This window comes from Salmo trutta, unplaced genomic scaffold, assembly GCF_901001165.1.
Source record: "Salmo trutta unplaced genomic scaffold, fSalTru1.1, whole genome shotgun sequence".
NCBI lineage: Eukaryota > Metazoa > Chordata > Actinopteri > Salmoniformes > Salmonidae > Salmo > Salmo trutta.
In genome coordinates, this window is record NW_021822480.1 from 331,750 (window position 1) to 403,838 (window position 72,089).

The window sequence follows — 72,089 nt, forward strand, 5'->3', positions numbered from 1 at the left end:
ACACAGTAGATCATCACTATGATGGTAACTAACCTATACACAGTAGATCATCACTATGATGGTAACTAACCTATATACAGTAGATCATCACTACAATGGTAACTAACCTATATAGATCACCAATACGATGGTAACTAACCTATATAGATCACCACTATGATGGTAACTAACCTATATACAGTAGATCATCACTATGATGGTAACTAACCTATATAGATCACCACTATGATGGTAACTAACCTATATACAGTAGATCATCACTATGATGGTAACTAACCTATACACAGTAGATCACCACTATGATGGTAACTAACCTATATACAGTAGATCAGCACTATGATTTTAACTAACCTATATCGATCACCACTATGATGGTAACTAACCTATATAGATCACTACTATTATGGTAACTAACCTATATAGATCACCACTATGATGGTAACTAACCTATATAGAGTAGATCATCACTATGATGGTAACTAACCTATAATGATCACCACTATGATGGTAACTAACCTATATAGATCACCACTATGATGGTAACTAACCTATATAGATCACCACTATGATGGTAACTAACCTATATAGATCACCACTATGATGGTAACTAACCTAAATAGATCACCACTACAATGGTAACTAACCTATATAGATCACCACTATGATGGTAACTAACCTATATAGATCACCACTATGATGGTAACTAACCTATATAGATCACCACCACAATGGTAACTAACTTATATAGATCACCACTATGATGGTAACTAACCTATATAGATCACCACTACAATGGTAACTAACCTATATAGATCACCACTACAAGGGTAACTAACCTATATAGATCACCACTATGATGGTAACTAACCTATATAGATCACCACTATGATGGTAACTAACCTATATAGATCACCACTACAATGGTAACTAACCTATATAGATCACCACTATGATGGTAACTAACCTATATAGATCACCACTACAATGGTAACTAACCTATATAGATCACCACTACGATGGTAACTAACCTATATAGATCACCACTACAATGGTAACTAACCTATATATATCACCACTATGATGGTAACTAACCTATATACAGTAGATCACCACTATGATGGTAACTAACCTATATAGATCACCACTTTGATAGTAACTAACCTATATAGATCACCACTATGATGGTAACTAACCTATATAGATCACCACCACAATGGTAACTAACTTATATAGATCACCACTATGATGGTAACTAACCTATATAGATCACCACTACAATGGTAACTAACCTATATAGATCACCACTACAAGGGTAACTAACCTATATAGATCACCACTATGATGGTAACTAACCTATATAGATCACCACTATGATGGTAACTAACCTATATAGATCACCACTACAATGGTAACTAACCTATATAGATCACCACTATGATGGTAACTAACCTATATAGATCACCACTACAATGGTAACTAACCTATATATATCACCACTATGATGGTAAATAACCTATATAGATCACCACTATGATTGTAACTAACCTATGTAGATCCCCACTATGATGGTAACTAACCTATATAGATCACCACTACAATGGTAACTAACCTATATAGATCACCACTATGATGGTAACTAACCTATATAGATCACCACTATGATGGTAACTAACCTATATAGATCACCACTACAATGGTAACTAACCTATATAGATCACCAATACGATGGTAACTAACCTATATACAGTAGATCACCACTATGATGGTAACTAACCTATATAGATCACCACTTTGATGGTAACTAACCTATATAGATCACCACTATGATGGTAACTAACATATATACAGTAGATCAACACTATGATGGTAACTAACCTATATAGACCACCTATATGATGGTAACTAACCTATGTAGATCACCACTATGATGGAAACTAACCTATATAGATCACCACTATGATGGTAACTAACCTATATAGATCACCACTATGATGGTAACTAACCTATATAGATCACCACTATGATGGTAACTAACCTATATAGATCACCACTACCATGGTAACTAACCTATATAGATCACCACTATCATGGTAACTAACCTATATAGATCACCACTATCATGGTAACTAACCTATATAGATCACCACTACCATGGTAACTAACCTATATAGATCACCACTACCATGGTAACTAACCTATATAGATCACCACTATGATGGTAACTAACCTATATAGATCATGACTATGATGGTAACTAACCTATATAGACCACCTATATGATGGTAACTAACCTATATAGATCACCACTATGATGGTAACTAACCTATATAGATCACCACTACCATGGTAACTAACCTATATAGATCACCACTATGATGGTAACTGACCTATATAGATCACCACTATGATGGTAACTAACCTATATAGATCACCACTATGATGGTAACTAACCTATATAGATCACCACTACCATGGTAACTAACCTATATAGATCACCACTATGATGGTAACTAACCTATATAGATCACCACTACCATGGTAACTAACCTATATAGATCACCACTACCATGGTAACTAACCTATATAGATCACCACTATGATGGTAACTAACCTATATAGATCACCACTATGATGGTAACTAACCTATATAGATCACCACTACCATGGTAACTAACCTATATAGATCACCACTATGATGGTAACTAACCTATATAGATCACCACTACCATGGTAACTAACCTATATAGATCACCACTATGATGGTAACTAACCTATATAGATCACCACTATGATGGTAACTAACCTATATAGATCACCACTACCATGGTAACTAACCTATATAGATCACCACTATGATGGTAACTAACCTATATAGATCACCACTATGATGGTAACTAACCTATATAGATCACCACTATGATGGTAACTAACCTATATAGATCATCACTATGATGGTAACTAACCTATATAGATCACCACTATGATGGTAACTAACCTATATAGATCACCACTACCATGGTAACTAACCTATATAGATCACCACTATGATGGTAACTAACCTATGTAGATCACCACTATGATGGTAACTAACCTATATAGATCACCACAATCATGGTAACTAACCTATATAGATCACCACTATGATGGTAACTAACCTATATAGATCACCACTATGATGGTAACTAACCTATATAGATCACCACTATGATGGTAACTAACCTATATAGATCACCACTACCATGGTAACTAACCTATATAGATCACCACTATGATGGTAACTAACCTATGTAGATCACCACTATGATGGTAACTAACCTATATAGATCACCACAATCATGGTAACTAACCTATATAGATCACCACTATGATGGTAACTAACCTATATAGATCACCACAATCATGGTAACTAACCTATATAGATCACCACTACCGCGCTCCTCACGGAATGTTTATAACTTGGCTCCTGGAATCTCTTGATGAGACTTAACATAAGTCAACCAGCGATGTCCCAGTTCTGAGGGTGTTTTTACACTAACACCATATGTGAAGTAGGTAGGCAGAAAGGATAGCCGTTCCAGAAGTTTCTATCGACTGGTAGTAACAAGCTGTTAACCCCATTGGTTATGTGTTATGTCATGTTGAAACACACATGAGGCTTGTTGTCTATGGGACATTTTATTTGCGGCTAAACTGACATGTCTAATTCGGTTGATTGTTGAGGAATGTGAATGGTCTAGTTTGGTGGCATTCTGTTCTCACAGCTTTTTCTGTGAAAATCTGTACATACAGAAAAGTATTTGTTTTTGTAGACAATAAACATTATTGTATATATTTTATTTTAGAGTTGCTGAGTGTATTTTCCTCATTTTAGACAGATATAATAGGTCTTAGTATTGTCTTGTAATTTCTTGGGCTGATCTCTCTGAAATGTGGTATAACACTGCCCCCTGCTGTCTACTCTCCCTAAAACCACTACAGCACCAGAGCCATGAGAGAATGTGTAATATGTAGGTCTAAATTACACAACAGGTTGACAGAGTGAGGCATCTCTTTCCAGACAGGAGAACAACTGCAGATTTCTTTCCCCCCAAAAAATTAGAATATGCCAAGCTATCAATGACAGGGATTTTGGCCATGCTAGGAATGTGACATGACCATTGGAACCATTGGAGTCAGGATGGATTTGGTTTGTGGGAACTGGTCTATTGTGCTCCACACACTGCCAGTCTTGTGTCCAAACATCTGGTGCTGTGCCACGCTGGTGCCCCGCTAGTCCTGTCTGGCTCTAAGCCACACTGGCATTCCGTTCTTTGCCAGTTCTGTCTGGCTCTAAGCCACGCTGGCATTCCATTCCCCGCCATTCCTGTCGGAGGTATTTCCACTGTCCATCCAGAGGAGATTATTGTCCTGCATCGTCAGCTGCTGTGGGTAACATTCCATGTTAGGAGACTTTCACACTCCTCTGTGCTCATGATGATATGTTAACTTAAATATGACCTTTTCACTCTTTCAAGAGTGCTTATGAATCCTTGACGGAAAAATTCTTGATACAAAAATGTCCCATATTCCTTAACATTGAAAAGCAATATTAGAATAGTTGAAGTAACTCATGATAGCGTGAATGGTATTATAATTAAGTTACCACACTCAACTTTAACTCACAAAGTATCAATCAGCCATTACAAAAAAAGTGGTATTGGAGGGCCATTTTCCTCTGGTCTAAAAAAATATCCCAATTTCCCAGGGCAGTGATTGGGGACATTGCCCTGTGTAGGGTGCCGTCTTTTGGATGGGACGTTAAACGGGTGTCTTGACTCTCTGTGGTCACTAAAGATCCCATGGCACTTATTGTTAGAGTAGGGGTGTTAACCCTGGTGTCCTGGCTAAATTCCCAATCTGGCCCTCATACCATCACGGTCACCTAATCATCCCAAGCTTACTATTGGCTCATTCATCCCCCTTACCTCTCCCCTGTAACTATTCCCCAGGTCGTTGCTGTCAGTGAGAATGTGTTTTCAGTCAACTGACCTGGTAAAATAAGGGTTAAATAACCACACAGCAAATACAGACATATTGTGAACCAAACAGCCAATCTGTTGATGAGACTTTTTAATTTATTTAACCTTTACGACCCTGGGCCAATTGTTTAACCTTTACCACCCTGGGCCAATTGTGCGCCGCCCTATGGGACTCCCAATCACGGCCGATTGTGATACAGCCTGTATAGTTGTCCCATTGGGTGTCCATTACATTACAGATCAAGTCTAGCCTCTTCCTTCCACAGTTGAGCCATGAGCAGCCAGGTCAGGATGCAGTGTCAACTCTCATCTGCCTGGGGAGACTGAAGACTGAACACACTCATTATCACTCTCTGGTGAATGTACTTCTGTTCAAGTAGTAGCCAGAGAGAGAGAGAGAGAATGAGAGAGAGAGAGAGAATTTTTTTTTTTAGAGAGAGCTCCTTGTGGGTTATGCTCACCAGCTTTGCCTGGCGGTCTCACATTTCAAGGAAACGAGAGAAAGAGAGGGGAGAGAGGAAAGGTGGTGGGTATGGCAGCCATGGTGTGCAGTTCGACCACTGTATTGATGGTTTTGGGTGGGTTGGTCCCTTTTAGCCAGAGGTAATCCTCCAGGATCTGTCCCTAAGCTCCCCTAAGGCCCTGGTAACCCCAGCTGGAATGCACTCTCACAGGGGACAGCTGGATGGGAGGGAGGGGAGAGCAGAGGGATGGGGGTTCCCACAAATTGAATTAAGAGAGGAGCAGAAAGGAGGGTGAGAGGGAGAAGGGGAGTCAACACAGGGAGATGGAGAAAACAGATGCCCTTCGCTCTCACATGCCTCACCCTGATCTTAACTCCCCCCCACCCCCTTTCTCCTGAACAGCAGCCTAACCCCCTCCACCCTCCCCCTTCCACCCCATCCCTGGACTCTGTAATGTGTGTACACTGACCTGTAGCACCTGTGCTCTACCCTCTCTCCCCTGACTACTGAGGAAGCCCAGGCCAGCTTGTTTATTCTGCTAATGCAGGGATCTACGGCACTAGGATCTGATGGTTGGTCTACTCAGTCCAGGTGTGGTTGTATCCTGTTTTGCAGTGGGCCACAGTGGCGTGCGTGTGTGTGTTAGTGATGCGCGGGTTGACTAATAACCTGCAATTATATCCGCGCGGTGGGCGGGTTTCGGGTGATCATGAAATATTGTGTGGATGAAAAGCAGTTTGGTGGCGGGCGAATTGAATAAAGAGAAAACAATACCTTAAAAAATGCATGTATAATTTTAGTGAAATGTGTATCTCTAGGCTACATTGAGGTTTTTCTGTAATTCTTTTATCAGTGGCATTAGTGCATACACCTAATCTTTATGGCCCTTTTTGGGAAAGGGGTTGATACATAGAAGGAAAAAGGACAATGTCAGAGTTTAATTCAATAAGAGAAATGCTGTAAAATGGAGAGTTGAAAGTGAAGACAATGAAGGGCCAGAACAGTAATGTTTAGGAAAGATTTGGTGAAGTGGTAAAAGAGGATGATAGTAGTGCCGAATGTGTTATGTGTGATGATTGTGAGGTGCTATAAATTCAACAGTCACAAGACAGTGACTTAAATAGGCCTAGGGCACGTCAAGGGAACTGTATCCTACTGTTCAGATGGGTTAAATAGATACTGAAATCTGGACACTGACTGTCGGTCTATAACCTCTCACATAGCCTTAATATTAACTCCTGCAGAATCAAGCATTTCTTACAGTTTAATGACAGGCCTACACCAATTATAGGCTACATTTTTACTCAGGAACAGGAGTGGAGAAATGTTGATCTTGAGCCAATGTGAATGTGCAGATATCGCCTCTACAGACAGTATCCATCTTTATCAGTGTCATAAAAGCCGATAGTATTTCAACCATATAAAATGTACATCCAAGCCGAACTGAAATCTTATCAGAAATATGTTGGGTCGTTTTCCCAGCTTTATATTTCCTTACAACCGGTCAAACGTTTCCCTTTTTTTTTGGTATTGGATTTTCTCCCCGGTCCCTAAACGTCTTTTCTCCATGAAAGAAGCAGAGATCACAGAGAAAACTTAACCAATGTCAACTAGATTGAATCATTCATTCTATCAATGCATGACATTGTTCTGGTGAGCAAGGTTAGTCTTCTAGGGCAACATATAATGACAGAAGAGAAGCTGCATGTATTTAATTACAGACAAGTTGACTAACAAAAAGTCTACCAAAATGTTGAAAATTCTAAGCAGAAACATATCTAAATCAAGCAAAAAAAATCCTGCAAAAATCGTTCCGCCGTCTCTGACTACAGCGCATTTTCTTTATTAGCGGTTTAGGTCTGGTGCTGGCCTCAGATTTCCACTTCATCACATTATAGTCGGGCGGTTGCTAATAGTTATTAGCAACTGCAGATGGTTGCAGGTGAAAAAACTGCTGACCCGCGCAGTGCTAGTGTGTGTGTGAGTGTGAGAGATTCTGCATGGAAGCATTGGTCCTCTGTCTCAGGCTGTCAGAATGAGGAACAGCAAACAGCTGGCCAGTGGAGAGAGGAGAACCTCAGATGAAAGAGTTGTCACCCACCAGGTCACTCAACTGTTACTGCTGCTGCTGCATGGTGAGGAGGAGGAGGAGGAGGAGGGGAGCAGGAGGAGGTGGAGGGGAGCAGGAACAGGAGGAAGAGGGGAAGAAAAAGAAGAAGAACAGGAACTGCATCAGCTCACCAGTCATTTCCCATCGCTGCAGGGGTGTAATGGTTATGGGCCACAAGACCTTTCTGATAATGTCTTGCCATGGCTGCTACTGGTGCTTCAGGTGGTCACTGGAGACATGCCAGTGTGGTCTTGGAACGTCTTACATTCTCCTCTTTAGTTTTGGGTCACCAGCAGTCACTCAGAAGAGGGAATTTAATGGACAGCTCTGTAGTGACCATTCACCCTGGACATCCAAATCATTGGACCCTACAGAACACTACTTTTATGTCACAAAAACATTGTTTCAATATGCATTGTTGAAAAACAACTTTCACACTGACTGACTGAAAATGCATTTGTCCACCGGCAGTCCATGCCCAAAACAATGAACCAAAGAGAGACAGTGAAGAATGCCTTTGAAGTGACAAATAAAAATGTGAGGCCCTGGACAGCTGTGGATTTATGACGATGACAAATCTGCATATAATCTGCCCTAATCGTGCATGCCTTTGCTCCTGGTTAAGATAAAAGCATCTCTCTTCTCCCTACATTCCCAGCAATGACCGGTGATGTCACCAGAGGAGTGGGAAAGTGTCAGGTCTGAGGGCCCACAGCTTCTGGTTCCCTGACTGGCTTTGAAGTGAGCAACCGGCTGCTGTGACACACCGTGACACACCATGACATACCCCACCCCAACCCACCCTACCCCATACTTCGATGGGGAACAAGAGAAGACCCTGGTTGTGTACCAAATGGGCCCCTATTCCCTATATAGGGCACTACTTTTGACCAGGGCCCATATACACTAATTTCACCCCTCAGGGCTCTGGTCAAAAGTAGTTGACTACATAGGGAATAGGGTGCAATTTTGGACGCAGGCCCTCACCATTGATACCTGGCCCTAAACACATTAGGGAAGGGCAAACACATCCACATATGCTATTGCATGACTTCATGATGTTTACTGGACAATATAAATGTACGATCTGTGATTCACACCATACACCTACCACTTCAGTTATATGTGTAGTACATCACTCATAAATATGTAGGGGCATCCCTAGTGCAGAATGGGCTACAGCAGAGAATCATAAATATGTAGGGGTATCTCTAGTGCAGAATGAGCTACAGCAGAGAATCATAAATATGTAGGGGTATCTCTAGTGCAGAATGGGCTACAGCAGAGAATCATAAATATGTAGGGTTATCTCTAGTGGAGCATAGGCTTAGCTGGTGGTGATAGATTATTGGTTGGTAGATAGCCACAACTGTTGGAAGTGGTAGACGTGTTGTAAGACAGTTGTTGGAACTCCATGCAACTTCAGACGTAGGCAGCAGGGGAAGCTGTTTCCTAGAAGGTGAAGAGTGAACACCAGTGTTTTATCTGTTCCTTCCTGCTGCACCCTGCTGCAGCTAGACAGACAGCAACACTGTTTATTTGTTCAAGTGCTTCTCTGTATAACCCTTCCTTCCTCACATAACTCTGAGTGATTGTTTTATAGGATAAATGATATAGGTTGCATATTTTTGTGGTCAAAATTAGGCAAAAAGTATTACTTAAATCTTCAGGTACACTTTTGACATTACACTCCCATGACGATTCTGACAAATACCTCAACAAATCGGTTGTGTACCAAATGACACCCCTATTCCATACATAGTGCACTGCTTTTGACCAGAGCTCTATGGGGAAAAGGGTGCCATTTAGGAGACAGGCAGTATTACTGAAATCCTCAAGTAAGTTTTTGTCATGACACTCCCACGACAATTGATTCTGACAAATACCTCACATACTTTACACTACAGCCATAAATCATATAAATCCTCAGTAAATCAGAGTTCATCCCTCATCGTGGCTCCCCTCCTCTAACAAGGGGAACACAGCAGTAGAGCCTCCACAAGCAACCTGGTCTCAGAGTACTTCGTATTAATCTGTATGTAAATCCGAAACACTTCATTTAGTATGCTATACTTTGTTTGGTATGGTTACGTAAGACAGAAAAAACTAAAGGATGGTGGTTGGATGGGCTTTTAACGCGAATGTCTAGCAACCGAAAGGTTGCGAGTTCAAATCTCATCACAGACAACTTTAGCATTTTACCTAAGTAGCAACTTTTCAACTACTTCCTACTTTTTAGCTACATTGCAACTACTTATAGACGTTCATGTTAAATGCCCACCCAACCACCCTCCTTCCGTTTTTTTGTCTTAAGTAACCATCTGTCTTATGTAACCATACTAAACATATCATACTAAATGGAGTGTTTATTTTTTTATTTCACCTTTATTTAACCAGGTAGGCTAGTTGAGAACAAGTTCTCATTTACAACTGCGATCTGGCCAAGATAAAGCAAGGCAGTGCGACACAAACAACAACACAGAGTTACACATGGAATAAACAAGCGTACAGTCAATAACACAATAGAAAAAAAGAAAGTCTATATACAGTGTGTGCAAATGGCGTGAAGAGGTAAGGCAATAAATAGGCCATAGAGCAGCAAAGTAATTACAATTTAGCAAATTAACACTGGAGTGATAGATGTGCAGAAGATGATGTGCAAGTAGAAATACTGGTGTGCAAAAGAGCAGAAAATTAAATAAAAACAATATGGGGATGAGGAAGGTAGATTGGGTGGGCTATTTACAGATGGGCTAAGTACAGCAGCAGTGATCGGTTAGCTGCTCAGATAGCTGATGTTTAAAGTTAGTAAGGGAAATATAAGTCTCCAACTTCAACGATTTTTGCAATTCGTTCCAGTCATTGGCAGCGGCCAATGGGGGTGTTGGCTTTGGGGATGACCAGTGAGATATACCTGCTGGAGCACGTGCTACGGGTGGGTGTTGTTATTGTGACGAGTGAGCTGAGATAAGGTGGAGCTTTACCTAGCAAAGACTTATAGATGACCTAGAGCCAGTCTGGCGACGAATATATAGCGAGGGCCAGTCGACGAGAGCATACAGGTTGCAGTGGTGGGTGGCTTTGGTGACAAAACGGATGGCACTGTGATAGATGGCATCCAGTTTGCTGAGTAGAGTGTTGGGGGCTATTTTGTAAATGACATCGCCGAAGTCAAGGATCGGTAGGATAGTCAGTTTTACGAGGGTATGTTTGGAGGCATGAGTGAAGGAGGCTTTGTTGCGAATTAGGAGGCCGATTCTAGATTTAATTTTGGATTGGAGATGTTTAATATGAGTCTGGAAGGAGAGTTTACAGTCTAGCCAGATACCTAAGTATTTGTGGTTGTCCACATATTCTAAGTCAGAACCGTCCAGAGTAGTGATGCTAGTCGAGCGAACGGGTGCGGGCAGCGAACGGTTGAAAAGCATGCATTTAGTTTTACTAGCATTTAAGAGCAGTTGGAGGCCACGAAAGGAGTGTTGTATGGCATTAAAGCTTGTTTGGAGGTTTGTTAACACAGTGTCCAAAGACGGGCCAGATGAATAGAGAATGGTATCGTCTGCGTAGAGGTACATCAGGGAATCACCCGCAGCAAGAGCGACATCGTTGATATATACAGAAAAAAGAGTCGGCTCGAGAATTGAACCCTGTGGCACCCCCATAGAGACTGCCAGAGGTCCGGACTACAGGCCCTTAGATTTGACACACTGAACTCTATCTGAGAAGTAGTTGGTGAACCAGGCGAGGCAGTCATTTGAGAAACCAAGGCTGTTGAGTCTGCCGATAAGAATACGGTGATTGACAGAGTCAAAAGCCTTGGCCAGGTCGATGAAGACGACTGCACAGTACTGTTTCTTATCGTTGGCGGTTATGATATCGTTTAGTACCTTGAGCGTGGCTGAGGTGCACCCGTGACTAGTTCAGAAACCGGATTGAACAGCGGAGAAGGTACGGTGGGATTCGAAATGGTCAGTGATCTGTTTGTTAACTTGGCTTTCGAAGACTAGAGAGGCAGGGCGGGATGGATATAGGTCTATAACAATTTGGATCTAGAGTGTCATCCCCTTTGAAGAGGGGGATGACCGCGGCAGCTTTCCAATCTTTAGGGATCTCGGACGATACGAAAGAGAGGTTGAACAGACTGGTAATAGGGGTTTCAACAATGGCGGTGGATAATTTTAGAAAGAGAGGGTCCAGATTGTCTAGCCCAGCTGATTTGTTCGGGTCCAGGTTTTGCAGCTCTTTCAGAACATCTGCTATCTGGATTTGGGTGAAGGAGAATCTCGGGAGGCTTGGGCAAGTAGCTGCGGGGGGTGTGGAGCTGTTGGCCGAGGTAGGGTTAGCCTGGAGGAAAGCATGGCCAGCCGTAGAAAAATGCTTATTGAAATTCTCGATTATCGTGGATTTATCGGTGGTGACATTGTTACCTAGCCTCAGTGCAGTGGGCAGCTGGGAGGAGGTGCTCTTATTCTCCATGGACTTTACAGTGTCCCAAAACCTTTTGGCGTTAGAGCCACAGGATGCAAACTTATGTTTGAAAAATGCTAGCCTCGGATTTACATAAAGAATAATACGAAGCGCGTTAGCTAACCCTTCCCCTAACACTTACCTTAAACCTTTTAGCTAACCTTTCCCCTAACCATAACATTAACCCTTTAACCTTTAACTCCTAAACTTAACCCTAACCCTAATACCAACCGCTAGCCTAGCTAATGTACGTGAGCTAGGTAACATTAGCCACCTAACTAGAATTCGTAACATATTATACATTTGCAAATCTATAACACATTGTACATTTTGCAAATTCGTAACATATAATACTAATTGTAATTGGTACCATATCATACGAAATGAGTGATGGACAGCCACAAATTAATACATACCATACGAAACGTAACATATCATCCTACAGAATAATACGATATGCTCTGAGACCAGGTTGCCACAAGACACCTAGGGGAGAAAGTTCTCTTCAGTGGCCCTGAGGGCAACCACCCCCGCCACCCACACACATACACACATACAGACCACAGCTTCCCGCCCACCACAGTGGACCTCAGACAGCCCAAACCAACAGAACATAAGCAGCCTGCTCACCTGCAGCTAACTCACTGCACTTTCTCACAAAGACAAACTTCAATATAAACCCTATCACTCATTAATAACATTCCTCTGTGACATGCAATCTATTGTAATTGCGGTACAAAGTAAAAACACAATCACAAGGTAGTCTAGTATTATTTACATGTAGGGTAATCTGTTATCAAGATATTCACTGGCACCTGTAACAAGGCATGATTTTTAAGACTCGTTCTTCTTTATCCAGTGCAATCGTGTAGAGGTTGAAATATAACATCACCTTATATCCACACGTATTTATAAACACCGTTGCTATGTCTACCATCCCTCAATACCGCATAGGCTACAATTTTGATTGTACCGCTCCTGCTCTCTCCTCGTAGTTATTTTTAGCCCATTCGTCATACCGCTTTTAGACACTGAGCATTTCTTATCGCTTCGATTTTAAAACACAGCGCTTGCCTGACCCGAAGCCCTCTATCTGCCTTCGAGCAGGGTACTAAATTCACTTTACCGTTTCCAAATTGATCCAACCGAGTTTCTTCTCAACTCAACGTGGTTTTGTTGTACAGAAGGTAAGATAGCTAGTGTCAAATCTTTGCAATGAGAAACAATAGTGCATCAGGTTGGTACAGTAGCAAACATGATCATGTTTTTAGTAGAGAATTTACTAATTTGAATCGGAATGTATTACTGTTATTTAGCCTATTAATGTCAACTCTAGCTTGGTCTGAACTTAATTATATTTATCACAGTTCAAAAGTGACTTCCATGTTTTCATTCATAGCCCACCTGTATCTTGCCACTTGCTTTTTTATGTAAGAGGCTGTTTATTACATGATACAAAATGTTTTACTTAATAATAACCTAACTGTATTCATATTGCACATACTTCACATTCATCTGCATGACCATAAACTACCCGATATTGTCCCCCTTATTGTTTTACGCTGGTAGACAGATAAAATGCCATGCGCATTGATTCTGTCTCCAAGCAGTACCACAGCCATACTATAAATAGACCAATGCCCACATGTATGATCTCACCACCAGACGTGACTGAAGTAACAATGAGTTAGCTGCCTGCTACAGTACCATCTCTGCTATTATCTCCACAGATAGATAGATATGGTGTTAAGCAGCTGACTTAAAAAGTGGTTGTTTAAATGCATTTTCATAAGGTTTATATGGCTATGTATGTCAGTGGAGGCTGCTGAGGGGAGGAATGGCATTAAATACCTGGAAACTATGTGTTTGATGTATTTTATACCATTCCACTAATTCTGCCCCAGTCATTACCACAAGCCTTTCCTCCCCAAACCCAATTAAGGTGGTGAGTGTGTGTGTGTGTGTGTATGTGTGTATGTGTTTGTGTGTGTGTGTGTGTGTGTGTGTGTGTCTATGTGGCTTTACAATACACGCTATCAGTATATCTGTATTATCCCTTATCTAGATTGTTCACCTGTTGGTTACAGGGATGGTCCATTCTCATCAGTATCATAATATCTGTGGATCTCTTGTTCTACAGTCAGCTTCTCTAGTCAAATAGCCAAAGAGCAAAGACAGGACAACAGCACAGAAGAAAAAAACAGCACAGTTATAAACCCTCCACGGTCATCCTGGCTGATCGTCTACGAGCGTTACGTCTCATAGACAACCATACGACCAACAGATCCAGCTAGTGGTAAGTGATCCCCCCCATTCCCCCCACACAATAAAAAGTATCTTAAGATACAAAAACAGGTTGTCAACATTGATTCCTTGCCATTCCTTGCGATTCCTTGCCACTCTAAATCCAAGAGTGGACAGCTCAATGAAATATCAATCAGCATTGACTGTTGGGATGTTGTGATGTTGCTGAAAGGACATATTTGACTGTCTTGTTGACCCCAGTGTTTGCGTTGCTTTGTTTCCTATGGTAACCTATTGCAGACATGCTGCTTGATGGCTTTGATTGGATGTTTGAGTAAATTTCAGGTTTTATGAAGCTTTTGTCTCTGCCAATGTTCTGTCTCGGGGTGTCAGATGTTGACTAAATCCAACTCTTATTTCGGCGTGGTAATGAGAAAACACAGGGGGCTTGCCAGTATACACTTGACATTTTCAACTGTGACAAGAAAAAAATGCTCATGTGTTTTGATATGAAAGCCCTTCTCAGACCACGTGCAAACGACCCTTCAGTCTTTTCCCCACCTCAGAGTATTGCTGATATTTTTACATCAGACTTGTTCTTGGCAGTGCGAGGGCTCACAGATGTCCACTCTGTGCTGTTCAGATGGCTTGAGGGGGCAGGTACCATCTGAGCTGTGTCATGGATGGACCGAGTCATTTTAACAGCTCCATGTACTTACAGTAGGTTTGACACAGTGCATCCTGATTGGCACCCTTTTCCATATATAGTGCACTGCATTTGACAGAGCTGGTCATTATATAAGGAATAGGTTGCCATTTGGGATGCAGCCTCAGTTTCATGGTACCAAAATGTTGCTTAGATTAAAAACAATCATTTGATTAAATACAGAGGGAAGAAACACGCATTGTTAGTCACTTCTAGATTCTGATAATGTACGTCCATAGAGGTGTGACCATATTACTGAGCATATTGGCAAGTCAGATCCAATGAGGCACAGCACAGTACGCACTGCTAGTCAACACACACTAACAAGACATTCATGTCTAGTTGCATATTTTACTTGTCCAATTCTGCCATAACACCATGAATGTAATGTAATGTGTTTACTGAGTTTGATGATAATTGTTTATTGTTTTGACACATTGTACACAGGAAAGAATAATGCCTTTGAATGTGTTCATTCAACCAGTTAGAACAGCACTTGTTGAACATGGGCCCTGGTCAAAAGTAGTGCACTGTCGAGTGAATAGAGTGCCATTTAGGACGTAGATATTGTTTCAAATGGGACTTGTTACAGTAAAGAGAAGTGTGCATTGCCTTGTAGTTTAGACGGAATTGAAACTAAAGGCCTGTTGTTGAATGACTTGGTCATCATAGTTTCTGTTCCACAAACACTCCTTTGATATAGTAGATGTCTCCATAGCAGAATTGATTTGATGCCTTGTTATACAGTGTGTCTGGCTGTGTTTTTCCTCACATGTTACTGAAACCTGACCTGTAATGTAGAGAGGGACATGTAAGGGAACTGAAAGAAGAACTGCTGAACATTTTGTTAATTTTATTATTCTCCTATTGATGTGAAATGGCCTTTGGGAGCCCCCTTGTTTGCCTTTTCACCAGACTAATGACAGTTAAAGTGATGTGAGAGTGTAGGGTTTGGGAGTGCTGAGGTTCACACCAGTGATGCGTCCCAAATGGCACCCTATTCCCCAAAGGGCTCTTGTCAAAAGTAGTTGCACTATATAGGGAATAGGGTGCCATTTTGGATGGAGGAAGAGGAAGTAGGTATGATGACACTGGTCAGAGGAATGATATACAGCACAGTAGTCAACAGTCATGTGCTTTATAACATGACTGTGTAAAAAATAACATTACTAATCCAAACATTTGAAAATTGGGAGCAAAGAAAACACATCATAATTTGCTATGTAATTATTGCCCATATGAGAACCGAAATGAGAAGCTCTGACGTTAGTCATATTTCACACGTTGAAAATGTGTGCCGTCAATTTAACCAGCATTTTCGCCAGCAGTAATCAGTTTTCACTTGATTAATTTGAATGCATTTTAGAACCAGTTGCAACAACATATAGCAGTTAACCTTATTACTGTTACTATATATCAGACAGTTACTATACATCATACAGTTACTATACATCATACAGTTACTATATATCATACAGTTACTATATATCATACAGTTACTATACATCATACAGTTACTATACATCATACAGTTACTATACATCATACAGTTACTATACATCATACAGTTACTATACATCATACAGTTACAATACATCAGACAGTTACTAAACATCATACAGTTACTATACATCATACAGTTACTATACATCATACAGTTACTATATATCATACAGTTACTATATATCAGACAGTTACTACACATCATACAGTTACTATACATCATACAGTTACTATACATCATACAGTTACTATACATCATAGAGTTACTATACATCAGACAGTTACTATATATCATACAGTTACTATATATCAGACAGTTACTATATATCATACAGTTACTATATATCATGCAGTTACTATACATCAGACAGTTACTATATATCATACAGTTACTATATATCAGACAGTTACTATATATCATACAGTTACTATACATCATACAGTTACTATACATCATACAGTTACTATATATCATACAGTTACTATATATCATACAGTTACTATACATCATACAGTTACTATACATCATACAGTTACTATACATCATACAGTTACTATACATCATACAGTTACAATACATCAGACAGTTACTAAACATCATACAGTTACTATACATCATACAGTTACTATACATCATACAGTTACTATATATCATACAGTTACTATATATCAGACAGTTACTACACATCATACAGTTACTATACATCATACAGTTACTATACATCATACAGTTACTATACATCATAGAGTTACTATACATCAGACAGTTACTATATATCATACAGTTACTATATATCAGACAGTTACTATATATCATACAGTTACTATATATCATGCAGTTACTATATATCAGACAGTTACTACACATCATACAGTTACTACATATCAGACAGTTACTATACATCATACAGTTACTATATATCATACAGTTACTATATATCATACAGTTACTATATATCATACAGTTACTATACATCAGACAGTTACTATATATCATACAGTTACTATATATCATACAATTACTATATATCATACATTTACTATACATCATACAGTTACTATATATCATACAGTTACTATATATCATACAGTTACTATATATCATACAGTTACTATACATCATACAGTTACTATATATCATACAGTTACTATACATCAGACAGTTACTATACATCAGACAGTTACTACACATCATACAGTTACTATATATCAGACAGTTACTATATATCAGACAGTTACTATACATCAGACAGTTACTATACATCATACAGTTACTATACATCATACAGTTACTATACATCATACAGTTACTATATATCAGACAGTTACTATATATCAGACAGTTACTATACATCATACAGTTACTATACATCAGACAGTTACTATACATCATACAGTTACTATACATCATACAGTTACTATATATCAGACAGTTACTATATATCATACAGTTACTATATATCAAACAGTTACTATATATCATACAGTTACTATACATCATACAGTTACTATATATCAGACAGTTACTATACATCATACAGTTACTATATATCATACAGTTACTATATATCAGACAGTTACTATACATCATATAGTTACTATATATCATACAGTTACAGTTACTATATATCAGACAGTTACTATACATCATACACTTACTATATATCAGACAGTTACTATACATCATACAGTTACTATATATCAGACAGTTACTATATATCAGACAGTTACTATACATCAGACAGTTACTATACATCATACAGTTACTATACATCAGACAGTTACTATATATCAGACAGTTACTATACATCAGACAGTTACTATACATCATACAGTTACTATACATCATACAGTTACTATACATCATACAGTTACTATATATCAGACAGTTACTATACATCATACAGGTGCTATATATCAGACGTTTACTATATATCATACAGTTACTATATATCAGACAGTTACTATATATCAGACAGTTACTATACATCATACAGTTACTATACATCATACAGTTACTATACATCATACAGTTACTATATATCAGACAGTTACTATACATCATACAGGTGCTATATATCAGACGTTTACTATATATCATACAGTTACTATACATCAGACAGTTACTATATATCAGACAGTTACTATACATCAGACAGTTACTATACATCATACAGTTCATATATATCATACAGTTACTATACATCAGACAGTTACTATACATCAGACAGTTACTATACATCATAGAGTTACTATACATCATACAGTTACTATATATCATACAGTTACTATACATCATACAGTTACTATACATCATAGAGTTACTATACATCATACCGTTACTATACATCATACAGTTACTATATATCATACAGTTACTATACATCAGACAGTTACTATATATCATACAGTTACTATACATCAGACAGTTACTATACATCAGACAGTTACTATATATCAGACAGTTACTATATATCATACAGTTACTATATATCATACAGTTACTATATATCATACAGTTACTATATATCATACAGTTACTATACATCAGACAGTTACTATATATCATACAGTTACTATATATCATACAGTTACTATACATCATACAGTTACTATATATCATACAGTTACTATACATCAGACAGTTACTATATATCATACAGTTACTATATATCAGACAGTTACTATATATCATACAGTTACTATATATCAGACAGTTACTATACATCATACAGTTACTATACATCATACAGTTACTATATATCATAGAGTTACTATACATCATACAGTTACTATATATCATACAGTTACTATATATCATACAGTTACTATACATCATACAGTTACTATACATCATACAGTTACTATATATCATACAGTTACTATACATCATACAGTTACTATATATCATACAGTTACTATATATCAGACAGTTACTATACATCATACAGTTACTATACATCATACAGTTACTATATATCATAGAGTTACTATATATCATACAGTTACTATGTATCATACAGTTACTATATATCATACAGTTACTATATATCATACAGTTACTATATATCATACAGTTACTATACATTATACAGTTACTATACATCATACAGTTACTATATATCAGACAGTTACATACATCATACAGGTACTATACATCAGACAGTACAGTTACTATATATCATACAGTTACTATACATCATACAGTTACTATACATCATACAGTTACTATACATCATATAGTTACTATATATCATACAGTTACTATACATCATACAGTTACTATATATCAGACAGTTACATACATCATACAGGTACTATACATCAGACAGTACAGTTACTATATATCATACAGTTACTATATATCAGACAGTTACATACATCATACAGTTACTATACATCAGACAGTAGGGAGGCTATATATGTGTACGTTATGCTGTATATTGTAGTCCATTGTTGTCATTTGGGAATAGATCATTCAACAGGGGGCAATTGAAAGGCTTGTAGGCTGTGATAGTTGTTCTGTTTAATACCAAGATGAATCCTCAGCATGCCATTAGGTTACCACGCAACAGTGCTCTTCTGTCAAATGCTTCTTGTATTTATTTATTTACCTACTTTGCATTTAGTTATGAGGGCGGGAAGTAAATGGTTTCATGCCTGTCTGGCAATAAACAAGAATATTAGCTATACGCCAACAAATCACTTGATAAACTGTGTCATGCTCTTATGATCAAATGTAATGTAGTTTTCCATTCACGCTAGGTACTTTTCACAGTATCTCCTCAGAAATGATTGAAGCTGAAAACATCTCTCCATAACTTTCCATACATGCATGTTTTATACAGCACATTTCACATTTCACCTACTTTGCAGTACAATTTCATACAGGATACAGGACGCGTACTCAGAGCATGCGCTGACCAGCGGGCAAGTGTCTTTTTCAACCTCTCCCTGTCCCAGTCTGTAATACCTACATGTTTCAAGGAGACCACCATAGTCCCTGTACCCAAGAACGCCAAGGTAACCTGTCTAAAGGACTATCGCCCCGTAGAAATCACATCTATAGCCATGAAATGCTTTGAAAGGCTGGTCATGGCTCAGATCAACACCCATCCCAGACACCCTGGACCCACTCCAATTCGCATACTGCCCCAACAGATTCATAGATGACGCAACCCCCCCCCCCCCACCCCACACACACACGGACACCGGACACTTTTTCCTACCTAAATGTACGTATTACAGATGTAGGATCTTCATTTATTTAATCACCTACTTTACCTGCAAAACAATGTAATACATGATAGTAATAGCTTTCCTATATTGAGTAAGTTATGTATACATTATGGTATATATGGTGTTTAGAGGGATTTGGGACTGTTGATATGTCGTGATTGGCAGGCCCAGATTGGGACTGTTGATATGTAGTGCTTGGCAGGGCCAGATTGGGACTGTTGATATGTAGTGATTGGCAGGGCCAGATTGGGACTGTTGATATGTAGTGATTGGCAGGCCCAGATTGGGACAGTTGTTATGTAGTGCTTGGCAGGGCCAGATTGGGACTGTTGATATGTAGTGATTGGCAGGCCCAGATTGGGACTGTTGATATGTAGTGATTGGCAGGCCCAGATTGGGACTGTTGATATGTAGTGCTTGGCAGGGCCAGATTGGGACTGTTGATATGTAGTGCTTGGCAGGGACAGATTGGGACAGTTAATATGTACTGTATTGCCAGATTGGGAAGAAGTGGAGACAGACAGAGGCTCAGAGAAAGGAGGGAGGCTGAGAGGTGAGAGACAGGTTTATAGTGCATGGCCTCAGAGCTTTGGGGCTGCATCTCAAACTGCACCCTGTTCCCTATTTAGTGCATTACTTTTGACCATGGCCGAAATCAGTTCTGGTCAAAAGTAGTGCACTATATCAGGAATAGGGTGCCATTTGGGACGTGTCCTCCTGGGGCTGTCTATATTTGGCTTTTATGCTCTGATGTGTTCTGATTACATTTTGTCTGTCTGAGGGATGTCAGCATCCCTCCTATCTTGCTACAGTATAATGTTAGCAGGGGATAACAGAGGAATGAACGGCTGTTTTCAGAGCATGAAAAATGCAGCTGGGTCAAGGGGACGAAGGGTCCTGTGTATATACATCTACTGTATGTGTGTGTGTGCGTGAGTGTGTGTGTTTGTGTATGCATTATGTGTGTGTGTGAAGTTAAACAGAGGCATGTGGGGTGGAGCGCTGGAGTCTATCTCAGTGTGTTGTCATGATAGGAACACCAGAGACGTGGCGTGGAGCGCTGGAGTCTATCTCAGTGTGTTGTCATGATAGGAACACCAGAGACGTGGCGTGGAGCGCTGGAGTCTATCTCAGTGTGTTGTCATGATAGGAACACCAGAGACGTGGCGTGGAGCGCTGGAGTCTATCTCAGTGTGTTGTCATGATAGGAACACCAGAGACGTGGCGTGGAGCGCTGGAGTCTATCTCAGTGTGTTGTCATGATAGGAACACCAGAGACGTGGCGTGGAGCGCTGGAGTCTATCTCAGTGTGTTGTCATGATAGGAACACCAGAGACGTGGCGTGGAGCGCTGGAGTCTATCTCAGTGTGTTGTCATGATAGGAACACCAGAGACGTGGCGTGGAGCGCTGGAGTCTATCTCAGTGTGTTGTCATGATAGGAACACCAGAGACGTGGCGTGGAGCACTGGAGTCTATCTCAGTGTGTTGTCATGATAGGAACACCAGAGACGTGGCGTGGAGCGCTGGAGTCTATCTCAGTGTGTTGTCATGATAGGAACACCAGAGACGTGGCGTGGAGCGCTGGAGTCTATCTCAGTGTGTTGTCATAATAGGAACACCAGAGACGTGGCGTGGAGCGCTGGTCAGGTGATCTAGAGGTTACACTGCTGCTACCTACAGCACATCTACAGTACTGTGTTAGAGTGGATTTGAATCCGGCCTTCTAACATAATGTCTCTCTTAACTTCCTGTCCTTTTGTCACTGTCTCTAGACAATAATTCTTATTCTTATTATATATATATATTTTATAAATACATTAGTTATATGCCATACATACAGTACGTTATTTACGTATATCCCAAATGGCACCCTATTCCCTATATAGCGCACTACTGATGTGGGATGCAACCTTAGAAAACACCTATTTCTGACACTGTGGTTTTGTTAGTGGAGAACATTCTACACAGTACTGTATGAAGGGTAACTCATCCCTCAGGTTTGTTAGTAGAGAACATTCTACACAGTACTGTATGAAGGGTAACTCATCCCTCAGGTTTGTTAGTAGAGAACATTCTACACAGTACTGTATGAAGGGTAACTCATCCCTCAGGTTTGTTAGTAGAGAACATTCTACACAGTACTGTATGAAGGGTAACTCATCCCTCAGGTTTGTTAGTAGAGAACATTCTACACAGTACTGTATGTAGGGTAACTCATCCCTCAGGTTTGTTAGTAGAGAACATTCTACACAGTACTGTATGAAGGGTAACTCATCCCTCAGGTTTGTTAGTAGAGAACATTCTACACAGTACTGTATGTAGGGTAACTCATCCCTCAGGTTTGTTAGTAGAGAACATTCTACACAGTACTGTATGAAGGGTAACTCATCCCTCAGGTTTGTTAGTAGAGAACATTCTAAACAGTACTGTATGAAGGGTAACTCATCCCTCAGGTTTGTTAGTAGAGAACATTCTACACAGTACTGTATGAAGGGTAACTCATCCCTCAGGTTTGTTAGTAGAGAACATTCTACACAGTACTGTATGTAGGGTAACTCATCCCTCAGGTTTGTTAGTGGAGAACATTCTACACAGTACTGTATGTAGGGTAACTCATCCCTCAGGTTTGTTAGTGGAGAACATGCTACACAGTACTGTATGAAGGGTAACTCATCCCTCAGGTTTGTTAGTAGAGAACATTCTACACAGTACTGTATGTAGGGTAACTCATCCCTCAGGTTTGTTAGTAGAGAACATTCTACACAGTACTGTATGTAGGGTAACTCATCCCTCAGGTTTGTTAGTAGAGAACATTCTACACAGTACTGTATGAAGGGTAACTCATCCCTCAGGTTTGTTAGTAGAGAACATTCTACACAGTACTGTATGTAGGGTAACTCATCCCTCAGGTTTGTTAGTGGAGAACATTCTACACAGTACTGTATGTAGGGTAACTCATCCCTCAGGATTGTTAGTGGAGAACATTCTACACAGTACTGTATGAAGGGTAACTCATCCCTCAGGTTTGTTAGTAGAGAACATTCTACACAGTACTGTATGTAGGGTAACTCATCCCTCAGGTTTGTTAGTGGAGAACATTCTACACAGTACTGTATGTAGGGTAACTCATCCCTCAGGTTTGTTAGCGGAGAACATTCTACACAGTACTGTATGTAGGGTAACTCATCCCTCAGGTTTGTTAGTAGAGAACATTCTACACAGTACTGTATGAAGGGTTACTCATCCCTCAGGTTTGTTAGTGGAGAACATTCTACACAGTACTGTATGTAGGGTAACTCATCCCTCAGGTTTGTTAGTGGAGAACATTCTACACAGTACTGTATGTACGGTAACTCATCCCTCAGGTTTGTTAGTAGAGAACATTCTACACAGTACTGTATGTAGGGTAACTCATCCCTCAGGTTTGTTAGTAGAGAACATTCTACACAGTACTGTATGTAGGGTAACTCATCCCTCAGGTTTGTTAGTGGAGAACATTCTACACAGTACTGTATGTAGGGTAACTCATCCCTCAGGTTTGTTAGTAGAGAACATTCTACACAGTACTGTATGTAGGGTAACTCATCCCTCAGGTTTGTTAGTAGAGAACATTCTACACAGTACTGTATGAAGGGTAACTCATCCCTCAGGTTTGTTAGTGGAGAACATTCTACACAGTACTGTATGTAGGGTAACTCATCCCTCAGGTTTGTTAGTAGAGAACATTCTACACAGTGCTGTATGTAGGGTAACTCATCCCTCAGGTTTGTTAGTAGAGAACATTCTACACAGTACTGTATGTAGGGTAACTCATCCCTCAGGTTTGTTAGTAGAGAACATTCTACACAGTACTGTATGAAGGGTAACTCATCCCTCAGGTTTGTTAGTAGAGAACATTCTTCACAGTACTGTATGAAGGGTAACTCATCCCTCAGGTTTGTTAGTGGAGAACATTCTACACAGTACTGTATGTAGGGTAACTCATCCCTCAGGTTTGTTAGTGGAGAACATTCTACACAGTACTGTATGTAGGGTAACTCATCCCTCAGGTTTGTTAGTAGAGAACATTCTTCACAGTACTGTATGAAGGGTAACTCATCCCTCAGGTTTGTGAGTAGAGAACATTCTACACAGTACTGTAAGAAGGGTTACTCATCCCTCAGGTTTGTTAGTGGAGAACATTCTACACAGTACTGTATGTAGGGTAACTCATCCCTCAGGTTTGTTAGTGGAGAACATTCTACACAGTACTGTATGTACGGTAACTCATCCCTCAGGTTTGTTAGTAGAGAACATTCTACACAGTACTCTATGTAGGGTAACTCATCCCTCAGGTTTGTTAGTAGAGAACATTCTACACAGTACTGTATGAAGGGTAACTCATCCCTCAGGTTTGTTAGTAGAGAACATTCTTCACAGTACTGTATGAAGGGTAACTCATCCCTCAGGTTTGTTAGTGGAGAACATTCTACACAGTACTGTATGTAGGGTAACTCATCCCTCAGGTTTGTTAGTAGAGAACATTCTACACAGTACTGTATGTAGGGTAACTCATCCCTCAGGTTTGTTAGTAGAGAACATTCTACACAGTACTCTATGTAGGGTAACTCATCCCTCGGGTTTGTTAGTAGAGAACATTCTACACAGTACTGTATGTAGGGTAACTCATCCCTCGGGTTTGTTAGTAGAGAACATTCTACACAGTACTGTATGTAGGGTAACTCATCCCTCAGGTTTGTTAGTGGAGAACATTCTTCACAGTACTGTATGTAGGGTAACTCATCCCTCGGGTTTGTTAGTAGAGAACATTCTACACAGTACTGTATGTAGGGTAACTCATCCCTCAGGTTTGTTAGTAGAGAACATTCTACACAGTACTGTATGAAGGGTAACTCATCCCTCAGGTTTGTTAGAAGAGAACATTCTACACAGTACTGTATGTAGGGTAACTCATCCCTCAGGTTTGTTAGTGGAGAACATTCTACACAGTACTGTATGTAGGGTAACTCATCCCTCAGGTTTGTTAGTGGAGAACATTCTACACAGTACTGTATGAAGGGTAACTCATCCCTCAGGTTTGTTAGTAGAGAACATTCTTCACAGTACTGTATGAAGGGTAACTCATCCCTCAGGTTTGTTAGTGGAGAACATTCTACACAGTACTGTATGTAGGGTAACTCATCCCTCAGGTTTGTTAGTAGAGAACATTCTACACAGTACTGTATGTAGGGTAACTCATCCCTCAGGTTTGTTAGTAGAGAACATTCTACACAGTACTCTGTGTAGGGTAACTCATCCCTCAGGTTTGTTAGTAGAGAACATTCTACACAGTACTGTATGTAGGGTAACTCATCCCTCGGGTTTGTTAGTAGAGAACATTCTACACAGTACTGTATGTAGGGTAACTCATCCCTCGGGTTTGTTAGTGGAGAACATTCTACACAGTACTGTATGTAGGGTAACTCATCCCTCGGGTTTGTTAGTAGAGAACATTCTACACAGTACTGTATGTAGGGTAACTCATCCCTCAGGTTTGTTAGTAGAGAACATTCTACACAGTACTGTATGAAGGGTAACTCATCCCTCAGGTTTGTTAGTAGAGAACATTCTACACAGTACTGTATGAAGGGTAACTCATCCCTCAGGTTTGTTAGTAGAGAACATTCTACACAGTACTGTATGAAGGGTAACTCATCCCTCAGGTTTGTTAGTAGAGAACATTCTACACAGTACTGTATGTAGGGTAACTCATTCCTCAGGTTTGTTAGTGGAGAACATTCTACACAGTACTGTATGAAGGGTAACTCATCCCTCAGGTTTGTTAGTAGAGAACATTCTACACAGTACTGTATGTAGGGTAACTCATCCCTCAGGTTTGTTAGTAGAGAACATTCTACACAGTACTGTATGTAGGGTAACTCATCCCTCAGGTTTGTTAGTGGAGAACATTCTACACAGTACTGTATGAAGGGTAACTCATCCCTCAGGTTTGTTAGTGGAGAACATTCTACACAGTACTGTATGTAGGGTAACTCATCCCTCAGGTTTGTTAGTGGAGAACATTCTACACAGTACTGTATGAAGGGTAACTCATCCCTCAGGTTTGTTAGTAGAGAACATTCTACACAGTACTGTATGTAGGGTAACTCATCCCTCAGGTTTGTTAGTGGAGAACATTCTACACAGTACTGTATGTAGGGTAACTCATCCCTCGGGTTTGTTAGTAGAGAACATTCTACACAGTACTGTATGTAGGGTAACTCATCCCTCAGGTTTGTTAGTAGAGAACATTCTACACAGTACTGTATGAAGGGTAACTCATCCCTCAGGTTTGTTAGTAGAGAACATTCTACACAGTACTGTATGAAGGGTAACTCATCCCTCATGTTTGTTAGTAGAGAACATTCTACACAGTACTGTATGTAGGGTAACTCATTCCTCAGGTTTGTTAGTGGAGAACATTCTACACAGTACTGTATGAAGGGTAACTCATCCCTCAGGTTTGTTAGTAGAGAACATTCTACACAGTACTGTATGTAGGGTAACTCATCCCTCAGGTTTGTTAGTAGAGAACATTCTACACAGTACTGTATGTAGGGTAACTCATCCCTCAGGTTTGTTAGTGGAGAACATTCTACACAGTACTGTATGAAGGGTAACTCATCCCTCAGGTTTGTTAGTAGAGAACATTCTACACAGTACTGTATGTAGGGTAACTCATCCCTCAGGTTTGTTAGTGGAGAACATTCTTCACAGTACTGTATTTAGGGTAACTCATCCCTCAGGTTTGTTAGTAGAGAACATTCTACACAGTACTGTATGTAGGGTAACTCATCCCTCAGGTTTGTTAGTAGAGAACATTCTACACAGTACTGTATGTAGGGTAACTCATCCCTCAGGTTTGTTAGTAGAGAACATTCTACACAGTACTGTATGTAGGGTAACTCATCCCTCGGGTTTGTTAGTAGAGAACATTCTACACAGTACTGTATGTAGGGTAACTCATCCCTCAGGTTTGTTAGTAGAGAACATTCTACACAGTACTGTATGTAGGGTAACTCATCCCTCAGGTTTGTTAGTAGAGAACATTCTACACAGTACTGTATGTAGGGTAACTCATCCCTCAGGTTTGTTAGTGGAGAACATTCTACACAGTACTGTATGTAGGGTAACTCATCCCTCAGGTTTGTTAGTAGAGAACATTCTACACAGTACTGTATGTAGGGTAACTCATCCCTCAGGTTTGTTAGTAGAGAACATTCTACACAGTACTGTATGAAGGGTAACTCATCCCTCAGGTTTGTTAGTGGAGAACATTCTACACAGTACTGTATGTAGGGTAACTCATCCCTCAGGTTTGTTAGTAGAGAACATTCTACACAGTGCTGTATGTAGGGTAACTCATCCCTCAGGTTTGTTAGTAGAGAACATTCTACAAAGTAAAATATGTAGGGTAACTCATCCCTCAGGTTTGTTAGTAGAGAACATTCTACACAGTACTGTATGAAGGGTAACTCATCCCTCAGGTTTGTTAGTAGAGAACATTCTTCACAGTACTGTATGAAGGGTAACTCATCCCTCAGGTTTGTTAGTGGAGAACATTCTACACAGTACTGTATGTAGGGTAACTCATCCCTCAGGTTTGTTAATAGAGAACATTCTACACAGTACTGTATGTAGGGTAACTCATCCCTCAGGTTTGTTAGTAGAGAACATTCTACACAGTACTCTATGTAGGGTAACTCATCCCTCAGGTTTGTTAGTAGAGAACATTCTACACAGTACTGTATGTAGGGTAACTCATCCCTCGGGTTTGTTAGTGGAGAACATTCTACACAGTAATGTATGTAGGGTAACTCATCCCTCAGGTTTGTTAGTGGAGAACATTCTTCACAGTACTGTATGTAGGGTAACTCATCCCTCGGGTTTGTTAGTAGAGAACATTCTACACAGTACTGTATGTAGGGTAACTCATCGCTCAGGTTTGTTAGTAGAGAACATTCTACACAGTACTGTATGAAGGGTAACTCATCCCTCAGGTTTGTTAGTAGAGAACATTCTACACAGTACTCTATGTAGGGTAACTCATCCCTCAGGTTTGTTAGTGGAGAACATTCTACACAGTACTGTATGTAGGGTAACTCATCCCTCAGGTTTGTTAGTGGAGAACATTCTACACAGTACTGTATGAAGGGTAACTCATCCCTCAGGTTTGTTAGTAGAGAACATTCTTCACAGTACTGTATGAAGGGTAACTCATCCCTCAGGTTTGTTAGTAGAGAACATTCTACACAGTACTGTAAGAAGGGTTACTCATCCCTCAGGTTTGTTAGTGGAGAACATTCTACACAGTACTGTATGTAGGGTAACTCATCCCTCAGGTTTGTTAGTGGAGAACATTCTACACAGTACTGTATGTACGGTAACTCATCCCTCAGGTTTGTTAGTAGAGAACATTCTACACAGTACTGTATGTAGGGTAACTCATCCCTCAGGTTTGTTAGTAGAGAACATTCTACACAGTACTGTATGAAGGGTAACTCATCCCTCAGGTTTGTTAGTAGAGAACATTCTTCACAGTACTGTATGAAGGGTAACTCATCCCTCAGGTTTGTTAGTGGAGAACATTCTACACAGTACTGTATGTAGGGTAACTCATCCCTCAGGTTTGTTAGTAGAGAACATTCTACACAGTACTGTATGTAGGGTAACTCATCCCTCAGGTTTGTTAGTAGAGAACATTCTACACAGTACTCTATGTAGGGTAACTCATCCCTCAGGTTTGTTAGTAGAGAACATTCTACACAGTACTGTATGTAGGGTAACTCATCCCTCGGGTTTGTTAGTAGAGAACATTCTACACAGTACTGTATGTAGGGTAACTCATCCCTCAGGTTTGTTAGTGGAGAACATTCTTCACAGTACTGTATGTAGGGTAACTCATCCCTCGGGTTTGTTAGTAGAGAACATTCTACACAGTACTGTATGTAGGGTAACTCATCCCTCAGGTTTGTTAGTAGAGAACATTCTACACAGTACTGTATGAAGGGTAACTCATCCCTCAGGTTTGTTAGAAGAGAACATTCTACACAGTACTGTATGTAGGGTAACTCATCCCTCGGGTTTGTTAGTGGAGAACATTCTACACAGTACTGTATGTAGGGTAACTCATCCCTCAGGTTTGTTAGTGGAGAACATTCTACACAGTACTGTATGAAGGGTAACTCATCCCTCAGGTTTGTTAGTAGAGAACATTCTACACAGTACTGTATGAAGGGTAACTCATCCCTCAGGTTTGTTAGTAGAGAACATTCTACACAGTACTGTATGAAGGGTAACTCATCCCTCAGGTTTGTTAGTAGAGAACATTCTACACAGTACTGTATGTAGGGTAACTCATTCCTCAGGTTTGTTAGTGGAGAACATTCTACACAGTACTGTATGAAGGGTAACTCATCCCTCAGGTTTGTTAGTAGAGAACATTCTACACAGTACTGTATGTAGGGTAACTCATCCCTCAGGTTTGTTAGTAGAGAACATTCTACACAGTACTGTATGTAGGGTAACTCATCCCTCAGGTTTGTTAGTGGAGAACATTCTACACAGTACTGTATGAAGGGTAACTCATCCCTCAGGTTTGTTAGTAGAGAACATTCTACACAGTACTGTATGTAGGGTAACTCATCCCTCAGGTTTGTTAGTGGAGAACATTCTACACAGTACTGTATGAAGGGTAACTCATCCCTCAGGTTTGTTAGTAGAGAACATTCTACACAGTACTGTATGTAGGGTAACTCATCCCTCAGGTTTGTTAGTGGAGAACATTCTACACAGTACTGTATGTTGGGTAACTCATCCCTCGGGTTTGTTAGTAGAGAACATTCTACACAGTACTGTATGTAGGGTAACTCATCCCTCAGGTTTGTTAGTAGAGAACATTCTACACAGTACTGTATGAAGGGTAACTCATCCCTCAGGTTTGTTAGTAGAGAACATTCTACACAGTACTGTATGAAGGGTAACTCATCCCTCAGGTTTGTTAGTAGAGAACATTCTACACAGTACTGTATGTAGGGTAACTCATTCCTCAGGTTTGTTAGTGGAGAACATTCTACACAGTACTGTATGAAGGGTAACTCATCCCTCAGGTTTGTTAGTAGAGAACATTCTACACAGTACTGTATGTAGGGTAACTCATCCCTCAGGTTTGTTAGTAGAGAACATTCTACACAGTACTGTATGTAGGGTAACTCATCCCTCAGGTTTGTTAGTGGAGAACATTCTACACAGTACTGTATGAAGGGTAACTCATCCCTCAGGTTTGTTAGTAGAGAACATTCTACACAGTACTGTATGTAGGGTAACTCATCCCTCAGGTTTGTTAGTGGAGAACATTCTTCACAGTACTGTATTTAGGGTAACTCATCCCTCAGGTTTGTTAGTAGAGAACATTCTACACAGTACTGTATGTAGGGTAACTCATCCCTCAGGTTTGTTAGTAGAGAACATTCTACACAGTACTGTATGTAGGGTAACTCATCCCTCAGGTTTGTTAGTAGAGAACATTCTACACAGTACTGTATGTAGGGTAACTCATCCCTCGGGTTTGTTAGTAGAGAACATTCTACACAGTACTGTATGTAGGGTAACTCATCCCTCAGGTTTGTTAGTGGAGAACATTCTACACAGTACTGTATGTAGGGTAACTCATCCCTCGGGTTTGTTAGTAGAGAACATTCTACACATTACTGTATGTAGGGTAACTCATCCCTCAGGTTTGTTAGTAGAGAACATTCTACACAGTACTGTATGAAGGGTAACTCATCCCTCAGGTTTGTTAGTAGAGAACATTCTACACAGTACTGTATGTAGGGTAACTCATTCCTCAGGTTTGTTAGTGGAGAACATTCTACACAGTACTGTATGTAGGGTAACTCATCCCTCAGGTTTGTTAGTGGAGAACATTCTACACAGTACTGTATGAAGGGTAACTCATCCCTCAGGTTTGTTAGTAGAGAACATTCTACACAGTACTGTATGTAGGGTAACTCATCCCTCAGGTTTGTTAGTGGAGAACATTCTTCACAGTACTGTATGTAGTGTAACTCATCCCTCAGGTTTGTTAGTAGAGAACATTCTACACAGTACTGTATGTAGGGTAACTCATCCCTCAGGTTTGTTAGTAGAGAACATTCTACACAGTAATGTATGTAGGGTAACTCATCCCTCAGGTTTGTTAGTAGAGAACATTCTACACAGTACTGTATGTAGGGTAACTCATCCCTCAGGTTTGTTAGTGGAGAACATTCTACACAGTACTCTATGTAGGGTAACTCATCCCTCGGGTTTGTTAGTAGAGAACATTCTACACATTACTGTATGTAGGGTAACTCATCCCTCAGGTTTGTTAGTAGAGAACATTCTACACAGTACTGTATGAAGGGTAACTCATCCCTCAGGTTTGTTAGTAGAGAACATTCTACACAGTACTGTATGAAGGGTAACTCATCCCTCAGGTTTGTTAGTAGAGAACATTCTACACAGTACTGTATGTAGGGTAACTCATTCCTCAGGTTTGTTAGTGGAGAACATTCTACACAGTACTGTATGAAGGGTAACTCATCCCTCAGGTTTGTTAGTAGAGAACATTCTACACAGTACTGTATGTAGGGTAACTCATCCCTCAGGTTTGTTAGTAGAGAACATTCTACACAGTACTGTATGTAGGGTAACTCATCCCTCAGGTTTGTTAGTGGAGAACATTCTACACAGTACTGTATGAAGGGTAACTCATCCCTCAGGTTTGTTAGTAGAGAACATTCTACACAGTACTGTATGTAGGGTAACTCATCCCTCAGGTTTGTTAGTGGAGAACATTCTTCACAGTACTGTATGTAGGGTAACTCATCCCTCAGGTTTGTTAGTAGAGAACATTCTACACAGTACTGTATGTAGGGTAACTCGTCCCTCAGGTTTGTTAGTAGAGAACATTCTACACAGTACTGTATGTAGGGTAACTCATCCCTCAGGTTTGTTAGTAGAGAACATTCTACACAGTACTGTATGTAGGGTAACTCATCCCTCGGGTTTGTTAGTAGAGAACATTCTACACAGTACTGTATGTAGGGTAACTCATCCCTCAGGTTTGTTAGTGGAGAACATTCTACACAGTACTGTATGTAGGGTAACTCATCCCTCGGGTTTGTTAGTAGAGAACATTCTACACATTACTGTATGTAGGGTAACTCATCCCTCAGGTTTGTTAGTAGAGAACATTCTACACAGTACTGTATGAAGGGTAACTCATCCCTCAGGTTTGTTAGTAGAGAACATTCTACACAGTACTGTATGAAGGGTAACTCATCCCTCAGGTTTGTTAGTAGAGAACATTCTACACAGTACTGTATGTAGGGTAACTCATCCCTCAGGTTTGTTAGTAGAGAACATTCTACACAGTACTGTATGTAGGGTAACTCATCCCTCAGGTTTGTTAGTGGAGAACATTCTACACAGTACTGTATGAAGGGTAACTCATCCCTCAGGTTTGTTAGTAGAGAACATTCTACACAGTACTGTATGTAGGGTAACTCATCCCTCAGGTTTGTTAGTGGAGAACATTCTTCACAGTACTGTATGTAGGGTAACTCATCCCTCAGGTTTGTTAGTAGAGAACATTCTACACAGTACTGTATGTAGGGTAACTCATCCCTCAGGTTTGTTAGTAGAGAACATTCTACACAGTACTGTATGTAGGGTAACTCATCCCTCAGGTTTGTTAGTAGAGAACATTCTACACAGTACTGTATGTAGGGTAACTCATCCCTCGGGTTTGTTAGTAGAGAACATTCTACACAGTACTGTATGTAGGGTAGCTCATCCCTCAGGTTTGTTAGTGGAGAACATTCTACACAGTACTGTATGTAGGGTAACTCATCCCTCGGGTTTGTTAGTAGAGAACATTCTACACATTACTGTATGTAGGGTAACTCATCCCTCAGGTTTGTTAGTAGAGAACATTCTACACAGTACTGTATGAAGGGTAACTCATCCCTCAGGTTTGTTAGTAGAGAACATTCTACACAGTACTGTATGAAGGGTAACTCATCCCTCAGGTTTGTTAGTAGAGAACATTCTACACAGTACTGTATGTAGGGTAACTCATTCCTCAGGTTTGTTAGTGGAGAACATTCTACACAGTACTGTATGAAGGGTAACTCATCCCTCAGGTTTGTTAGTGGAGAACATTCTACACAGTACTGTATGTAGGGTAACTCATCCCTCAGGTTTGTTAGTGGAGAACATTCTACACAGTACTGTATGTAGGGTAACTCATCCCTCGGGTTTGTTAGTAGAGAACATTCTACACATTACTGTATGTAGGGTAACTCATCCCTCAGGTTTGTTAGTAAAGAACATTCTACACAGTACTGTATGAAGGGTAACTCATCCCTCAGGTTTGTTAGTAGAGAACATTCTACACAGTACTGTATGTAGGGTAACTCATCCCTCAGGTTTGTTAGTGGAGAACATTCTTCACAGTACTGTATGTAGGGTAACTCATCCCTCAGGTTTGTTAGTAGAGAACATTCTACACAGTGCTGTATGTAGGGTAACTCATCCCTCAGGTTTGTTAGTAGAGAACATTCTACACAGTACTGTATGTAGGGTAACTCATCCCTCAGGTTTGTTAGTAGAGAACATTCTACACAGTACTGTATGTAGGGTAACTCATCCCTCGGGTTTGTTAGTAGAGAACATTCTACACAGTACTGTATGTAGGGTAACTCATCCCTCAGGTTTGTTAGTGGAGAACATTCTACACAGTACTGTATGTAGGGTAACTCATCCCTCAGGTTTGTTAGTAGAGAACATTCTACACATTACTGTATGTAGGGTAACTCATCCCTCAGGTTTGTTAGTAGAGAACATTCTACACAGTACTGTATGAAGGGTAACTCATCCCTCAGGTTTGTTAGTAGAGAACATTCTACACAGTACTGTATGAAGGGTAACTCATCCCTCAGGTTTGTTAGTAGAGAACATTCTACACAGTACTGTATGTAGGGTAACTCATTCCTCAGGTTTGTTAGTGGAGAACATTCTACACAGTACTGTATGAAGGGTAACTCATCCCTCATGTTTGTTAGTAGAGAACATTCTACACAGTACTGTATGTAGGGTAACTCATCCCTCAGGTTTGTTAGTAGAGAACATTCTACACAGTACTGTATGTAGGGTAACTCATCCCTCAGGTTTGTTAGTGGAGAACATTCTACACAGTACTGTATGAAGGGTAACTCATCCCTCAGGTTTGTTAGTAGAGAACATTCTACACAGTACTGTATGTAGGGTAACTCATCCCTCAGGTTTGTTAGTGGAGAACATTCTACACAGTACTGTATGTAGGGTAACTCATCCCTCATTTCCAGTCATGTTCGTCACTCCTCTACTCCAATGTTCCCCACGCAACATCACCTGCAGCTGGAGCCACACTGAGGGAGAGCGGGTCAGAGCAGTCCTTACAGACAGACCACGACATTTCTCCTACAACAGCTTCTCTTTTAGAAATGAGTGGGCAGTGCTGTACTGCTGTATAGCCTAGTTGGAGGAATGTTGATACTCCCCATTGCACTTACCGGGGGAGTAGCCTTGCGCCACAGAGGGGCTCTCTCAGTCACTCAGACAGGCTGCAGCTGAAAGGTGGGCTGGGGGACTGGGGCTGGGGGACCTGGCTGGCTGGGGTTTTAGCCTGGGTTACGTCCTAAATGGCACCATATTCCCCGGGCCTGGTCAAAAGCTGTGTGTTTTATAAGGAATTGGGTGCCATTTAGGACGCAACCTAAGCCTCTCTCTATTTGTTTCCATTTCCTGTCCCAGTGCATGCTGGGCCATGAATCATTCATGTCTTATCCTGTATTGATGAGAAATGGAAGAAATGAAGAGGCTGTCACAAGTGTTTATGTTAGATTAATGTTGTGTTTTTTTTCTTTTTTTTCTTGTTCTGTAATATATATTTAAAAAAAGGTAAAGGAAGGTGTTTGTTTTGTTTGTTTAATTTTAAACTATAATTTGACTTTAACTTTATTTGACAAACAATGTCTGCTATGTCACTGTATTTTCATATACTTTCATATATTTTAACGCTGAAAGGCTTTTTCTAAATAAAATGTCAGTATACATGTGAAATTGTAAAAACATAAAACAAACTTTTCAATGAAGTGCGCCCCATAAATAGACCTGTGGCCGACCCATGTGGAGCTTGTTGTTTACGTTTCCCAGTCAAAGCAGCAAAGAGGCTCAATGTGTAGCGAGTGTGTAGCAGAGTTCACTAATGCAATGCAACTTGGAATAAAATGACAGAATTAAAAGTTAGTGAAATGAACAGGAGTAGGCTACAACGAGCAACCAACAGGTAGGCTGTTGATTTATATGAATGGGGTTGTGGTTTATTTGAATGGGGTTGTGGTTTATATGAATGGGGTTGTGTTTTATATGAATGGGGTTGTGGTTTATCTGAATGGGGTTGTGGTTTATTTGAATGGGGTTGTGTTTTATATGAATGGGGTTGTGTTTTATATGAATGGGGTTGTGTTTTATCTGAATGGGGTTGTGGTTTATCTGAATGGGGTTGTGGTTTATTTGAATGGGGTTGTGTTTTATATGAATGGGGTTGTGGTTTATTTGAATGGGTTTGTGTTTTATTTGAGTGGGGTTGTGGTTTATCTGAATGGGGTTGTGGTTTATATGAATGGGGTTGTGGTTTATCTGAAAAGGGTTGTGGTTTATCTGAATGGGGTTGTGGTTTATATGAATGGGGTTGTGGTTTATCTGAATGGGGTTGTGGTTTATTTGAATGGGGTTGTGTTTTATATGAATGGGGTTGTGGTTTATTTGAATGGGGTTGTGTTTTATTTGAGTGGGGTTGTGGTTTATCTGAATGGGGTTGTGGTTTATATGAATGGGGTTGTGGTTTATCTGAAAAGGGTTGTGTTTTATCTGAATGGGGTTGTGGTTTATCTGAATGGGGTTGTGGTTTATCTGAATGGGGTTGTGTTTTATATGAATGGGGTTGTGGTTTATCCGAATGGGGCTGTGGTTTATCGGAATGGGTGCAGCATGTAGCTTCAATTAGCCTAGCTAGCCATACTGTGTAGCTAACTTCTCTAGCCTACTCCAGTCAAGACAGGCACTGTTATATGGGATGATAAATAACGTTGTGGCTGCTACAAGTTAGCAAGTCTTGGCTGTCGCCGAGTTGCCTTGGCTGCAGCATCTCCCTCTCTCTCCTTCCATCTGCACGCTCCCATCTCACAAACACTGGCCCCTCCGCAGCTGCAGCAATAGAGAGCAAGCCTCTCTCCCTAGTGCAGCAGTGCTCAGATTTGATGTGTGCATAAATGTGAGAAGTAAGTATATGCGACCAGGTGTTGAATGTGCCCAGCAGACAGCCACCTTAGGGCCAGGGCCAGCTCCGTCATGACTCCAATGGTCGGCCAGTCCAAGCAGATTATTCATGATGACAATATAAATATGTACAAAAAAACTAACTACAAAAAAGCATTCCCAACTTCAGAGGTTGACTAACACAAAGAAAGGCCTCTGAGAGGTTTCCTACCTCTTCTCTCTCCCGGACTGACAATCATCTTAATTGGCAGCACCTGTGTGCAAATAAAAGCTTGGTTCAGCAGATGGACCATTTTAGTGCTGCCACCTGGGGATGGAGTGTGGAAGTGTTTCATGGTAGTGTGTTTGTCTATAACACTAACCTTCCCCCCATATCATAACAAGGGCCTGTAGAGATTCAGAATGCCCTTGCCCCATATCCTCTTCTCCCAGTTAGTCAGCCACTCCTGTCTGTCCTGTAAAAACATGGAGCCCAGGTTGATGATGACTTGGATCTTCAGACTGATGTGATGCTGTCACTGAGACGTCTACTGATCCTGATGGCAGGAACAGACCCTCAACAGACTTCACAGAGTCACGAGGTGTCACTCCGCCCCATCTCGTCCCATCAGCCACTGGGGTGCCCGCTTTCCCCTGGGCTGCCACGCTCCGTGTCCAAAGGGGTTGTCTTTGTTGTCTTCTTTCATCTGACAGGGGTACCTGCCACCCCGCCTGAAGCAGCCAGACCCCATCCTGTGAGTTATGGGGCCTGTGAGTTATGCCCCTCCCCCACCTGGCGTGAAATGTGCAGAGCAAACGGGTCTGGGGAATTACACAGGGATTGGACACACTGACTCGGACTAGCCCTGGAGATCCAAGGACATAAGAGTCCCCCCACAACCCCTCGTAAAGACCCTCTGTTCAGATAGGTGTGAAAGAGGTTACCAGCCCATCTGTTTTCTCAACATAATCTTCCTCCCTTTGAGGTGACAACCTGGGATCATCCTCTGCTTTCTCTCCTTTAACTGGGTGTGTTCCGACGGTCTGATCTTCTCCATCAGGACGCTGACTGAATTGACCATTTCCCAGAAGCGGTGGAGGCAATGGAAAATGTCAATCAATCATGTATGTTGTAGAGAGAGGGGAGAAATGTGTTAAAGGCTTCTGAAGTTATTGGAAAGGAAAGAAGAAAGGTTTTCTATAAACACCAAGAATGCGGTGCATTTCAACATCAGTTAGCATCATCAGCAGGCAGAGCAGAAATACGATAACATGAAAAGGCTCTTTTGATCTTTAGCGTTTTTCCTCAGTTTCTGATTTCTCTTTTCTATGTTCAGAATGTTAAAGGTACACTGGCTTATTCTGACATGCCTTGTTTAGTACAGGGAACAGGGTTGAAATGTTTGATGAAATCTTCTCTTTTTTCATCATGTTGTTCTGTGGCTCAACAGATTTGTCACACGTTGCATGTGTTTTAGGCAGTAGAGGCATAAAACTGAAAAATCTCCCATTCAGCTTCATCAGATCCCATAGCTCTGAGACGAATGTAATGGTTTTTGTTGCTCCCAGTCTGTGGATGTTAGGGATATCAGTCTAAAGCTTGTTAGTCCCAGTGTTATTGCTGGGGCTGGGTTGAAAAGTCAACATAGTTGTTACTGGATCTGAGATGAAAGGAGAGGTCAGTGAAGTTGCAGCCGCTCCCAAACACAGCATGGGGTGTGTGTGCGTGCATGTGTGTGTGTGTGTCTGTGCACGCATGTGTGTCTGGTGTCTGTTTACAGTGAGGGAAAAAAGTATTTGATCCCCTGCTGATTTTGTACGTTTGCCCACTGACAAAGAAATGATCAGTCTATAATTTTAATGGTAGGTTAATTTGAACAGTGAGAGACAGAATAACAACAAAAAAATCCAGAAAAACGCATGTCAAAAATGTTATAAATTGATTTTCATTTTAATGAGGGAAATAAGTATTTCACCCCTCTGCAAAACATGACTTAGTACTTGGTGGCAAAACCCTTGTTGGCAATCACAGAGGTCAGACGTTTCTTGTAGTTGGCCACCAGGTTTGCACACATCTCAGGAGGGATTTTGTCCCACTCCTCTTTGCAGATCTTCTCCAAGTCATTAAGGTTTCGAGGCTGACGTTTGGCAACTCGAACATTCAGCTCCCTCCACAGATTTTCTATGGGATTAAGATCTGGAGACTGGCTAGGCCACTCCAGGACCTTATTGTGCTTCTTCTTGAGACACTCCTTTGTTGTCTTGGCCGTGTGTTTTGGGTCATTGTCATGCTGGAATACCCATCCACGACCCATTTTCAATGCCCTGGCTGAGGGAAGGAGGTTCCCACCCAAGATTTGACGGTACATTGCCCCGTCCATCGTCCCTTTGATACAGTGAAGTTGTCCTGTCCCCTTAGCAGAAAAATAATGTTTCCACCTCCATGTTTGACGGTGGGGATGGTGTTCTTAGGGTCATAGGCAGCATTCCTCCTCCTCCAAACACGGCGAGTTGAGTTGACGCAAAGAGCTCCGTTTTGGTCTCATCTGACCACAACACTTTCACCCAGTTGTCCTCTGAATCATTCAGATGTTCATTGGCAAACTTCAGACGGGCATGTATATGTGCTTTCTTGAGCAGGGGGACCTTGCGGGCGCTGCAGGATTTCAGTCCTTCACGGCGTAGTGTGTTACCAATTGTTTTCTTGGTGACTATGGTCCCAGCTTCCTTGAGATCATTGACAAGATCCTCCCGTGTAGTTCTGGGCTGATTCCTCACCGTTCTCATGATCATTGCAACTCCACGAGGTGAGATCTTGCATGGAGCCCCAGGCCGACGGAGATTGACAGTTCTTTTGTGTTTCTTCCATTTGCGAATAATCGCACCAACTGTTGTCACCTTCTCACCAAGCTGCTTGGCGATGGTCTTGTAGCCCATTCCAACCTTGTGTAGGTCTACAATCTTGTCCCTGACAGAGCTCTTTGGTCTTGGCCATGGTGGAGAGTTTGGAATCTGATTGATTGATTGCTTCTATGGACAGGTGTCTTTTATACAGGTAACAAACTGAGATTAGGAGCACTCCCTTTAAGAGTGTGCTCCTAATCTCAGCTCGTTACCTGTATTAAAGACACCTGGGAGCCAGAAATCTTTCTGATTGAGAGGGTGTCAAATACTTATTTCCCTCATTAAAATGCAAATCAATTTATAACATTTTTGACATGCGTTTTTCTGGATTTTTTTGTTGTTATTCTGTCTCTCACTGTTCAAATTAACTACCATTAAAATTATAGACTGATCATTTCTTTGTCAGTGGGCAAACGTACAAAATCAGCAGGGGATCAAATACTTTTTTCCCTCACTGTAACTGTGTGTATCTGTGTGTGTGTATGTGTGTGTGTTGGTGTGTTGTCTTTACTGCAGGGTGGGACATTTTTTTGCAGGTAAGTAATGCATTCACAGTGTACCTCCAGGGGGCACTGTTGCAGAGGGATTTGGGTTTCTATCCCAAATGGACCCACTGTCCTACCTACCGTTACCCTTATGCACCTTGTACACTAGCACGCGGTGCCGCACTGTGAAACACCGCTTTCCATTCATTTTCAATGGAAGGAAAGCTGTGAGAAGCGGAGAGGGCGGGGGACCTTTGTGCGGCACGTAGGTGGCGTGGGAGGCAGTGAAAAAGTTAAATATTTCCCAACTTTATACAAATCACCAGCGGCGACCACTGGGCGATGACCAATCATATTTAGTGGTTTCCATGATGAATTTGACGCTACTGTATGCGACCTAAGGCTGGAGACTTTCTTCAGCAAAGATGGCTGACAAAAATACTAGGATGGGAGCAAATGTAAGTAATTATATCATCATAACGAATCATGCAAAAAATGTACAATTGAGAGGAATATGTTAGTTAATGTAGAGACAAACGATTATTCATTTTTTGTCATTAAGTTATTTTATGAAAATCACTATTTAGCAAGCTAGCTGACTTGCGAACGTTAGCCAGCTACCTGGCTAGCTCTATGGGTGTTGTGACATGAGTAGGAAATTGTAATTCTGGTTGTTTAATGTTTTATCGATTCCTGAAACAACCAGCTAACCAGGCTGTCGTCTTGTGAAATAGATGTAAAGTGGATGTAAAGAATATAGCTAGCTAAAGCATTTACTGCAAATGTAATGTAGAATTGTGTACGCTTGCCTTGCTAATATTTTCCATGCAATGAGGCCAAGGTAACGTAGCTTGCTAACTATTTTCTTGCTTATTGTGCAGTGGAGGATAAAAATACCTGTATGCCTATGGATGTGTAGCTAGCTATGTAGCCGATCTGTGTATGGATCCAAAAACGTTTGGAATACATATTTGTTCAGAACCTAGCGATGACCCTCAGCTATCAGTGTAGGCCGTCATTGTAAATAAGAATTTGTTCTTAACTGACCTAGTAAAATAAAGGTTAAATAAATCAAAAATCATAGCCAGTTGTATCAACTTCAAAACAGTCTGAATGACATTAATGAAGCCTATGGATTGAGTAGAATATAATATAACTTTGTGCCAAGCATGCAAGTTGTATATACATGTAGTTATTACCATGCATGAGATCCCCACATTGTAGCAGTGGTGTAAAGTTCTTAAGTAAAAATATTTAAAGTACTACTTAATTTGTTTTGGGGGGGGTATCTGTACTTTACTATTTAGATTTTTGCCAACTTTTACTTTTACTTCACTACATTCCTAAAGAAAATAATGTACTTTTACTCCGTACATTTTCCCTGACACCCAAAAGTACTTGTTACAATTTGACAGGAAAATGGTCCAATTCACACACTTATCAAGAGAACATCCCTGGTCATCCCTACTGCCTGTGGTCTGGGGAACTCACTAAACACAAATGCTTTGTATGTAAATTATGTCTTAGTGTTGAAGTGTGCCCATTTTTTTAAATGGTGCCGTCTGGCTTGATAAGACGGCACCATTTTAAGATGGCACCATAAGGAATTTGAAATCGTTTATACTTTTACTTTTGATACTTTAGTATATTTAAAACCAAATACTTCTAGACTTTTACTCAAGTAGTATTTTACTGGGTGACTTTCACTTTTACTTGAGCCATTTTCTATTAAGGTATCTTTACTTTTATTGAAGTATGACAATTGAGTACTTTTTCCACCACTGTATTGTAGCCTGTACATTTAATATATTCACTGATCATGTACTCTACCTTGGCAACTAAAGGTGCAGTTCAGGTATTTAATGAATTCATTTACCTTTATTTAACTAGGCAAGTCAGTTAAGAACACATTCTTATTTACAATGACGGCCTAGGAACAGTGGGTTAACTGCCTGTTCAGGGGCAGAACGACAGATTTTTACCTTGTCAGCTCGGGGATTCGATTTTGCAACCTTTCGGTTACTAGTCCAACGCCTGTGAGATTATTTTTCAGTCATATCCAATACCAGGAGTATCACATTTCAGTCTTTGAATGATGCTGTGTCTGCATGTATGTATTACAATTATACACTTCAACAGTGTTCACCAATCCTGGTCCTGAGACATTAATGGTTACACATTGTAACTATCAAATAGACTAGAACCATGAAAAAATAGTACACTACACTTCCTATGCATCATGTAAATACTGTAAAACCGGTTCATCTCAATATCTAATTTCCTTTATCTGCGTTGATCTGATCAACACAGGATAGGTGGAGTATTTCATCACATTAGAGACTTAATTTAAACCAGTAGAGTGTGAAACGCTTTATTGAAAGAAGTTTATTATCCAAGTGTTATAAATACGTAATACATGCGTTATAAATATTATACTTGTAATATTATTTTATGAATGCAAGTTCAATCTGTACTTCAATGCACATTTGTTGTGCATTATAAAAACAGAGGAAGAAAGAGGAGGTGGCGATAGAGATGTAAAAGACAGAAAGGGAAAGAGGTAAGAACAGAGGAGCAGGGAAGACAGCATATGATTAATGAATCACATTGCTACCCTAATATTCTCTCAGTTCATCACAATTACATAAAAGCGTCTCTAGTGGTGTCTCCAAACCAGCCTTTGGCTCCCAGTCGGCCTGAATGTGAACTTAAGAGTGGATGAGGTGGAGATGACAGGACTCGGGGTTGGCATCCTCTCTCACATCAAAACATACCTGCAGTCGAGAGACCGATGGAGAGAGAAAGAGATAGCATGTTTAAGTCTTGTGTTTTTTTTTATTCTAACACTGTCAGTCATCATAATCATCAGGAGGTAAATGCAAAACTGACTTTGGGGACTACTACATCTCTATCTGTATTTCAATGTAAAGCATCTCTTTAATAATACTTCCTGTTGACCCGACCAAGTGACCTCTCACCTCTGATCATGCTGTGTCCTCTATGTAGCCAGTTCAGATGCGGGAGGGGTTCACCGACACAGCTGATATAACCTAGAGGATTTAGGGAGAAGGGGAGAGAGGGATGAAGTGAAGGAGAGAGACAGTTATTGAGAAAATACGGTAGTTAAAGAGACAGTGTTCAAAAGGAATATGTGTGTGTGGCCTCACCTGGTGTCCACACTAAGTGGCTGCAGAGTATTTAATACTGAAAAACATTCACAGACACACGAGGACAAACAATACAGCGTAGTTACAGAAATAATGAAGTGTCTTACTATTCTCCATGGTTGGCCCTCTTGCCTATTCTTTGAAGGTGGAAGGAGCCACAGTTATACACCTGAGCCTGCTTACTGCACAACACAATCCGTCAATCAGATTGATACATGGCTGTGTAGGTATGGGTTATAAGGTGTCTAATTGTTCAAATTCTTAAAATAGCCTCTTTTGTTTTTGTACGGACATCACACATCCTTACCTAAACAGCACCCTCACCTGAGAAGTAGAAATCAAAGGGAGAGAAACTGGGAAATGAATAACTACAGTTGACATGGCTCAGTAAATGGAAGAATACTCTTATTGCAATGTGGATGGCTCTTAAAAGAGACTTTGGTTGTGCATAGTGTAGTCTATGGTGTTGCCAGGGAACAGCACCCTCGTCAAAGAAGTAGGAGGTGCAGATCTCCCGCACACGGATTGCCTCTCTTGCTGTGTTGTTGGACCCCATCTTTGAAACATCCTGCAGAACAGCAGACTTCTCCTCTGGCACACGGCGGCGAGCTAAAGATCGCCTCCTGGTCCTCGTGTCTATCCTCAGGAAGTTATGCAGGACACAGGTAGCCTTCACACACCTGAATTACTCCAGGAGGCAGTCCCAGATGGCCCTGGTCACCCAACCTTGCAGTGCCCTACAGCCTACAAGGTAACTGTAGGCAATCATTTTGAAGGAATCTCCAGTTACAAGGTATCTGTAGGAATATGGAAGATAATGTAATTATTAGACTTTACATCACCAGGTCATTGTGGATTACTAAAGTATAATATCCCTGATAACAAATCATGATAACATTAGATAGATAGATAGATAGATAGATAGATAGATAGATAGATAGATAGATAGATAGATAGATAGATAGATAGATAGATAGATGCATGTGCACACACGTGCATGTGTAGCATGTGACAATAGCAGGATCATATCAAGGAAAGCGTCAGAAATTAATACATATATACCACTAGAACATTGATGATGAGTTGATCATTTGAATCAGCTGTGTAGTGCTAAGGCAAAAACTAAAATGTGCACCCCTTTGAGTCCCCAGGACCAGGACTGAGAACCACTGCTCTTCATTGGGATCTCTTCATCTGCAGACAGGCTTTCACAGATCTCTGTATCTGAGGACAGAAAACCTCACAAGAAACAGGCTTCATTATACTCAAATTAGACTGCACTGAATATTATGTTACTATTATCTCTGTCCTCACTTCTAGGGACAGGAACTACACAAACGTACCTGCCCTATCCAGAATACCTGCCCTATCCTCTCTCCCTGACAGTTGGGGCTGCTATCCTTTCACCCTCCTCCATGGCTGTTAGCTAGCTACCTACAAATGCATTTGGAGTTTGTTTTTTACAGTGATAAATACATCAAGATAGCTAGCTAATATGAAGTTAGGTACAAACTTGCTATGCTGAATTCTTGACGCACAATCGAACATGCTGCCATATGCTGCCAGCACGCCCACAAGCGAGCCACTCTGGACGGCCTAAGCGGCACGCAGCAATTTACAGTGTGCTAGTGTACACGAGCCGTTAGTCCTGCTGTCTCAGTTCACTGTACTCTGATCCACCACAAGGGACAAACACACAAAAAAATATATTTTAGAATCGGGAGCTAGGTTCCCATCCGATTGGCGACAGATTGTCATGCGAATACTCTAAATAAAGAAAATATGCGTTTTTTGAATCAGTGTGTGGTTATGTACTTTTTCCCTTAAATGTTCATGTACCGAATTAAAATGTAAAGTTCAATAGGTTTCCATCACATTTCAACTGTAGCGATAGTTTTGTCACAAAAACGGTTGCGTTAAATAGCAAATGTCCCTACTCTGGTCTTGGCAGGTGTGCTCCAGCCAACAGCTCACAGATACAGTGAGGGTAGGCTGTGCGGGTAGTCTCGACTCTACATGATTACATTATTATGGAGAAGAGCGAGAATATTTTTATTTGTCAAATGGCAGTCAAGCATCGATCATCATGTCACCATAAGACCCTGGATATTTATTGGAAATGAGCATCAAGATCACAGTGCACTTTCACCACCCTGTGAAAGTTCATCGGAAATTATTTCATTTGTAGCCTAATTAACTGCATGGTTTCCCGAGTCGTAGTGGAAGGACCACACACCATATCATCGCTTGACTCCAAGTTTACTTCGATATGATGTTTATTATATCAATATTTGTGCATAAAGGCGTTGCCACTGCCATTTTTCCACATAATAAATGATACCGACACAAAAAGACCCCTCAATGTCGAACGAACAAATGATCTGTCGGCATTCATAAAATTGTACCGAAACTTCCTGTTTCCATCACAGCTGTCATGATTTGTTTTTATACTGTATTTTATAATGTCTATGGACTTCGCATTAAAGCTGTGGATGGAAACGTGGTTAATGTAGTGGAACGTTTTGGCTGAAATCCATCGACAAGCTCCACTGAATTACTCTTCTGACCATAGAAACATAGCAATTCAGCTTGAGAAAGTCTATGCTGTGAGGACAAGGAGATGCTGGTGGTGGTGGTGATTGATGTAGTCAAGGGGATGGAGACGAGACTGGGAGACTGGGAGACTAGGGACTCATCAGTGGTGGAAGTGAACGTTCTGTAAGAGGTCTGCCATTGTTTTTCTACCAAACAAGTGCGATGACCCCTGACCTCTTGCCTCATCACTCTCAAGAGAGGAACACAGGAAGCTGGGAGCTCTAGGTGCAATTTAAATAGAAGGTCAGACGCTCTCTCAGGAGTGATTATTACATTTTTTTTTAAAAGTTATCCCAGGCCCAGCAATTTACAAGTAGTTCGTAAATGCCCGTAGCTCAACTAAAACATGTTGGTTGTGTGAATTTGTAAGTACGGTATGCTGTATATGATACTGAAATAACATCCCAGACCTCAATAAGGTCACCTGTAGCAAGCAAGGTCCTCAATCTTTAGCCCTCCAGGTTTTTACATTTTAATACAGACATGGTTGCGTCCCAAATTGCACCCTATTCCCTATTTAGTGCACTACTTTAGACCAGAGCCCTAGATAGGGAATAGGGTGCTATTTGGAAATTGGAACACAGAAATTAACTATTTTTACAGTGGTGGCAGTCAAGTCTGTGTAGACTATTCCCTAGATAATACTGCACTGTTTTAGTTAATAGTCAGAGGAAGAGGTGTTTTTTCAGCAGCATTGTTGTGTCTGGGACCTCTGAGACAACACAGCAGGAGAGGACACACTCACCGTGGTCAAGAAAAGAAACTGTGGCGTAGGTGGAAGTCGCTGGGACAATGAGCGACAGCCACCCCTTCCTATAGGCAATCTGATTTCCTGGTCCATTTTTTCTGTTGACCTTTGAAAGTCTATGAATGGAATCCTTGCTGCTTTAAAGGTCATTGAGAAAATGTCAAGTCAAGTTAACTACTGTTAGTTCCAGGGTATGTACTGTTGATTATCCATAATTAGTTGAGTATATAACAAGTTTAGTCATATTTTAATGTTTTATTTTAATTAATAGAATTGAATAGTATGTATAACATTTAGAATGTTTCAGAATTGAGCAGTTGTTGAAAATACTGTCTTCATCCCTATTTCGCTTCCTAACTCTATATTATTCCCAATCTATAATTTTGCGTAATCAAGGACACATTTTGATATACAGTACTGTTGGCTCACTATTTAAAAAGAAGATGGAGAACAAGCTATAGGATGAAAAATACCAGATTTTTGGCGCAGGTAGCCAGCCGACTAGCGCTAGCTGACGCTACCTAGCAATTTTTTTGTGTTATTATAAAGGAGAGCATGATCTGTCAATCTGTATAAATAGTGGATCAATGGTTTCCTACAGAGATGAACACATTGATCAGTTAGATGATTTTGGAGAGGCGGAGCGGCAGCCTCAGTTTTCAGTGGTCCTTTGTGTTTGGCTGCTGGCTACCACTGCTATATTTAGAAAGCCTAGTAATGCAGCCCGCTGAAAGCACAGCATCAGGGACCTGGCTAAAGATAGAACGCTGACCTGTAGGTCAGGATACAATGCAGCTAGGATGCTTTTAAAATGGGGTTTCACATTTAACACAAGAGTATACACTGAGTGTACAAAACATTAGAAACACCTTCCTAATGTTTTTATTTTTGTTTAACCTTTATTTAACCAGGAAATATTGAGTTGCATTTTGCCCTCAGAACAGCCTCAATTTGTCAGGGCATGGACTCTGCAAGTTGTCGAAAGTGTTCCACAGGGATGCTGGCCTATGTTGACTCCAATGCTTCCCACAGTTGTGGCAAGTCGGCTGGATGTCCTCTGGGTGGTGGTCCATTCTTGATACACAACTGTTGAGCGTGAAAAACCCAGCAGCTTGCAGTTGTTGACACAAACGGCAGGGTAGCCTAGTGGTTAGAAAGCCTAGCAATGCAGCCCGCTGGGGGGCGGCAGGGTAGCCTAGTGGTTAGAAAGCCTAGCAATTCAGCCCGCTGGGGGGCGGCAGGGTAGCCTAGTGGTTAGAAAGCCTAGCAATGCAGCCCGCTGGGGGGCGGCAGGGTAGCCTAGTGGTTAGAACGTTGGGCTAGTAACCGAAAGGTTGCAAGTTTGAATCCCTGAGCTGACAAGGTACAAATCTGTCGTTCTGCCCCTGAACAAGGCAGTTAACCCACTGTTCCTAGGCCATCATTGAAAATAAGAATTTGTTCTTAACTGACTTGCCTAGTTAAAAATTTAAAAAAAACAGTGCACCTGGCATCTACTACCATACCCTGTTCAAAGGCACTTAAAACTTTTGTCATGCCCGTTCACCCTCTGAATGTGACACATGCACAATCCATGTGTCAATTGTCTCAAGACTTCCCTTCATTTACACTTATTGAAGTGGATTTAACAATTGACATCAATAAGGGATCACCTGCATTCACCTGGTCAGTCTGTGTCATGGAAAGAGCAGGTGTTCTTAATGTTTTGTGCATTCAGTTTAGTCTTTCAAATGTAAGATCAAAATAATGGGAATAGACTGTTTTACAGCTTGATCAAAGCTATGTTCTAGTAGCTGCAGCACTCAGGAGAAGAGTACATTACTGTGTTGTTCTGTTGAATATATACAGTAGGTCTATCTATGTACATGTATATATGCATGCACACACAGACACACACACACACACTTACTGCACACACACACACGCACACACACTGCACACACACACAGTGCACACACACACGCAAACACACACTCTAAAAAAGTAAATTACACACAAAAACCCAAACTGTTATTTTACTTCCACAGGCGTGTCCCAGACTCCCAGGGGTTCCCTTGCATTATTGCATTATAATTAGTTTCATCGCCAAACATTGTTTTAAATTGAGGAACCAAACATTACTGCCTTTTAAAAGCTTTTTGTGTGTTATTTGATCCAACCTGTAAAGTGCCCTCTGTATCACCCAGAATGTCCAACAGGAAATACCACAGGACGCCAGACAGGCTAACCTAATAAAAGTGAGAGCGCCCAATCATTAGCCGGGGAAACTCACTCCCATAACGCGGCCAGATGTAAGCTAATTGGATATAGACATCAAATCAACAGTTCTAATGCCTTTGTGCTTTTATGAGGCCCAGCCGCAAAAGTATGCTACAGTCAGGGAAAATGGACTTTCTTTTTTAAAGTGATTTTATCCTATCTTACCCATACACCTCAGCAGGTAGTCTAGGCTAGGGGGCTTTTCCTGGTCTCTCCATGCCGTGGTGAGTCACCGTCAGAGAGCTGATGTAATGTTGCAGGCTCCCGAGGCTCCCAGTTACACTGGTAATTGGTGTGTGGAGGTCATTTCCCAGCAGGGCTGTGTCTCCTCTTAGGGCTGAGGAGGGACGGGGGACTGTTACCTCAGAAAGCCCTGTTACCAGGCACCTCCACCTAGGGATGGTCCCTAGTGGTTAGGGAGGTTGTCACCTGGTCATATTTACATCCTCTGTGACAACCCAGGTTAGCATGATGAAACACTGTTCAAACTGTAACATCCCTGGGTAGCATGATGAAACACTGTTCAAACTGTAACATCCCTGGGTAGCATGATGAAACTCTGTTCAAACTGTAACATCCCTGGGTAGCATGATGAAACACTGTTCAAACTGTAACATCCCTGGGTAGCATGATGAAACACTGTACAAACTGTAACATCCCTGGGTAGTATGATGAAACACTGTTCAAACTGTAACTCCCTGGGTAGGATGATGAAACTCTGTTCAAACTGTAACATCCCTGGGTAGGATGATAAAACTCTGTTCAAACTGTAACATCCCTGGGTAGGATGATGAAACTCTATTCAAACTGTAACATCCCTGGGCAGTATGATAAAACTCTGTTCAAACTGTAACATCCCTGGATAGTATGATAAAACACTGTTCAAACTGTAACATCCCTGGGTAGTATGATAAAACTCTGTTCAAACTGTAACATCCCAGGGTAGTATGATAAAACACTGTTCAAACTGTAACATCCCTGGGTAGTATGATAAAACTATGTTCAAACTGTAACATCCCAGGGTAGTATGATGAAACTCTGTTCAAACTGTAACATCCCTGGGTAGTATGATAAAACTGTAACGTTCGGCGTCTGGTGACGAGGAAGCGGACCAAAACGCAGCTGGGAGCGAACACATGTTTATTCTTTTACACCAAAATAAACACGTACACAAAAATCAAGAAAATACCGAAACGTTAGCTGCTCAAAATCAAAGAGACAACAACCCACAAACATCGTGGGGGGAAAAGGAACTTAAATATGATTCCCCAATCAGAGGCAACTAGCGACAGCTGTCTCTGATTGGGAATCGACAGAACCCAACATAGAAATACGCCCCAAAGCAAGGCTATACCAAAACATAGAAAATAAACTATAGAAATGCCACACCCTGACCAAAATAGAAGAGTTCACCTGGTCAGGGCGTGACAGTACCCCCCCTCCAACGGTGCGTACTCCCGGCGCACCAACCTAAAGTCTATTAGGGGGGGGACCCGGGTGGGCGCCTCACCCTCGGTGGAGGCTCTGGCCCCGGGCGTGTTTCTCCCCCTGCCTCCACCCTAGCCCTACCCCTCTGGCCCGGACTGGACCACGGTGGAGCGGCATGCTCAGGCTCCGGAGCGGAGCCGCCGACCGGAACAGGACTGGTCCCCGGTGGACCGGACACAGGCCGTGCCGGACTGTGGACACGCGCCGTGGGCCTGGTGCGGGGAACAGGGACAGGCCGGACAGGACCTGGGACACGCACCACCAACCTGGTGCGGGGAGCAGGGACGGGCCGGACTGGCCTGGGGACACGCACCACCAACCTGGTGCGGGGAGCAGGGACGGGCCGGACTGGACTGGGGACACGCACCACCGGCTTGGTGCGGGGAGCCGGGATGGGCCGGACAGGACTGTGGACACGCACCACTAACCTGGTGCGGGGAGCAGGAATGGGCCGGACAGGACTGGGGACACGCACCATTAACCTGGTGCGGGGAGCAGGGACGGGCCGGACTGGACTGGGGACACGCACCACTGGCTTGGTGCGGGGAGCAGGGACGGGCCGGACTGGACTGGGGACACGCACCACTGGCTTGGTGCGGGGAGCAGGGACGGGCCGGACTGGACTGGGGACACGCACCACTGGCTTGGTGCGGGGAGCAGGGACGGGCCGGACTGGACTGGGGACACGCACCACTGGCTTGGTGCGGGGAGCAGGAATGGGCCGGACAAGACTGGGGACACGCACCACTAACCTGGTGCGGGGAGCAGGGACGGGCCGGACTGGACTGGGGACGTCTGGCAGCTCGGGACAGTCTGGGCAGTCTGGCCACTCCGGCAGTTCAGGGCAGTCTGGCCACTCCGGCAGTTCAGCGCAGTCTGGCCACTCCGGCAGTTCAGCGCAGTCTGGCCACTCCGGCAGTTCAGCGCAGTCTGGCCACTCCGGCAGTTCAGCGCAGTCTGGCCACTCCGGCAGTTCAGCGCAGTCTTACCACTCCGGCGACTGTTGACTGGCGGGCAGCTCCGACGACTGTTGACTGACGGGCAGCTCCGACGACTGTTGACTGGCGGGCAGCTCCGACGACTGTTGACTGGCGGGCAGCTCCGACGACTGTTGACTGGCGGGCAGCTCCGACGACTGTTGACTGGCGGGCAGCTCCGACGACTGTTGACTGGCGGGCAGCTCCGACGACTGTTGACTGGCGGGCAGCTCCGACGACTGTTGACTGGCGGGCAGCTCCGGTGACTGTTGACTGGCGGGCAGCTCCTGCCCCGTCAAACAGCCCTTGTGCCCCCCCCTAAAAAATTCTTGGGGATGCCTCTCGGTCTCCCTAAACTCTTCCATCGCCCTGGAAATGCTCCTCCTTAACTCGGCCCATGTCCATCCTTCCTCTTCGTTCCTCTGCTGCTTGGTCCTGGTTTGGTGGGTTGTTCTGTAACGCTCGGCGTCTGGTGACGAGGAAGCGGACCAAAACGCAGCTGGGAGCGAACACATGTTTATTCTTTTACACCGAAATAAACACGTACACAAAAATCAAGAAAATACCGAAACGTTAGCTGCTCAAAATCAAAGAGACAACAACCCACAAACATTGTGGGGGGAAAAGGAACTTAAATATGATTCCCCAATCAGAGGCAACTAGCGACAGCTGTCTCTGATTGGGAATCGACAGAACCCAACATAGAAATACGCCCCAAAGCAAGGCTATACCAAAACATAGAAAATAAACTATAGAAATGCCACACCCTGACCAAAATAGAAGAGTTCACCTGGTCAGGGCGTGACAAAAACTCTGTTCAAACTGTAACATCCCAGGATAGTATGATAAAACTCTGTTCAAACTGTAACAACCCTGGGTAGCATGATGAAACTCTGTTCAAACTGTAACATCCCAGGGTAGTATGATAAAACTCTGTTCAAACTGTAACATCCCTGGGTAGTATGATAAAACTCTGTTCAAACTGTAACACTCAGGGTAGTATGATAAAACACTGTTCAAACTGTAACATCCCTGGGTAGTATGATAAAACTTTGTTCAAACTGTAACATCCCTGGGTAGTAGGATAAAACTCTGTTCAAACTGTAACATCCCTGGTTAGTATGATAAAACTATGTTCAAACTGTAACCTCCCTGGGTAGCATATTGAAACTCTGTTGAAACTGTAACATCCCAGGGTAGTATGATAAAACTCTGTTCAAACTGTAACAACCCTGGGTAGCATATTGAAACTCTGTTGAAACTGTAACATCCCAGGGTAGTATGATAAAACTATGTTCAAACTGTAACATCCCTGGGTAGTATGATGAAACTCTGTTCAAACTGTAACATCCCTGGGTAGTATGATGAAACTCTGTTCAAACTGTAACATCCCTGGGTAGTATGATAAAACTATGTTCAAACTGTAACATCCCTGGGTAGTATGATAAAACTCTGTTCAAACTGCAACATACCTGGGTAGTATGATACAACTCTGTTCAAACTGTAACATCCCTGGGTAGTATGATAAAACTCTGTTCAAACTGTAACATCCCTGGGTAGTAGGATAAAACTATGTTCAAACTGTAACATCCCTGGGTAGCATGATGAAACTATGTTCAAACTGTAACATACCTGGGTAGTATGATAAAACTCTGTTCAAACTGTAACATCCCTGGGTAGTATGATGAAACTCTGTTCAAACTGTAACATCCCTGGGTAGTATGATAAAACTATGTTCAAACTGTAACTCCCAGGGTAGATGATGAAACTATGTTCAAACTGTAACTCCCAGGGTAGTATGATGAAACTCTGTTCAAACTGTAACCTCCCTGGGTAGCATATTGAAACTCTGTTCAAACTGTAACATCCCTGGGTAGTATGATAAAACTATGTTCAAACTGTAACACCCCTGGGTAGCATGATGAAACTCTGTTCAAACTGTAACATCCCTGGGTAGTATGATGAAACTCTGTTCAAACTGTAACTCCCTGGGTAGTATGATAAAACTATGTTCAAACTGTAACATCCCTGGGTAGTATGATAAAACTCTGTTCAAACTGTAACATACCTGGGTAGTATGATAAAACTCTGTTCAAACTGTAACATCCCTGGGTAGTATGATGAAACACTGTTCAAACTGTAACATCCCTGGGTAGTACGATAAAACTCTGTTCAAACTGTAACATCCCTGGGTAGCATGATGAAACTCTGTTCAAACTGTAACATCCCAGGGTAGTATGATAAAACACTGTTCAAACTGTAACATCCCAGGGTAGTATGATGAAACTATGTTCAAACTGTAACATACCTGGGTAGTATGATAAAACTCTGTTCAAACTGTAACATCCCTGGGTAGTATGATGAAACTCTGTTCAAACTGTAACATCCCTGGGTAGTATGATGAAACTCTGTTCAAACTGTAACATCCCAGGGTAGAATGATGAAACTATGTTCAAACTGTAACATCCCTGGGTAGCATGATGAAACACTGTTCAAACTGTAACATCCCTGGGTAGTATGATAAAACTCTGTTCAAACTGTAACATCCCTGGGTAGGATGATGAAACTCTGTTCAAACTATAACATCCCTGGGTAGCATGATAAAACTATGTTCAAACTGTAACATCCCTGGGTAGGATGATAAAACTCTGTTCAAACTGTAACATCCCTGAGTAGTATGATAAAACTATGTTCAAACCGTGGACATAAAGATAAATAGATACACATTCAAATTTAGAAATGCTTAATCAAACAGGTCATGGGAGACACACGTACGCATAACACACGTACAAGTACGCTGACATTCCCCCCTCCCTTTGCCTCCAGAACAGCCTGAATTCTTCATGGCATTAAACATTGCTCAGTTGGTATCAAGGGACCTAAGGTGTGCCAGGAAAACATTCCCCACACCATTACACCACCGCCAGCAGCCTGTATCGTTGACATCAGGCAGGATGGGACCATGGACTCCTGCTGCTTACGTCAAATCCTGACTCTGCCATCAGCATGACACAACATAAACCGGGATTCGTCGGACAAGGCAGTGTTTTTCCACTCCTCAATTGTCCAGTGTTGGTGATCAGTGTTGGTGATTCATATTGATCTTGAATCTTGAGATGATGTAACATCGCTGTGAGATACACTCTCTCTGTCCTCCTAATCAATGTGTTTGACATAATAAAACCTTCTATGTCTGAGATAACAGGACTCTTTGAACTCAGGAAAAACAGTTCTTCCTCCCATCCTCCCATGCATGGATCATCGGTTAAGAACAAAACATTTAGAAGTGGGATCATATGAGGGTAGAGGAGACATGTTATGTTTGTCCATTGTTGGTGTTGCAACACTTAGTGTTCCTCCTTACATACTGGGCCTGGCTTCCTGCTGGGTTTCATCATAATTTATGTTTGTCACACACACATACGCACACACACACACACACACACACACACACACACACACACACACACACACACACACACACACAGAGAGAGAGAGAGGAGTCCCCTAAGCAAGCCGGTCCTGGGGCTCTGTTCACGAACACAAACAAACCCCACAGAGCCCCAGGACATGACTGTATTTTCTATTGTTTTTTTTACTCATTTTTGTTTATTATCTATTTAACTTGCTTTGGCAATGTAAACATATGTATCCCATGCCAATAAAGCCCTTTGAATTGAATTGAGAAAGAAAGAGCGTTAGAGGGAGAGAGAGAGAGCAGCCTGCATTGATTAAGCCACAGAAGTGGGGAGTTGTGTTTGAACTGGTAATTGCAGTACCAAGTCTTGAGAAATAATCCTCAGGTTATGACCAGGGTTCCTAACAGAACAGAGAAGCATGATTCATTCAGTGGCCCCTTTAGGATCATTCTCTCCCAGCACCATGTAGAGGGAACAGCACAGGACATCACCATGTAGAGGGGAACAACACAGGACATCACCATGTAGAGGGGAATAACACAGGACATCACCATGTAGAGGGGAACAACACAGGACATCACCATGTAGAGGGGAACAACACAGGGCATCACCATGTAGAGGGGAACAACACATAACATCACCATGTAGAGGGGAACAGCACAGAACATCACCATGTAGAGGGGAACAACACAGAACATCACCATGTAGAGGGGAACAACACAGGACATCACCATGTAGAGGGGAACAACACAGGACATCACCATGTAGAGGGGAACAACACAGGACATCACCATGTAGAGGGAACAGCACAGGACATCACCATGTAGAGGAGAACAACACAGGACATCACCATGTAGAGGGGAACAACACAGAACATCACCATGTAGAGGGGAACAACACAGGACATCACCATGTAGAGGGGAACAACACAGAACATCACCATGTAGAGGGGAACAACACAGAACATCACCATGTAGAGGGGAACAGCACAGGACATCACCATGTAGAGGGGAACAACACAGGACATCACCATGTAGAGGGGAACAACACAGGACATCACCATGTAGAGGGAACAACACAGGACATCACCATGTAGAGGAGAACAACACAGGACATCACCATGTAGAGGAGAACAACACAGGACATCACCATGTAGAGGGGAACAACACAGGACATCACCATGTAGAGGGGAACAACACAGGACATCACCATGTAGAGGGGAACAACAAAGGACATCACCATGTAGAGGGGAACAACACAGGACATCACCATGTAGAGGGGAACAACACAGGACATCACCATGTAGAGGGGAACAACACAGGACATCACCATGTAGAGGGGAACAACACAGGACATCACCATGTAGAGGAGAACAACACAGGACATCACCATGTAGAGGGGAACAACACAGGACATCACCATGTAGAGGGGAACAACACAGGACATCACCATGTAGAGGAGAACAACACAGGACATCACAATGTAGAGGGGAACAACACAGGACATCACCATGTAGAGGAGAACAACACAGGACATCACCATGTAGAGGGGAACAACACAGGACATCACCATGTAGAGGGGAACAACACAGGACATCACCATGTAGAGGGGAACAACACAGGACATCACCATATAGAGGGGAACAACACAGGACATCACCATGTAGAGGGGAACAACACAGGACATCACCATGTAGAGGGGAACAACACAGGACATCACCATGTAGAGGGGAACAACACAGGACATCACCATGTAGAGGGGAACAACACAGGACATCACCATGTATGGATGTTTTAGGTGGCACAAAACCTGTTCTAGTGTGTGTCCTTGTGTGTGTGCTTGTTTCTGTGTGTGTGTGCGTGTGTTTGTGTGTGTGTGAGTGTGTGTATGTGTGTGAGTGTGTGTGCGTGTGCGTGTGTGTGTGTTTATAGTGTCCTTTCTCTGTTGATACCCTGTTCTCTCTGAGTAGAGCTATAAAGGCCTTTATTGGAAAACACTCTGGCCCACTTGTTCCTCCTTCCCCTGTCATGCCCCTACACACACACACACACACACACACACAATGTGGAGAGATTGATGTGAGCCCAGTCCCCCTACACTAGCACCTAGTCTCTCCAGGAGCAGAGTGGAGAGACTTCCTCTCCAGACGCCGCGCTGACGTTGACAGTTAAATGCTTTAATGGGACTGAATCAGACCACGGGCTCTGGTGACGCGGGAGAGCGAGCTATAACAGACTCCGCCCAGCCACACAGCACCTCATCAGACTCAGGAAGAAGAGAGACGGGTAGAAATACAAAGTCTAGCTTAATCCCTGCTCACGGCCTCCAATGAATTGTCTCTGTTAGCTGCCAATGAAAGCTTGTCTGTGGAGAAAGTAGGGTGATTTTGTTAGGTATGACTGATTGATTTATGCAACGTTCCAAGACATGCGTTGTATAATATACTGTTGTTTATATGCAGTGCAAATATTTTCAGTTCTTCTGCCGGGGCGGCAGGTAGCCTAGTGGTTAGAGTGTTGGACTTGTAACCTAAAGATTGCAAGATCAAATCCCTGAGCTGACAAGGTAAACATCTGTTGTTCTGCCCCTGACGAAGGCTGTTAACCCACTGTTCCTAGGCTGTCGTTGAAAATAAGAATTTGTTCTTAACTGTCTAGTTAAATTAACATCCTTCAGAGTTGGAAAAGGCAATTATTTTTGGAATTGGTAATATTTCAGCAATATTGTAACTCAGTATTCCTGGAACTCATTGTGAAATGATAATGGTATCATTATGTGACTAGTCATTCAGGAATTTCCTAGCCTAGTTAACCAGCTTTCTGTGTGTCAGGACTTTCCATGTGTATAGTTACCCAGTTGAGTTTTCATTTCTCATAATAGGAATTGCATTGTCATAATCCCAATCCTAATGCCTGGACGCTTGAGACTTCCTCTGTTTAGCCTGACGTCACCTGTGACCTGTAACAGCTCCAGGTCCCTAGGCTTTAGGATCAGAGCTGGTCTGTCACTGTGACAGCTCCAGGTCTCTAGGCTTTAGGATCAGAGCTGGTCTGTCACTGTGACAGCTCCAGGTCTCTAGGCTTTAGGATCAGAGCTGGTCTGTCACTGTGACAGCTCCAGGTCTCTAGGCTTTAGGATCAGAGCTGGTCTGTCGCTGTGACAGCTCCAGGTCTCTAGGCTTTAGGATCAGAGCTGGTCTGTCACTGTGACAGCTCCGGGTCTCTGGGCTTTAGGATCAGAGCTGGTCTGTCACTGTGACAGCTCCAGGTCTCTAGGTTTTAGGATCAGAGCTGGTCTGTCACTGTGACAGCTCCAGGTCTCTAGGCTTTAGGATCAGAGCTGGTCTGTCGCTGTGACAGCTCCAGGTCTCTAGGCTTTAGGATTAGAGCTGGTCTGTCGCTGTGACAGCTCCAGGTCTCTAGGCTTTAGGATCAGAGCAGGTCTGTCGCTGTGACAGCTCCAGGTCTCTAGGCTTTAGGATCAGAGCTGGTCTGTCACTATGACAGCTCCAGGTCTCTAGGCTTTAGGATCAGAGCTGGTCTGTCACTGTGACAGCTCCAGGTCTCTGGGCTTTAGGATCAGAGCTGGTTTGTCAGTGTGACAGCTCCAGGTCTCTAGGCTTTAGGATCAGAGCTGGTCTGTCACTGTGACAGCTCCAGGTCTCTAGGTTTTAGGATCAGAGCTGGTCTGTCACTGTGACAGCTCCAGGTCTCTAGGCTTTAGGATCAGAGCTGGTCTGTCGCTGTGACAGCTCCAGGTCTCTAGGCTTTAGGATTAGAGCTGGTCTGTCGCTGTGACAGCTCCAGGTCTCTAGGCTTTAGGATCAGAGCAGGTCTGTCGCTGTGACAGCTCCAGGTCTCTAGGCTTTAGGATCAGAGCTGGTCTGTCACTATGACAGCTCCAGGTCTCTAGGCTTTAGGATCAGAGCTGGTCTGTCACTGTGACAGCTCCAGGTCTCTGGGCTTTAGGATCAGAGCTGGTTTGTCAGTGTGACAGCTCCAGGTCTCTAGGCTTTAGGATCAGAGCTGGTCTGTCACTGTGACAGCTCCAGGTCTCTAGGTTTTAGGATCAGAGCTGGTCTGTCACTGTGACAGATGGAGCAGTTATTTTCATTATTATTACATTTTTACACCACGATGTCCATACACACAATAAAAATATATTAAAGACAGACAACTTTACTATTTACATTGCAAGATTGACAGATCTTTAATCCCCCACTACCCTCTCGGCACGACAGCCAAATTCCCCTTTAGATAGACTACATAGAGATGGATGGATCAGGAGATTCCTAACTCTAATTACCCTAATTTACTGGGGATTATGTCGCCTGTGGAGATAAAAACAATCACTAATTGTAGACCGTGTTTTCCATGATGTAGGTACTTTAGGTTAGCCAGGCAGATAGATAAGTCTTACTAGGATAGATATATTTAAATCTCACTAGAATAGATACAATGATGTCCGGTATGCATGGCTCTGCAAACCCGACGTTGTAAACTTTTAGAAGTTGCAATCACATTGCCTTAATCTAAATCTAACATTTTAATGTAACTCAAGCTTTTAGGTAGCTGATAATTCCCAAGGCTGTCCAAATGCTCTTTTTAAGAAAAACAAAAACAGTGTATGGGCTACAGTATGAAGCTGTTTAATATAACAGAAACAAATATGATCATTTAGTTTTATTCCAAAATGACATAGATTCTTTTGCCACTTGAGTATAGCCTAGCCTGTGAGCTGTGCATTCCCTCTTCTGTGTGTTTCCCATGTTGTGTTGTAATAAAAGCATTGAGGGTTTAACTGTTTGGCCAGCTGAAATAACACAGTCCAACTCCTTTCTCGCTTTCTCTCTCTGTCTCTCCTTCTCTCTCTCCCTCTCTCTCTCTCCCCTGCCTGTAGAGTCATAAAAGCGCTGAGCAGGACTCTATAAATAGCACTGTGCTGGCTTCATGCCCCTGGCTGGAGGACAGGTCAAATTATGAAGGAAAAGAAGATGACAATTTTAAAGGCGTAGCCCGCTAGCTTAGCCAGTAACTCAACCCGCTAACTTAGCCTGTAACTCAGCCCGCTAGCTTAGCCTGTAACTCAGCCCGCTAGCTTAGCCAGTAACTCAGCCCGCTAGCTTAGCCAGTAACTCAGCCCGCTAGCTTAGCCAGTATCTCAGTCCGCTAACTTAGCCTGTAACTCAGCCCGCTAGCTTAGCCAGTAACTCAGCCCGCGAACTTAGCCTGAAACTCAGCCCGCTAACTTAGCCTGTAACTCAGCCCACTAGTTTAGCCAGTATCTCAGTCCACTAACTTAGCCTGTAACTCAGCCCGCTAGCTTAGCCAGTAACTCAGCCTGCTAACTTAGCCTGTAACTCAGCCCGCTAGCTTAGCCTGTAACTCAACCCGCTAACTTAGCCAGTAACTCAGCCCGCTAGTTTGGCCAGTAACTCAACCCACTAGCTTAGCCAGTAACTCAGCCTGCTAGTTTAGCCAGTAACTCAGCCCGCTAGCTTAGCCAGTAACTCAGCCTGCTAGCTTAGCAGTAACTCAGCCCTCTAGCTTAGACAGTAACTCAGCCCGCTAGCTTAGCCAGTAACTCAGCCTACAAGTTTAGACAGTATCTCAGCCCGCTAGCTTAGCCAGTAACCCAAGCCTGCTTAGCCAGTATCTCAGGCCTGCATAGCCAGTAACTCAGCCCGCTAACTTAGCCTGTAATGCAGCCCGCTAGCTTAGCCTGTAACTCAACCCGCTAACTTAGCCGGTAACTCAGCCCGCTAGTTTGGCCAGTAACTCAACCCGCTAGCTTAGCCAGTAACTCAGCCCGCAAGTTTATACAGTAACTCAGCCCGCTAGCTTAGCCAGTAACTCAGCCCGCTAGCTTAGCCAGTAACTCAGCCCGCTAGCTTAGCCAGTAACTCAGCCTGCTAGTTTAGCCAGTAACTCAGCCCACTAGCTTAGCCAGTAACTCAGCCTGCTAGTTTAGCCAGTAACTCAACCCGCTAGCTTAGCCAGTAACTCAGCCTGCTAGTTTAGCCAGTAACTCAGCCCGCTAGCTTAGCCAGTAACTCAGCCCGCTAGCTTAGCAGTAACTCTGCCCGCTAGCTTAGACAGTAACTCAGCCCGCAAGTTTAGACAGTATCTCAGCCCGCAAGTTTAGACAGTATCTCAGCCCGCTAGCTTATTCAGTAACTCAACCCGCTAGCTTAGCCAGTAACTCAGCCCGCTAGCTTAGACAGTATCTCAGCCTGCTAGCTTAGCCAGTAACTCAAGCCTGCTTAGCCAGTATCTCAGGCCTGCGTCTATCAGTGGTCAGAGAGAACACTCGACCTGACGTGTATGTTATGAGTCTAATTATCATGTTATGGGTTCTCTACGGGGCTCTGATGGAATAATACACTGTTCTGTTTTTAGAGCCAGACCAAAGCGATTGCTTCCTTCCCCTGCCATTCAAACAGATCATGTGGATGTATTATCAAACAATGAACTATTTTGTTCCTCTGTACCAGTGGAGGCTGCTGAGAGGAGGACGGCTCATAATAATGGCTAGAACAGAGCGAATGAAATGTCATCAAACAAGTGGAAACCATAGAAACCATGTGTTTGATGTATTTGATACTATTCCACTCATTCCGCTCAAGCCATTACCACAAGCACGTCCTCCCCAATTAAGGTGCCACCAACCTCCTGTGCTCTGTAATGCTATCAATGCACAGCACTCCCTAGTGACCGAGTTCTGATGCAGTAGTTTGTGCTTTTAAAAAACCTGTTGTGTCACATGAAAGACTATGAAAGGGACAGTGTTGTCCTGTGTTTTAGACAAGGACAAATGGAAGCAAAGCTGAAAGCTGTTACAGTTTTTTTTACAGTTGCTAACAAGCGTTTATACTTATACTTGAGATACTAAGATACTTTTTCTAAACTCTTAACACAGCAACACACCTACATCACACAATTAGCCAAATAGTTAATGTTCTGCTCAAAACCACATTTTGTTCATTAAATACATTTCAAAATGCTAAAAAACTTTCTCTACATACACTAACTCTATGAAAACACGGCAAACCCGACTCAATATCTAATCATTCTGTCAAAACACTAGCACATGTTTTCTATCCAAGAGGAGCATATAGTCAATCACAGCACAACGACTTTCAAAATACTAACAGTTGATGGCATTACAAAAACTGCATTACTTTTCAGGTTTCGGTTCTACCTGCATACATTAGACAATATGAAATCCATAGTTTTTTATAATTCAGTTTCCTTTTGCATTTTTTGGTTGAGTGTCGAATGTGTGCAATTTTGGCAACATACTATCTAAAAGTGAATGACTCATCTTTACTTCATAGAATGCACAGTAGAAAAAAATAGGAAGTGCTGCAGTAAAAGCGTTATTAGCAACATGAAATTGCTGCCAGTGATCAACAAGAAATCCAACATACATGGCCTTTGGTTCCAATGTGTAAAAATAAAACACAATTACAGTACAAAAGGCACGGAAGGGAAAAAACACAAAAATGCACAGTCCTGTTCTAATCTATACAATCATCAGCATTTGGACACATGTTCTCGTCCACATCACATCTTATGTCGTCTCTCTTGGATAGAAACGCATGCCTTATCCACCCCTTGCAGTCTTCAGCTGAGATGTCCATTCTTGGATGGGCTGCAAACCAGTTTGTGATTACATGTGAATGGTGGAATGCTACATTGTCCCATGCAATCACAAATGTCCTCATGTTTCTTCCCACCTGTTCCCTTTCTGCTTCTGGCACCAGTTGTTGGTGGAGGTAATCTAAACTCAAAAGAAGGCGCTCAGTGTTGTAGGGACCAATCTGGCATTTCTGCAGGACCAAACCAGGACTCGAGATTGAAGCACACATTGTGATATTTGTTCCTCTCTGACCCGGCACATCAACGGTGGCCCTTTTCCCGATGACGTTTCTTACCCACCGATGTGTTTATGCCAGGTTAAACCCTGCTTCGTCTACATCAATTATTTAATGTGGGGTCTGATTAGCCTCCAATTCCATGACTAACTGAAAGAAATCAAACACAGTATGTGTAAATGCTTTTCACTATGTCCTACTGTATGTACTGTAACCCATGTTAACATGTAGAGTAGCATAGTGTCCTACTGTATGTACTGTAACCCATGTTAACATGTAGAGTAGCATAGTGTCCTACTGTATGTACTGTAACCCATGTTTACATGTAGAGTAGCATAGTGTCCTACTGTACGTACTGTAACCCATGTTTACATGTAGAGTAGCATAGTGTCCTACTGTATGTACTGTAACCCATGTTTACATGTAGAGTAGCATAGTGTCCTACTGTATGTACTGTAACCCATGTTAACATGTAGAGTAGCATAGTGTCCTACTGTATGTACTGTAACCCATGTTTACATGTAGAGTAGCATAGTGTCCTACTGTATGTACTGTAACCCATGTTAACATGTAGAGTAGCATAGTGTAAAACTAACTATAGAACAAGATATATTGGATAGACACCATACCTGGACGTATTGGCGCCGGAGTTCCTTGACCCGCTCACTGTTCCTTTCAAAAGGAACTGTGTACAACTGTTTCATTCCAACTCTGTGTTTGGTCAGAGTCCGAGCCAATGGTAGTCAGGCTGATGCTTTCCACATTTTGAAATACCAGGTTGTCCTCTACAATTCTGGTCTGAATTTTCTCTCTGTTTTATTGCATTGTCAGCAATGACCAATCCTACAATGGCATGCTCTTGGTCTTCACTGAGGAGCTTTCTTCTTCCCCCAGAGGGAGGAAAACTCTATGAAACCTTCACTCTTGCGCAGACATTTAGAAACAAAACATGACAATTTGAAAAATAAGCCACGGGAGTTTTTTGAGCGAGAATTAAGACAACTTTCGAGTAGTAAGACATGTATAAAAGCAACAGATACCATTAATAAGAAGAGGCTAGAAGCGTCTTATATGGTGACATGGCAGGAGATGTTTTGAAACAATCACTGCTTTGTATACAAGCCAGTGAATTCTATGCGTTACAGCTGGATGAGTCAATAGACGTGGCGGGCCTGGCACAGCTCCTTGTATATGTCTGTTACGTTTATGGGGGGTCAATTAAGGAAGACTTCCTCTTCTGCAAACCACTGGAAACCAGGACAACAGGAGAGGATATTTTTTAAGTACTGGACAGCTTTGTGACATCAAATGGACTTTGGTGGTCAAGATGTGTTGGTATCTGTCACGACTTCCGCCGAAGTCGGCTCCTCTCCTTGTTCGGGCAGCGTTCGGCGATCGACGTCACCGGCTTTCTAGCCATCGCCGCTCCATTTCTCATGTGTCCATTTGTTTTGTCTTGTTCCATACACACCTGGTTTTCATTCCATAATCACACTGCATGTATTTAGTCCTCTGTTCCCCTCCATGTCTTTGTGTGTAAATGTTTATTGTTATGTGGATATTGTCAGGCGCCATACTTTTGTTATGTTCCGTGTTTTTGGCGCGTTTATGTTTTTATGTGCTGTCGTTTTTGGACCGGAATTAAAGTGTGCCTGTTTACTACACTCTGATCTCCTGCACCTGACTTCGCCTCCGTACACACCCCTAACAGTATCTGTACTGATGGCGCAAAAGCCATGACAGGAAGACATAGTGGAGTGATAACGCGCGTGCAAGCCTTTCTCACACGACTGGCCTATCTGGGTGATGTTTTTTCTCGCCTGAATGATCTGAATCTAGGATTACAGGGACTCTCCGCAACTATATATTCAAGGTGCGGGACAAAATTGAGGCTATGATTGTCACGTCCTGACCATAGAAAGATGTTATTTTCTATGGTAGAGTAGGTCAGGGCGTGACAGGTTTTTTTTTGTAGTTTATTTTTTCTATGTTGTCAGGTTCTAGTTTTGTATTTCTATGTTGGGTTTTGTTTGGGATGATCTCCATTTAGAGGCAGCTGGTCCTCGTTGTCTCTAATTGGAGATCATACTTAAGTAGGGTTTTTTTCCACCTGGGTTTGTGGGAGATTGTTTTTTGAGTAGTGTGTGTTTCAACTCTGTGTCACGGTTTGTTGTTTTGTTCTTTAGTTTATGTTTATGTATTGCATAGTTTCACAGTGTAAATAAAATGTGGAACGACACACACGCTGCACTTTGGTCCGCTTCTCCTTACGACAACCGTGACGATGAAGAAGTTGGAGCTCTTCTTTGTCTGCATTAACAAGGACAACACACAGGTCTTTCTGTCATTGTATGATTTTTTGTGTGCAAATGAACTCAAGCTTATGGACAATGTCAAATGTGATATAACGAAGCACCTGAGTCCGCAATTACGCAGATACTGTCCCGAAATGGATGACACAAACAACTGGATTCGTTATACCTTTCATGCCCTGCCTCCAGTCCACTTACCATATCTGAACAAGAGAGCCTCATCGAAATTACAACAAGTGGTTCTGTGAAAATTGAATTTAATCAGAAGCGACTGCCAGATTTCTGGATTTGGCTGCGCTCAGAGTATCCTGCCTTGGCAAATCCCGCTGTTAAGACACTGATGCCCTTTGCAACCACGTACCTATGTGAGAGTGGATTCTCGGCCCTCACTAGCATGAAAACTAAGTACAGGCACAGACTGTATGTGGAAAATTATTTAAGACAGACTCTCTCCAATACAACCCAACATGTTGAGTTATTCACAATTTTCAATGAACAAATAAAGTTGTGTATGTAAGATGGTTAAATAAAGAGCAATATTATTGATTATTATTATATTATTATTTGTGTCCTGGTCCTGTAAGAGCTTCCCACAAGCCGGGTTGTGACAAAAACTCATACTCATTTTTATGTTTAATAAATGCATTGTATATGTGTGGCAGGCTTACAATGGCAAAAAAACATTTGAGAGTGCGCTGACCCTGTTCCCAGAGGGGGTGCACAGCTGGAGGTTAAATGTTTGAAGGGGTACGGGACTTTAAAAAGTTTGGGAACCACTGCCTTAGAGCATGCTTCCTCACACGATTGGCTGGCTCACGGCATGCTTCCTCACACGATTGGCTGGCTCAGGGCATGCTTCCTCACACGATTGGCTGGCTCACGGCATGCTTCCTCACACAATTGGCTGGTTCAGGGCATGCTTCCTCAAGAGCAGTACAGATTTAGGATCTTAATTTGATTACTATTTTGTTGCTGAGAATGTTCCTGCACAGCAGGAAAGGCACATTTGTAATGTATTCAAGGTTTAAAAAAGGTTCTAAAGTTTGTAATTTCCACTTTAAAATGTAAGACTTGATTTGCCCTAATGAAACATGTATTAACACCTTCAAAAAAATGCCCATTAATTATAATCCACACAATAATTCACATTTCTTGTTGCTGCAGGATTATTTTCCTGTTGTAGCAATACCACACAGTAAAACATGACATGTATGTTACCCTACAAATCACAGATCTAACTGAATATTGTGGAGATGAAACATATGATGGTAGGTAGAGACAGATGTTGATGCAGGGGAAATACAACTGGCTGAAATGAAGATCCTACATCTGCAGTGTCCTGGATGCACACTGACCCCTGCTCTCTCTCCCTCCTACAATCTGAGATAATAGTTACTATTCCACTTGGTCAGGTGGTTGGGTCTGGGTGATCTGGGAGGGTTGACACAGTTACTTATATAATACATGTGTTTGTTTAACATGCAGAATACGGTGCTTGTTTGTTACTCTCAATGACTAACCAATCATCTTGAGAATGAACTAATAACCAACCTATCAGATATGGACTGCTTGAACTAATATCCAACCTATCAGATATGGGCTGCTTGAACTAATAACCAACCTATCAGATATGGACTGCTTGAACTAATATCCAACCTATCAGATATGGGCTGCTTGAACTAATAACCAACCTATCAGATATGGGCTGCTTGAACTAATAACCAACCTATCAGATATGGGCTGCTTGAACTAATAACCAACCTATCAGATATGGGCTGCTTGAACTAATAACCAACCTATCAGATATGGGCTGCTTGAACTAATAACCAACCTATCAGATATGGGCTGCTTTAACTAATAACCAACCTATCAGATATGGGCTGCTTGAACTAATAACCAACCTATCAGATATGGGCTGCTTGAACTAATAACCAACCTATCAGATATGGGCTGCCAATAAGAATATAAGTTACGTTGTCAAAATACAGAATATCAGTCATGAAAGTAAAACAACAGTAGCAAGACCTTGTAAGGATGAGGAAATATATTTCATTTGGATAGTATGTTTTGGAAAAAGTGATATAAGGATGAATCTTGTAAGAGAGAAAGACATGAAGAATCCCAGTTGAGAGAGGGTAGAGAGATAGAGAGAGATGAGAGAAGGAGAGAGATAAATAGAGGGAGTGATAAATAAAGTTGAAATGAGAGAAAGAGTGAGAGATAGTGAGAGAAAAGAGCAAGAAAGAGAGAGAGGGGGAAGAGAGAGGAATCAAGCAGAGTGAGCCTCCATCTGCAGCTTGGCTGGGCTCTGCTCTTGGAGAGAGGGAGGGAGGGAGTCAGTCAGGAGACATGCCTTCTGGCAGGAATCTAGCTGTAGAGCTGTAGAAGAGACAGCTGTGTTTGGTGGAGGTATTTTTAAACGCATCAATGCTGCTCCAATCCCCTCGCCTCGGCCCTCCTATTTATAGCCGGGGCCGGCCATTGTTCTATTTCTGTCACCTGTGGGCCACGCTGTTGTTAATTCACATGCAAATGAAGCTTGCACCCTCTCAGGCTCAAGCATTACTTTCGTGAGAGGTTGACGGGTAAACAGTGCACGGCTTAGCTCAGCTCTGACTAGTACACCCCCCACTGGAAGGTTGAAACACAGGCAGGCAGGCTCACTCTCACCGCTCAGACATTACTGAGAGAGGAACAGAGAGGAGAAGACAGACAGACGAGAGAGAGAGAGAGACGACAGAGAGAGAGATCAGAGGGAATAAGAGCAGGGTAGTAGCTCAGTGTCACAACAAGAGAAGAGAATCAGACTGCCAGTCATCTTCTAACTCTGTCTGAACAGGGACTTCTTGACTGAAGCTCTGTGTTCTATTGTGCTGTGTAGTCACAGTATAGTGAGGGAAGCCTCACAGAGGGAGTGTGTGGGGTGGTTATTGTATTGCGTTTCAGCACAGCAAGAGAGAGTTTCCTCAGAGGAAAAGGAGGAGAGCTGTTTCTGTCTCTAGTCGCTGTATGCCGTCGTGGTCGTTCCCCTGAGTGTGTGAGAGGGTTGGCTCTTTGGGGACAGGAAGAGCAGGGCTTGCGATGCGACCTGAGCGCTGAGTGGAGTATGCTGCAGACGATTTACGAGAGTGAGTCAAATTTCTCCACCACAACAAACGAGCTCGTTGGCCACCAGCGACTCTTGGACCAGCAGAAGATGCACAACGTTAACTCAGGTGACCAGACCCACCATGCTCTCTCTCTGCTCCTAAAGGGATAGCCTATCTTTCTCTTTTTTTCTCTGGATTTTTTTTAGCACTCTTATCCGCTCTCTCTTTTTCTCTCTCTCTATCTCTCTGTTTCTCTTCATCTGGTGGTCTGCCGCTCTCTCCTTATTTCCCACTCTCTCTCTCTTTTTCTCTCTCTCTCCCTACCTCCCTCTCCCTCTGTTTCATTCTCTCATCTCTCCGGTCTCTCCCAGTCAGTCTCTATCTATCTGCCTCTGTGAACGGAGGGCTCCAAACTTCTCAGCACAGCAACGCGTTATGATCAGGCACTGCTTTCTGTATCCAGGTATTTACGTGTGTGATTTTATACTGCATGGTTTTACAGTGTGCAGTGCTTATGGATGGGCAGTTCCTCCTTGTATTCATTTACTGTCATTGTTTCTCAGTTTGCTTGTGTCTGAATGGAGTAAAACAATCATGTTTAAAACTGTCTGTATAGTGAGTGTTAGTAAATACACATAGTTTTATCATTGTGTGGATATGGACTGAATGCACTGTTTGGATTTGTTTTGGTGCATATTAATAACACTGTGCTTTTTACAGTCATTTTCACTACAATGAAATGGCATGAAAACATGAAAGGGATGTTGTGTTTGGATAGGGAGGCTTCCATGTCAGTCTTCACTTTTTGAGGTATAACAGTAACAGGAAATGCCATGGTAAAAATACAGACAGTACAAGGCAAAGGGAAATGAACATCAAAAGATTATCTCTGTGTCTATGTGGATGTTTACCAAACACAATGACATTCTATTTCTGACCTGAGAAATGAATCTCAGGGTTCAAACGAATCTGACATCATTCTGAGTAATGTCGGTTTACGGTATTCACTCAATGTGAGTCACTCTGCTATTCTCTGCCTTTTGGACTTGTGGTAGTTCAGAAAATTCACTTGGCTCTTGTCATCTAATGGGTCTAGGGCTGTTGGAGCAGCATTGTATTCTGGGAAAGCACACACACTACAGTAAATGTCAGGAGTTTTGGTGGGCAGCATTGTTATGACAATACACAGATTGAGTCATGTACTGCGTATTGTAGGCAGAGTTGCATACAGGAAATGAATATTATGGCTATTGATTTCTCAATAACTTATGAACATCAGAGATAAATGCTTAAATGATTAATTTCACACATCCTCACATTGATCACCAAGGATACCACATGCTCTGTGGACATGTCTCTTATAGTGTGCTTCTGTAAACTCAGTGTTTTTCTCCTCATAAGCATTGTACTGTTGTCTGTTGCAGAGCTATATTTAACCACCAGTACAATATATTAACTACAGAACAAACAAATCTGTACTTCATTAACTACAGAACAAACACATCTCTACTTCATTAACTACAGAACTAACACATCTCTACTTCATTAACTACAGAACAAACACATCTCTACTTCATTAACTATAGAACAAACACATCTCTACTTCATTAACTACAGAACAAACACATCTCTACTTCATTAACCACAGAACAAACACATCTCTACTTCATTAACTACAGAACAAACACATCTCTACTTCATTAACTACAGAACAAACACATCTCTACTTCATTAACTACAGAACAAACACATCTCTACTTCATTAACTACAGAACAAACACATCTCTACTTCATTAACTACAGAACAAACACATCTCTACTTCATTAACTACAGAACAAACACATCTCTACTTCATTAACTACAGAACAAACATCTCTACTTCATTAACTACAGAACAAACATCTCTACTAAATTAACTACAGAACAAACACATCTGTACTTAATTAACTACAGAACAAACACATCTCTACTCATTAACTACATACTGCATTGTTATTCAATTCTGTCCTATTCTATTCTGCTATGTTGTATTATATTCTATTATATTATAGCTCTATTCTGTCCTATTCTATTCTGCTCTGTTCTATTCTATTCTGTCCTATTCTATTCTGCTCTGTTCTATTATATTCTATTCTGTCCTTTTCTGCTCTGTTCTATTATATTATATTCTGTCCTATTCTATTCTGCTCTGTTTGATGCTGTTCTATTATATTCTGCTCTGTTCTATTCTGCTCTGTTGTATTATATTCTATTCTGTCCTATTCTATTCTGCTCTGTTTGATTCTGTCCTATTCTATTCTGCTCTGTTCTATTATGTTCTATTCTATTCTGCTCTGTTCGATTATGTTCTATTCTGTCATATTCTATTATATTCTGCTCTGTTCTATTATATTATATTCTGTCCTATTCTATTCTGCTCTGTTTGATTCTGTTGTATTCCATTCTGCTCTGTTCTATTCTGCTCTGTTCTATTCTATTCTGCTCTATTCTATTCTGTTCTGTTATATCCTGTAGACAAGCTGAAAGGTAGTACAATACATGATCCATGGTAGTCAGCAGAACAAGTGTGAATAAGGCTCTAGCATGACACATTATATCTCCTCTGCTCTGTCAATAGAGCACCAGGTCAATCCCAACATCCATTGCTGCTTTTCTCTTTCTTTCAAGCCATGCATTAAAGGTCTTCTTTTTCTTCTTCTTCTTTTTCTTATCGCAGAACATTATCTGCCAAACAACAAGATATTTTAAGTGCCTGAAATTCAGGCTTCTTGCTTATTCTGTGGGTCAGCTATTCTTAGGTGTGTTATTTTGGGCTTATGGCATTAGCCAGCTAAGATTAGGCGCCTTGCCGTCTTTATCACTCCATCTCAGCAGCCAGCAGCACACCCCTGACAGTCCTTTGGAAGGAGAGATATACTTCATTTATCATTTACCTATTTAGTGTGTGTGTGTGTGTGTGTGTGTGTGTGTGTGTGTGTGTGTGTGTGTGTGTGTGTGTGTGTGTGTGTGTGTGTGTGTGTGTGTGTGTGCCTGTCTCTTATTCTGGTTTCACTTGTTGACGATTATATTTTCGGTTCTAAAAATAGCCTTGTCACATGCCTTTTATGACGGCTGCATGGGAGGCAGGGAGGCACCACAGTGACTGCAGCACAGCACACAGGTCTGTTCTGTTGGACTAAGACCATGGAGACAGGGTAAACAGGGTAAAAACAAGTTAGGAATTTGACCTAGTGAAGCTCACATACAGAAAGATACACATACATTCATTTCCTGACAGTACACACGTTAGACATAACATCTGAAACCATCTAAAATGGTGTGTTATGAGTGGGTTTATAATCACATTCAATGGTGATGAAGCTGTCCTTGCCACTATCTGGAGAACCAACATGCATAAAGGTTTCTGTCCAACAGAGCTCTTCATGAATTCACACTTCATTTAATAACACTCTCATCTCTCCGGCTTTCATGTTGAAGAAGCTCAATGAATTCAGAGGGAGGAAGACAACATGTCTTTGTGATTTTAATGAGATGAGCCATGTAGCAGTGACATCAACATGTTCTAACGTGACCAAAACAAAGTGCTCAGACACAAAGGCTTTTTGAAAAAGAGAAAATTACTAATTAGTTAACT

At 41.9% G+C, this 72,089-nt stretch overlaps 1 protein-coding gene and 1 long non-coding RNA gene across 2 annotated transcripts in view; both read left to right on the forward strand.

Moving 5' to 3' along the window:
• The first annotated feature begins 12,612 nt into the window (after positions 1-12,612).
• LOC115182395 (uncharacterized) lies at positions 12,613-54,960 on the forward strand. Its single transcript, XR_003873732.1, has 3 exons — positions 12,613-13,246; positions 14,200-14,355; positions 54,585-54,960. It is a non-coding gene; the product is annotated as an uncharacterized LOC115182395 (long non-coding RNA).
• A 12,987-nt stretch (positions 54,961-67,947) lies between these two features.
• hdac9b (histone deacetylase 9b) overlaps positions 67,948-72,089 on the forward strand; it is a 59,871-nt gene continuing 55,729 nt past the window's right edge. The window contains exon 1 of the mRNA XM_029744018.1: positions 67,948-68,580. Coding sequence (XP_029599878.1) covers positions 68,472-68,580 — 109 coding nt within the window. The 5' untranslated portion in view covers positions 67,948-68,471. The remainder of the gene's footprint in view (positions 68,581-72,089) is intronic.